The sequence below is a fragment of the Athene noctua genome, chromosome Z, assembly GCF_965140245.1.
Source record: "Athene noctua chromosome Z, bAthNoc1.hap1.1, whole genome shotgun sequence".
In the NCBI taxonomy this organism is placed as follows: Eukaryota; Metazoa; Chordata; class Aves; order Strigiformes; family Strigidae; genus Athene; species Athene noctua.
Window position 1 is genome coordinate 37871108 of NC_134077.1, and position 72089 is coordinate 37943196.

Genomic DNA, 72089 nt, shown 5'->3' on the forward strand with positions numbered 1-72089 from the left:
ACAGGAGGTGATAACCGTCCTAGGAATCTGCCCAACTCCTTCCACTCTCCCTGCCACCCAGGAACAGGCCGCCTCAGAGCACATTTTGGCACCGATTCACTCAAAATTTGCGTTCTCTTACACCAAGAGCATACCGAGCTCCACACAACCCACAACAGGCGAACAGCATTAATAAAGAGTATCAATGAACTAACATAAGGATGACTAAGTACCTCGGGAGCCTGCAAAATAAAACCACTCATGATGTTCCCGATTCCTTGCAGCATGTTCCCGAGCTTAACAAAATAAAGATAAGCAGCGCAATAAACAAGCCCGTGACCAGCACAAGAGCTTGTTGCTTAATAACTACTATAGCTACAGCACATTTAATATAAAACTGCCGTTGTTTTGCCCCACGTTGGGCGCCAGAATAGACTGTGATGGTTTGACTCTGGCTAAATGCCAGGTATCCACCAAGTCGCTCTATCACTTCCCCCCCCCCCTTCCCTTTGTTTTCTCAACAGGGTAAAGAGGGGAAAGAAGATAAACTAACCCTTGTGGGTGAAACAAAAGCAGTTTTAATATAAGCAAAGCAAAGCAAAAGTCCGCGCGCGGAAGCAAAAGCAAACAGATTTATTCTCTACTTCCCATGAAGAGGCGATGTCGGGCCTTCTCAGGAAGCAGGGCTCCAATACGCGTAGTAGTTGCCTCGGAGGACCAAGGGTGACCCCCCCCTCTTCCTCCTTTCTCCCAGCTTTATACTGAGCAGACGTCATATGGTATGGAATATCCCTTTGGTCGGTTTGGGTCAGCTGTCCTGGCTGTGTCCCCTCCCAAGATCTTGCCCACCCCGTCCCACTGGGGAAAATATCAGAAAGAGCCTTGGTGCTGTGTAAGCACTGCTCAGCAGCAGCCACAACACCAGGGTGCTATCAACACCCTGCAGCTCCCAGCATAAACCACAGCACCGTGAGGGCTGCTATAGGGGAAAACCGATTCCAGTTCAGCCAGACCCAATACACCCAGGCTGGGCCAAGAGATGTGCTCCCAGTCTTTGGGGACAGGGAGGGGAAGGAATTGGTTGTTTACATGAACAGGTACAACTACAAGATGGTTTACAAGGAAACTTACAGGACGAACGCATGCATACCACAAGGGAAAATATAGCAAGAGCTAACAGAGCAACTACCTATCCTAAATTTAGACAAATAAGAAAAATTAAAAGAAACCTGCAGGCATTGATTGGCAAAAAACATGAATCTGATTCACACCATCAAGTGAAATGATAGACATGAATTGCATGTTAGATACAACATGTTGGATTAACTGAACAAAACAAGGAATAATACATGGTAAAAAACATCAAGGTGGCAAACGCACATAATAGATAAAATAAAAGCTGCTTTGCCCAAGGTGTTCTGGGTAACCCTGACCATAAATCACCATTCCAGCCATTCCATGTTTAAACAGGGATATGGGCTAGTTTTCTAATGTCTGTGGTCATCTGAAGGACTACTTCACCTAGTTGTTTATAGGCAGTATGTTCACAAATCCAATAATGGCCTTTTTGCTTTGAAAACATTAGCAAATGGTCCGGTTGCAGTCTTTGGGAATTGGAAATATGTGGTGTTCTCATTTCTCAAAGGGCTAAAGAAAGTGTTTGGATAATTGTTTCTCTGGCGGTACAATACCAGGCAGCAGTGTACTTCTTCCACTCACAGATTTGATGGTAAATGTGTTTTCCAGGCCATTGGAGAAATAAGGTTTCATTTTTGTTTGACCAAAACCCTTTAAATCCTTTGTTACGCCCATTTGCAATAAGCCACATCCATATGTAAACACCTCTATCTTTGTTAACCAATTTATGTGTGAGTGTCCTTTGACACCTGATTTCTCCCACACTGACCCCTCCCTTCTGGGTGCGATTTAAACAAAATTTACCCATAGTAGGAAATTGAATTGGCCATGTTCCACTATCAACCCAGGTGGTATTACCAGTTTCGCTAAAACTGCTTACAATTTGTGCTGGAGTGAGGGGTGTAGAGACCCATGACCAGTTTGATAATCCTAGAGGTCCTCCACAAACCCAACAGTGACTCCGATAAAAGGTTTGGCTTACAGCTCTTGCTAACAAAACAAATTCATTATCCTTAAAGGGTTCATATGGGTTGGGGGGAGATGGAGAAGTTGGCCTCCCTTCACTCGTATAGGTAAATCCCCAAGATAATATACCAAAAAATAACAAACACATCCTAACCAAATTACACTAAAATCTGTGTCTGTGTCACTTCTTCTGTGGGTGCATCTGTGTCACTTGCTTCCTCCTAGAAACAAAACCCCAAATTCGCTTCTCGGGTTAGAAAGAAGGAACAATCCATCTAGTGTGAATCTTGTGAGTTTTCCCACAGGCATCTTTTGCTTTCCAGGTGTATTTATTAAGAGGGGTGTCCAACACCAGTGGCACTTTGCCCACTGTGGGGAGTTCAACCAAGACAGGTTGTCCAGGGAAATGGGATGGGTTGCTGGGGTGATCAGGACCATGTGGGGCTGGCATGATTGCTGGAGGTTTAGGACAGAATGCTGTGATCTTTGGGCATCCATTTACCCCCCAGCGACTATTGACGCTGGTCACTGCATTCCACACTCACTCAGCCCATCCTGGCTTATGCAGTTTGAGGAAGAGTTTTGATAGACCATTTGTTCTTTCCATAATTCCATTTGATTGTGGGTAATACGCAGAAAAAAATCACCCATGAAATTCCCTCCTAGGCTGCCCACTCTTGGACCACATTGGCTGTGAAATGTGAGCCATTATCTGATTGGACTGACTGTGGTTTGGGGAAAATTCCAAACCATTCTTTCAGAGCATTTATTGAGTTTTCTTCTGTTGCCTTAGCACATGCTTTAGCTTGCAATAGCCCAGATACTATCTCTGCGCCTACCAGTGTATAGTACTTTCCTTCTGACTTTCGAAAGGGACCAATGTAATCGATCTGCCAGGCCTCCCACAGGCCTTTTCGCTCTCTTAAGTGCAAGGGGTGTTTTGACAATTATTAGGCCTAGCATTAAGGACACAGCCAGCATAAAGATAAACCAATAACCAAATTGTATTTGATACAAAAGGGTCAGTACATGGGTGAGCATTGGGGGTACAAATAAATCAGTCAGATTATACATAATTGACATCAATCCCACTGACCTCAACAATGACACCGCACAACCAACAATGGGTGGAATAAATGGTGAAATGCAGTTTCCCATAGAACGGACCGGAGAAAACCGAGTCAACAAGCCAAATACATAAGACCAAGGAAGCCACATACTGAATCTCTACACAGCCCACATTTACAAAAGCCAGACATGACTGGAGCCCAGTCCCAGGGAATCAGGAGGGCCTTCCCCAACAGGAAACTCTGCACAGTGCATCCACCTCACAGACAGACACTGCCCCTGCCTGCAAGTGGTCCCAGCTTTTATCCCTAAGTGGGACACCTGACCTTTGCTTCCTTAATGCAGACACCTGGGGCTCCTTTACCTCATGGCTCTCCTGCCAGGCCGGCTGCACCCTGGAGGGAAGCTTAAAGGTAAACTCACCCCGCCCTTTGTGAAGGGCTGTGGGAATCACCCATATGTCAACCTTAATTTGGGGCTTGGGGTTGAAACTCCAGCATTTCAGCGGGTCACTCTCCAGTGGATGTCTTTCCAGATGGACGCGGCATCATTCACAAGAAGATACACAAGTTTTATACTCTTCTCTGGTAACTGGCCACCCTTGGGCTTGTGCCTCACAATACAGGTCCTTAATTCCTGAATGTTTCCGGTTTACATGTAGCCAATCTAACAGACATTCCCAATTTTCTGTTATCTGGGTGCTCTGTAGGGGAGCCAGCTGGGCTAGTTCATCCACCTCGGCTTTCCATCGGCTCACTGGGGCATCATCTTGCTGATGAGATGCTACCCAAGCTACTGCATATTTCCCTTGTCTGGCAATGGTAAGGATATCTTGCCATTTTTCCTTTTTCCACACAGGTATTGACCTCCCACCCGTTGTGTTCCCAGAACGGAAGCCATTCAGTGCAACCTTTGAACACCGCATAAGAGTCAGTACAGATATAGACAGAAGCAGCAGATTGAGCATCGTGTTGGAAAACACTCCACACAGCAACTAATTCTCCTACTTGTGCGCTACCTTCTTCTTTGGAAATGATCTGTTCCTTGGTGTCTACCCGAAGTGCCACAGCTCGGTATTTCCAAATTTTTCCCTCTCTCTTTGATGAGGCATCTGTAAACCAGACATTTTGCAATTGTTCAGAAAACGAAGGAACTACTTGTATTACAGGCAAAAGCTCGGGTGTTTCCCTACTCGGGTCTACCTCATCCTGTATATTTAACACTTTTGTCGCTCCTTCAGTTACAGAAAAGATTTCACAATAGCGTTCTATTTGTGCATACCATTTTTACATGGAGGCTCTCTGGACCACACTGTCAAGGGGTGGAGTTCCTGCCAAAACTGCTCTGATCACTTTAAATGGGCCTTTGAGGACTATAGGTTGTTGTCGGCTGGTACGTTTGGCTTCTCTCAGAGCTAGACTGAGTAGAAATAGACCTTTTTCCCAAGATGTAAAAAAATCTATGAGAATAAAAACCAGTGGGCCTAACAGGACCCTCTGGACCCTTTTGCCACAAATGGATGGACCGTCCAGTCTTGGCAAAGCCCCATTCAATTTGAACCGGATCTGTTGGGTGAATTGGACCCAGGGCTCGATAGGCAGTTGTTTCAAGCACCAGCCCTTTTAAAGCCTCATCATGGACCTGAGTCCATTCCCACTGATTCTCTTTCTCAATAAGTCATACAAGGGCCTAGCAATAATTGAAAAGTCAGGAATGTGTTTCCTCCAAAACACAGTCAACCCTAGTGCATGCTGTAAGTCTTTCTTCGACTCATGCATCTTGATCTGATTGAGAGAGGAGAGAGTATCTGGTGGGATACATGTCATGCCTCCCTTCCACCAGATCCCTAAAAATTTTACCTCACCCCACCTGAAGATGTCTGTATTTTCTCAGGTGGGATTGTCAACCGTATACTTTCTAGATGGGTGATGATGTCTTTCTGAGTTTCTCTAACTTTCTCTACCTGGCTCCCTCCCATGAGTACATCATCTATGTATTGATAAATCTTCACCTCTGCTTTCCTGGGGATTGTTTCCAACTCTTGCACTACACCATGGTGAACTGGTGTGGGGCAGTGCTTGTATCCTTCAGGGAGCCATGTAAAGGTGTGCTGTTGTCCTTCCTAGGTGAAGGCAAAGCGATCCTGGTCCTCGGGTTGTAAAGGGACCACGAGAAACATATATTTGACATCAATTGTAGCCATGACAGGGTGGGACTGTTCCTGAATGGTTGCTATTAATTCAGCAATGTTTGGTACAGCTGCTGTAAGGGGGCCTGTGTTGGCATTGAGTCTCCTGTAATCTATTGTCAATCTCCATTTGCCATTAGGTTTTTGAACTGGCCATGCTGGAGAATTGAAGGGGGAGTGAGCGGGAACTACAACCCCTTGTTTTTTCAGATCTTCCAGGACTGGTGTAATTCCGTCCCTTGCTCCTAGACGCAATGGGTAGGGGTTAATATCTGTCAATTTTTAGGGAGGTAAGGCTGGTGCAGGTCTTAACAACCACACATCCAATGATGGGAAACCAAAAGCCCATTGTCTCCCTTTATCATCCAGCCGAGTCTTTCCCTTCAAAACATCAATTCCTAGAAGACTGAGTGGGAAATCTCCCGCTGGCATGGTAACTCTGATGGCAGTGTCCTCCCCTGGTAATCGCAAGATTACAGATGCAACTGCCTGTGGTTGAACACTGCCAAGTGCATTTGCCACTAACAATTTTTGTTTTGAAGATTTGATTCCACATGAGATGGTACCTGTGGGTAGTAAGTGCACAAATCTGGGCTCCAGTGTCTACTAGAAAGGTCACTGGAGTTTGTCTGGGTCCTACTGTTCCTGTAATCAATAAATCACCTTGTTTGGTTTCAGTGAGCTGTCTAACATGCATCCACCCTTTGTTCCCCCACCCACCTTTGGGGAACAAAGGATCTAGTTTCCCTCCTCACTGTGGGGTTTCTCCCCTTCCTCTCCGAGATCGATCAGAGGATGTGCACTAGGGGAGGTTTCTTTGTGGCTTGTGGTCTTGTCTCCTGGCTGGTCAGGCCAAGTTGATATTAACTTCTCTAATTTATCAGTTGGCAACCCATCCATTAGGTCACGTGAGATTCCTTTTTGGCAGCCTTCCACCAACAGAATGTTATACTTGTTTGGAATCTCTCTCCCTTCCATACTTCTCAGTTGAGGGGGCTTCTTGTTACTTGCAGCCCATGGGACCACTTTTAACTCTGCTTGTCTCACACACTGGGAATCTACTTCGGCACTTGGGGTTGCAGTAGGTCCATGTTGTTGGGCATAATTAATTCCCTAGCTACTTCTTCCCATGTCCATGCTTTGTACTCCTTCCTGCTGTGCCCAGGAGTTAATGTTCCTTGCAATGATGCCAATGTTCTCTGACTTAAAGGGGTTTCAGCTACCTCCTTTTGCAGTTGAATCCCCATAGTCTTTAGTGAACTGGGGAGTCCTCTTATCAGAGGGGTCATTCGAACAGGATCTACTTGCAATGTCATGAGTGATTCACAATGAGGCTTCAAGTCTCGGTCGTACATCATCTGCAAACATGCAGCCTTTTGCACACTCTCCATGAGTTGGTCTACTGTTCCCTGTATGATTACAGGTTCTCCTCTCTCTCAGGGATCTACTCCCCCTGCCCAGTAGGCAGCTCTTAGTGTTAGGGACCATGGAGCCCTTCTGTCTCCAGTTGTTAAGAAAACATTGGGACTCCAATTGCCCCTAGCTTCCTTTTCTGATAACATAATCTGATCTTCTCCAGTTAATGACACCCTCCACACATACTCAGTTTTGGACTCGACCCTTGAGTCCGAGCATGTTCTTTTTTTAACTTGGTCAGCTCTGTCGAGGTAAAAGGAACTTCTTTGGTGGTTACCTGTGGGCTGGTATCATTGTTGTCCCCATTATACTGATACTCTGTTTTAATCAAGGGATGGAGAGGGACTTCTAATCTGTCTAAGTGCATTTTGAGGTTTTGCAAGTCATTGGTAGGGTAAAGAGTACAATTTATCCCAGTTCTTCTTCATTTTTATCTGACAAAAGATACTTTCAAAACTCTATTTGCTGTTTCCCCATGTTCTTTTTCTTCCTTCAGCCTCCCTTTTAAATCCTCTACTTGTCTCTGGAGAGACTGAAACAGATTCTGCAGAGACTCTATCATCTGCAGTTCAGAGGTGCGATGGTTCTCCTTTACCTCTACTGCAGCTGCCAGACTGGCACCCAGGACTGCACATATAAAACCTTTGCCCTTGCCAGACCTGATTTTTGCATCTTTCTGCAGAGCAATAATCCTATCAGTGACAGCCTGTAGGTTGTGCCACTTCCCTTGGGCCCAATCTATACCAGGCACCGAAGGTCTTGATTTATGTTTTTCTAACAATTTAAACAAGGTTTCCTTCTCTATTTTGGGTCCTTCCTCTTTTGAGGGTTTTTCTAAAGCAATACTTATTTTTCTTCCAAGCAAAACAGCAGCCCCTCAGTTATACAGTGTTCTACTCCTTACATCCCTAAGAGGTACACATTTAATGTTACTCAGTCTAAAGATCAGAGTGGTCATCTCAGAGAGGCAGCACGTAAAGTTACACAACACAGGGTTCCACTCCTTATGTCTCCAAGAAGTAGACACGTTTACAATCCCAGGTGGAGAAGTCATCTCAGGGATACAACACATCAAGGCTTGTCTTTCTGCAATACTAAGGGGTTCTCAATTTCAGCAAGACTGTGTGGCACTTTCACTTTGAGGGATCCTGTCCATGACGGCAATTTAAAATGTCCCAATCCGATATTGGGGAGGGTTCTTAAATGATCCCAGGAGTGAAATTAAGACATAAATGAGGTCAGATGCTGTACAACCTTGTGAACTTTATTTTCTATAACAACTGATAACAGCAATAGGACAGTGAGGAAAAGAAAGCAAAGTCAGAATCCCCATGCAAGCAAGTGATAGATATGTAGCAAGGTTAATTATCATCACCACAAATCCAGCGATGTACTGTTGTCTCAGTCTTGGTGCAGATGATGGTGCTCCAAGCTTTGCCAAAGGAAGGAGAGCAATTAAGAAGGGATAACAAGAGAGGAGTACGCCGTCCTTTTATTGCCCCAGTCCCCATGATTTCTCCAAAAAGTCTGCCCATTTTCACAGAGATCGTTGTAATACATGCTGCCCCATGTTCCTCAATGCGTGCATGCCCAGATGTTCATGGTGGGCGGGTCGACCTCCGGCGCCTTCAGCACATCTTCCTCACCCTGATTTCCTATTCACCCAGATTGTGCACAGGTGCAGCTTGGTAGGCACTGCCAAGGATGTTGTTGTTTTAGCTTAGGGTGGTTGTTGTGTTTTTGTCAGGGACAATTCGTCTCCTTCAGAGCGTACTCTTACATGGCAACAGGATGCTGAGGCCAGGAAGTCGTAGTGGTGCAGCAGCAGTGTTGAGACACAGTCTAACACAGTACCTTACATGCTCATAGGATACTTTTCTAGTATTTATGAACCATTATTATACTGCTGACGGATTTCAAAATTGTTCAGATTCAGTTCAATTCAATTCAATTCAATTCAATTCCAATTCAATAATTCAGTTCAATTCAATTCAATTCAAGAGAAGCACACTGACATGCTATGCACCAAGTTTTCTGCTGGTATCTGGGAGAGGTAACTTTACTGAATTTATGGGTGTAATGCACTATCATCATCACAGAAAATATACATCTTTACAGAAGTCTCCTAATTGTGATATTCTCAAATGGCTGATTAAAAAGAATAGGAAGATCTCATTCTTCCAAACATTTAACACTTCAGAATGTTAGTCTCCTTTTATAACAATTACTCTGATCTTCATGTTCACTTATACTTATTTTAAGTTAACGCTAGACCTGTATTCTGTGTGGTTTAAACTGAGACCTATGTACCTATCCAGAGATACAAAAAAAGAAACCAAAACCCCAACTTTTTATTTATTTTTTTTTTTCTCTCCTTTGATATGGTCAAAATACAGCTGTTATTTAGATGTCTCAATATGAACTCAGAAACTTGACAGTACAGAGGATTTTACATTTTGTGCTAGATTTCCTTTTTCCACTACTATAAGGATTCTCTTTATTTGGCTTTACCATATGAGGCCAAACTCTGTTTTCTTTCTCTTGCCTTTCAGGAAAGGACTTATTCACCCTTTCTCCTCATTTACAAACTTATTTACATACCAAATAATGATATCTCTTGTCTAAATGCTTACAAATATGTTAAAGTCTATTGGAAGAATATTGGAAGAGATGAGGTGGTGTTATTACAGAGGAATTCATTGCTGTCACTGCTGTTTTGTTCTGCAGATAGCTGCACAAGTACTTAAGTCATGATGAAAAACTGATAAGGAAAACATGTTTCTTCTCAAATATTGCCAGAGTTAAACTAGGGAAGAGTGATGGCTGATAAAAGTAGAACTATTATCCCCTTCCCACTGCCATTTTATTAATGAACTCTAGTTATTTTACTTGAAAGCTGGTAAGCTTGCAAACAGTGCAAAGTTCATATATAGTCAATTTAAAAAAACCCAGCTTCTTCAGCTGTCAGAAGAGGTTATTTGATATGTTTCATAGAATCATAGTACATAGGTTGGAAAAGACCTTTAATGTAATTGAGTCCAATCATAATTTTAACACTGCCAAGTCCATAACTAAACTGTGTCCCTAAGCACCACATCTACACATTTTTTAAATAACTCCAGGGATGGTGACTCAACCCCTTCCCTGGGTAGCCTCTTCAAATGCTTGACAAAAGGATCTATAAACAGGTGCTTATTTATTAAGAACAGACACATTTAATAACTGTACAAATAAATATATTTTATCACTTTAGATTTTTAGAACAGCATAAAATATATATATATATCAAAATATGTTTTGGAAGGCAATTTTTGACAGCTTCTATAAAATCATCAGTTTTGCATATATACAGTTATGTATCATTTTGGATAATGGCTATATCATTGTGGATTACAGCTGTATTGTAATACACCAATCACTTCTGAAACTCCCCCCATTTCAGTATCAGTTGCATCTAAACCCATGATCTTTTCTACTAGCTTGATCACATGGAACCATTTCCTTTGGTACATAGTACCCTTTCTTGGACAATTTGTTTCATCTATCACACTTGTAAAACAATTTCCGAAAGTTTTCTCAGAAATATTCCTGTGGTTATGAACTCTTATGTTCCATTAACTAATTATGAATAACTGAACTTGTTAATTTACCTCAGAATGGCTGAAAAAGAGTCATTAGAACATGCTCTGCTCTCAAACAGAATGAATAAATTTGAAAGAAATCAATAAATTTAGGGATTTTTAAATTATTTTTATTGTTTTTTCTCTATAATTCATTCATAACCCAAATTCTCATCTGCTATGGTAATACAGAGATTTGATTCTAAGTTAGCTGTGAAAGATTATCTAGTCTGGTGGTTAAACTCTGCAGAGATGACGCAGAAGTATGTAAAGGCCTGAAAACATGACTATACTATTTCCAGAACCAATATTTTTGTATTATCACAAAAACGTCTAGCATCTCAGCCAGACAAAATGCCTCAGAATCACATTTGTAGGACAGAGGTGTATGATGCACAGACATCATTGAGGTATGAAGTCAGGTCAAGTAACTCAGTCCAGTTGGGTACATTGATAATGACCTACTGCATCTCTGGTGTTTAGAAGTTATTATGTTTCATTAATTCATGAGGAATAGTCCAGGCATCAGGTTTTATCTTCCATTCAAACCTGATCAGATTGTAATCAAGCTGCTGTTGCTGAAGCTGACAACTTCCTTAGAGAGACTCTAGAAAAATGACTGAGTTTTTCAATTTTTCTGGGTTGCTGCATATTGCCATTGTCCTGGTGGGTGGCTTTACTACTGTTAAGAATTTCCTGCTTTCCGATTTCTTTGATAAGTACTGAAAATATTATAAGAAAACTGATTACTGAAAATGTTACAAGAAAACTCAGTAGTTCTTTGAAAAATATCAACTCCTCCAGAGTGAAACCAAAGCTTAGTGACTTCCAAGTTCATCTGCTGTCTTTGGAATTTAGAGAATCCCAATCACATCCTTAGTCAAAGATAAACTTCAACTAAATGTTTGTAAATGAAAAAAAAAACCCAAAGTATGACATCAGTAATGTATGATAGTGTCAAAAAACAGCTGTTGAAAACCAAGCTAAGATGTGTAAAATAATGCCTTTGTGGTCCAAGTACAAAAAGCAGGCTAACTTGAATTATTGAATTACTTCAGAAAGGCTGAAAATTTTAAATAGCTGTTACATTCCGGTTTCATATGACAGCAAAGTCAGTTTTGTGATCAAAATCAAGTTAATTTATTCACTTACTGAATCTGGTTTTCCTCTTCCTAATCAGTCTTGCTTAAGTTATTTCATTTTTAACAAGTTGAGATATACCAGCTTCACACATACAACTTTGAACTTCACTCAGTATTCAGTACTTTCCTAATAATAATGACATACTGTAATTAAACATAGACATAATACTCTCTAAAAAAGTTAACTGTTAAACTGTGCTCTGAAATGTCTTATAATACAGATTACAGTGTAGGATAAATGAATGCAATGGCCTATAGTTTATCTACAGAAAAAGATGGAAAACATTGGTGTTCAGCTTCATAACTTTTCTCTCTTGCACAGTTAACCAGTAGTCTGAGCAAAACTGTTGGTCTATCAGTCTAGTTTTGGATTCTGAGGTGTCACCTGGATATACATTCTTCAAGACTGAGGAAGAAATTACTTGTGATTCTATTCCACTTTCAGAAAACCTAAATGATGGTGATTGTATCTTTTAGATAAATGTCATAATAGTGATATTGAAGTTTAAATTATTATTTCACTTTAACCTACATACCATCCCCCCCCCATAATATTTCAGATTTAAAAAAAATATATAATAAAAAAAAATTCTTTTGCCAATACCTAAGGATATATGGGGCATACCAGAAATGTACTGACTTGAAAGAATCAGTTCATCCAAAGGCACTCACAATCACAAAATCCAAAATCTACTTCTGTATGTTATAGAAATTTTTTTTTGTATAGTTCAAATGAAATATTTACAAACTAGTTTACTCTTTGTTTTCGGGAATCATTGTTGGGGAGGGCATTCCTGGCTGTAATGTATCCATATCCTCCATGGCATCATTAATGCATCGGAGATCATGTAAAAGTCGTCATTTACCACTGTTCTTTAAAATAACAAACAGCGGGCAGTTTCAAGAACTGGTGGTAGTACGATATGTCCTGCACTTAACCGTTCCTGAACTAAATCATTAAGGTGGCACAATTTTTCCATTGGCAAGGGCCACTGACCCACCCACACAGGTGATTCTGTTTTCCAGGTTAGTTTCAGGGTGGGTTTCAGGGTGGGTTGTGCTGCAGTGGCCCTTAAGACAAATTTGATCCAATCTGAGCTCCCCATCGAGCCATACAGTTATGACCCCATAATGTAATAAGGGTTTCCAATATATACGGATGAATATTTGCTACCCAGTTTTCTGGGCCCCTTACATGAGTGAAATCTTTGCTTTGAATTATTACAGCATGACCACCAACCCCAAAAAGCGCTTGAGTTACCCGAAATAATGGCCAATGCTGTGGCCATCTGCTCACAGATATTACGGTCACATCCACGCCAGTATCTAAAGTGCCTGCCAGTTCAACAGATTCTTCTGCTTTCGTGAGGGCACATTTTACCAGAGGTCGACTTTGTGTCACTGTCTGAACCCAGAATATTTGAGGAGTACCTGCTGATCCAAACCCTGAGTCAACCCGGCTTCTCAGCATATGTAAGGGACTGTATTGGACTGTATGTCTCAAGCATTGCTGTTGTACCACCACCACGTCCTGGCCTTGGTGTCCTGCGGACATGGAGGAGTACGCTCTAGAGAAGAGGAACTGTTCCAGACAAAAGCACGACATCTGCCTGAAGTTACATTGGGGAAAAGAAGACATGCAGGCCAGCACGACCACCGTGAAAACTGGGGCATGCGCGCATGGAGGACCACAAGTCAATGAGACCCGTGGAAATGGACGGACTTTTTTGAGAAATCTGGGACAATAAAAGGACTGTGTACTCCTCTCTCGGGATCTCTCTCTCTCTCCCTCTCAACCTTGTCATTACTTTTGGAGCTTGTAGCACCATCACCTGCACCAGGACTGAGCCAATGGTACATCACTGGATTCATGGTGGTGGTAATTAATCTTGCTGCACCTCTACAGTTTATCTTGCTTAGGGATTCTGACTTTTCCTTCCTTTTTCTCTTTGTCCTGTCTCTATTTTCAGTTGTTGTATGCAAAATAAAGCTCACAAGGTTGTACAGCATCTGACCTCGTTTGTGTCTTAATCTCGCTCTTGGGATTATTTAAGAACTCCCTCCAATATCGGATCGGGACAACATACTCTTAGCGGGAGCTGCAGTAAAATAAACAAGCTGAGCAATTTTTGACCCTTTTGTTACTGAACACAGGGGTCCAGGGGTCCAGGTCATAATTCTGTTTTCCCCTTCATAACTGGCATCTATGACCCCTGGTAAAATGAACAACCCCTGTAAGGTTGTAGATAATCTTCCCAGTAATGCACTTTTTCCATTTCACAACGGTCCATCTACTCCTGTTGGTATCAAGGATACTGTGGTATCTAATAATGTTTCTGACTTGGAGGCTGCCAGGTCTGTGCTGGCACTCCCTCGGGTGGATGCACTTAATTCTGATGCATTTGGGGTTTTACCGAACTGATTTGTGTCTTGGCATGATTCCAGCCCACGCTCCTTGATCGGTTTCCTGAAATCACCCTCCCCTCGTGTCCCGATTCAATGTTGGAGGAGATTTTGATACGATCCCAAGAGTGAGATTAAGAAACAAACGAGGTCAAATGACATATACCCAAAAGAGGTTTTTATTATTAAAAAAGTGAAGAGGGTTAGCGATAGGACAGAATGGAAGGAAAAGGCAGAAATAAAGCAAGGATGCGGGATAGGGCTGCAAGAATAATCACCACCATGGATCCAGAAATGTCCTGATGGTCCTCAGCCTTTAGTTCCTTGGTGGTGGGTGCACACAGAGCTGGCTTTGATGTTAGATGCACACAGATCTGGCTTGATGGTAGTTGCACCAAGAGCAAGATTTTCTGCTGGCTTTTTAAGCTAATCGTACCAGCTGATAAGCATATCTTCTCGCCTTCAGGTGTTTTTTCTCTGGTCCAACAGATTTTGCTACATCTGGTTTCAAGGGCAGGAATGTTTGTCTCTTATCAGTTCGTAGGCAATGAATGCAGGGGGTCTGGCCTACACAATAGAGACACAAAGGGCTCCAGGATGGGGCCAGCTCAGCACACCTCTGCCCCTTTGAGGCTTATGTAAAGAGTCCGGACAATGCAACCGCAAAGATGCATCCTTCAATACACTCCAGCTTCTCTGGGCAGCATCCCCCAGACCAATTCACAGGCCACAGCAGCTTCTCTTGGAGGTTTGCACAGACACAAGCAAGCTTTGAGACAGTCATATGACATTTCAGTCTCTCACACCTCATTATCAAATTTGGACTGAGCTTGATTTGCAAAATGTCTACCCTTCTTACACAGTGGGCAGACATTAGGCACTTTGACCTGCTTTTGCTGATTTGGACACTGTTTTTTGAGATGGCCTGTTTGCCCACACCCAAAATAGATCAATGGTCTCATATTAAGAGTAGCAAAAGCAGCAGCTATTACCTCATATTCGTGATCAACAATGACAATTCTATTTCATGTTTCTATCATTTGAAGAAGATTCGGATTGTCCAATGGTAACAGCACTTTCTGACAGTCCACGTTAGCATTAGAAACTTCTATTTTCAATAGCAACATTTGATGAATATCCTCATTAGGGGTCTGTTTGTTTAAACTTTCTCTCAGTTGATCAATAAACTGCATATATGGCTCCTTTGCACCTTGCTTAATATCAGTAAATGATTTCATAGGTTTGCTGACTTCAAGTACCTGTAAAAATGCTCAGTATGCCAGATCTCTTATATCATACAACACACGCCATGGCATCTCCCTTGCTTGTTGGGCAGGACCACACCACTCCCCTTTACCCACCCAGGCATCAAAGGAAAGAACTGCTGCAGGATCACCAGGCGGCAGTTTAGGTATTGTAGCTGTTTTTCTTCTATAAGCCTATGCCACGCTGAATGCCAAAAATCATATTGGGTTCTCATCAATATTAATTGTATTAAGGTTTTGCAGTCTCGAGAATTCAGGGTGTAACTAGCCATTACCAAGCTCAGCAAGTGGATAATATAAGGAGATGTAATGCCTAAATTAATCGCTCCTTTTCTAAGTTCTTTGATAACAGAATATTGCAGTCCTTCCCAACGTGGCTGATGTCCCAACTCATAAATTACAGGAGCAACAATCTTTCTCACCATGTCCATATCCCCTTACACCAAGGTTTCTCGCCTCACTTTTACCCACGGATCATCCCCAGTTAAGGGAGGACACAGGCCAGATTCTCTTTTAGGATTTACAGTGTCAGGGTCTAAAAGATTATCACAGTCAAAAGACCCAGCATATAAAACTTGCTGCCAGGGTTCAAAATATGCGTCCTCACACTTTGTGTCCTCATCGTCTGTGTTAACAACCTGGCCGCGTTCATTATTTTGTCTCTTTATTATCTCAGAAAGAGTTCTCCATGCGTGCAAGAATTCTGCCACAACCTGATTTCCTTGTGTTGCACAGTCCCTTAATCTTACTCCTGCTTTATCCCATATCAGAACAGTGATCAGAACCACAGTTGCTACCCACTTTAAAATTCTCTTCAAGGCATGCGAGTTAATATGGACCTTATATTTAGCTAACAGTCTTTCCATCAGTGCAAGCACTGACTTTTCTTCTCAGGGTATTGACCTACCCATCGCTTCCCCACAGCTCACCTTGCTCACCCTGCAACAGGGATTGATGCCGGCTCCTGCTTCCTCACAGCAGCTCTGAAGTTCTGAGGAGTTTGCCACCAGAGTGATCCAAGCTGGTCACACTTATCACCTGCCTCACACGGAGGAGCCATTTGTGGAAACTGATGCACGGACTCTCCATTGAAGTGTAGAAGGAAAGACCCATTATTATTATAATAGTACATACTTATACTATGGTTAAAGCTCTTACTTCATCATTAGTAAATTGGCAATTAGACAGCTATCAACCATTTCTCCTACCAGCACAAGACCACTCTAACATGCGCTGTCCAGACCAATCAACTTATTGTTCACTCTCGCACTGTTCACATAGAGGTAACTTCTCACAGTTCAGTACTATTCCACAGTTCAGTGTTGCAGCTGTCCATTGTTTTTCCCTGCCACCTTGGCACAACTCAACAGTTTCTTATCTTTCTTCCAAGGCCTGTTTTCCATCAAAGCCTAGCTGCTTCTCAGAGGCTGTGCAAGGCTGACAGGCCAATGTCTCCCACAGAGAAAAACATGTGACATCACAAAATGTAACAATACTACATACTATAGGTGAAGTTATTTAAAATTTAGACAGGTAAGGCTTTGGTTTGGTTTGGTTTTAAGATTTAATAATTTTTTATTAGTGATGTGGTAGCAGTGGAAAGTTTGTTATTTGAAATACCAGTCTAACAGAAACAAAAATGACTGCCTTTGATCATATCCTGTGTGTTAAATTATTTGGTTTTAAAGCCAGGATACAATTCACTTCACTGATTAAAACTACACTTTGTGTGGTTATTGTATACTATAACTTTCTGAGATTCATTGTCTGTTTTCAATTCAGACAGTCTACAAATTGCCCCAGCACTGACGAAAATGAACATGAAAGATAAAAGCCCCCATAGATAAATATTGAATTACTCTCCATGGTATTCAAAGTACAAAACAATATTGGCAACATCACAAGTCTTTCAGATAAAAATATCTTGATTTTGGGAAAAGACAAGTTGAAAAAAAAAAAAAAATGTTGCTGTGCATTCATTAACAATCATTCTCATGCAAGATCACTTACTTTGCAAGCCCAGAAAGACAACAATGAACAAAGGATATCTTGAACTAACAAGCAACATACTTCAGAAACGTTCCCAAATGCTTCATATAGGATTAAAAGTTAGGGTTAGATTTTATGTTCTTCTAAAAGCAGATTTTTTGGTGGTTTTTTTTGTTTGTTTGTTTGGGATTTTTTTACAAATTTCTGGATTAAATTCTTCTTGTACAGAATAGGAAGAATTATAACTGAAAGACCATTTTAAGAATGAAGTTTCATGATGATCACTTATAAAACAAAACCATCAACTTGACTATTGGTAACAGAAGAGCCTACTATCGAGAGTTATGTTTGACAGCAAACTGCAGACATAAATCTTGTTTTTACAACACTCTATTACTTTCCCACAATGACAAGTCTTTCAGCTTAACTTTTATCTCACAACATTAAGCAGAGGATCTGGCTTGTCTATAGTGTTTACTCTTACTCTTTTCTGTAGTGTTTTCCAGTAATACTCGGCAAAATAAACACAGCACTTACCATTAGAGTAGAAGAGAGATACCTCCTTTAATAAATGCAATCCTATGTTTTTGTCATTATCTGCAAATAGATTCTGAATTCCTGAAAATATTTAAAGACTTACAGACTGATCTACTCCCCTGCAAATGAGTCAAGAACTATCCAGCACATCATATTTGTTGCTTATAATGTTGTCTCAATCTAATGTCAGGGGAGGTTTTGATACAATCCCAAGAGCAAGATTAAGACACAAATAAGATCAAATGCTGTACAACCTTTCAAACTTTATTCCTGTAAGAAGAGGTAATAGCAGTAGGACAGGGGGAAGCAGAAAAGGTCAGAACAACTAAGCAAGCAAATGGAAGAGATGCAGCAAGCTCAGTTACCACCACCACGAATCCAGTGGTCTCACGTTGGTTCGGTCTTGGTGCAAGTGATACGGGATCTACTGAGGAAGAGTATGTGGTCCTTTTATCATCCCAGTACCCACGATAAGTCCACCCATTGCCACAGAGATCATTATCATACTTGTTGCCCTGTGTTCCTCCATGCGTGCATGCCCAGGTGTTCATACTGGTCATACTTGGGGGGGGGGGGGGGGTGTCAGCTGGTGAGACCTTTAACCTCTGCACATACTCCTCATCCCAGCTTCTTTCCCTGACTCTGTGTGTAAGCACATCTTGGTAGGTGTTATGAAAGATGTAGTTGCTTCAGCTTTGGGCAGACACTGTGGGGTTTTTGGGGATATTTTTGTCCTCTTCAGGGTGTAATTCTTCATGGCAGCAGGACGCCAAATGCCAGGTGGTGCACTTGGCTACAACAACCCCCAGCAGTGCTACAGGCTTGGGGAGGAGTGGCTGGAGAGCTGCCAGTCAGAGAGGGACCTGGGGGTGCTGATTGACAGCCGGCTGAACAGGAGCCAGCAGTGTGCCCAGGTGGCCAAGAAGGCCAATGGCATCCTGGCTTGTGTCAGCAATAGCGTGGCCAGCAGGGACAGGGAAGGGATCTGACCCCTGTACTCGGCACTGGTGAGGCCGCCCCTCGATTCCTGTGTTCAGTTTTGGGCCCCTCACTACAAAAAGGACATTGAATGACTCGAGCGTGTCCAGAGAAGGGCAACGAAGCTGATGCAGGGTCTGGAGCACAGGTCGTATGAGGAGCAGCTGAGGGAACTGGGGGTGTTTAGTCTGGAGAAGAGGAGGCTGAGGGGAGAACTCGTCGCCCTCTACAGCTACCTGAAAGGAGGGTGCAGAGAGCTGGGGATGAGTCTCTTGAACCAAGTAACAAGTGGTAGGACAAGAGGGAATGGCCTCAAGTTGTGCCAGAGAGCATTTAGACTAGATACTAGGAAGCATTTCTTTCCAGAAGGGGTTGTTAGGTGGTGGAATGGGCTGCCCGGGGCAGTGGTAGAGTCCCCATCCCTGGAGGTGTTTAAGAGTCGGGTTGACATAGCTCTGAGAGATATGGTGTAGTTGGGAACTGTCAGTGTTAGGTTAATGGTTGGACTAGATGATCTTAAATGTCTTTTCCAACCTAGATGATTCTGTGATTTTGCGATTCTGTAATGGCACAATAGCAATGCCAAGACAAAACAGCTGACACAATCCCTTATAAATGCTATGTTTTTTAGGCTCTTCCATTTCATGAATTTTTCTGCTTCCTATGGATAGCACTTCAAGGTAGCTGCAAAAATACTGATTAAATTGCAAACATTCCACGTTTTTCACCCACAATATTGCCTGCAAACAAACGTATCATCTCTAATATCTGAGGGACAATAAAGATTGCTGCAAAGCAAATTAAAAAGATAGAACCTTGTTTAAAATTAAGTACCTTACAACACCATTTTGTATTCTGCCACTTATAAATGTGAGATATAAGGCTGGAGAAGACAGTAGGCATCTCTCACCGTGGAATGTCAGTTTAACAGTATGAACCATGGAACACCTGTCAGTCAGTCTTGCAGCTAATCAGTTGTTAGATGAGTCATGACAGAATTGTTACACACTGACAAATCAAATATGGAATAAAATGATAATTCCTTAAAAATCTACTTATTTACATGTATGAAATAGCAGTCAATATAAAATTTGTGTTAAAAAAAAATAAAAGGCCCTTGGAGTATCTAGAAATTTTAAACATTTTCTTTCTAACAGAAAATACAGAGCAAAATTTTACATCATCTTTGACAGAATATTAAAAGTAGCAGATCAATGAACTGAAAGTGAAGGCTCACCTTGTTGAGGAGAGTATTCAATCAGTCATGTGCAAACAAAAAACCACTCTTGATTTGAATGCACCAATAATTTTGACTCAGTTTTGCAGAGTTTAAAGCAAAAATACAAATGTTAGTAGAGTGAAACCTTAGCTGATAATAAAAATTTTTTCTGAATGGTCTGTTGCATACTTAAAAGACATAGTTCTGAAAAAGAGTATAAATATTTATTTAGTATTCTATTAAGATGGAGACAAAATGTGGCAAAAGCAAAATATTTGCCTAGTAAATGTTGAAGACAGCACAAAATAAAACAAATAGGGAGTAAGAAAGTGTCTTAACTGTGACAGAACTAGCTATAAGAAAATGCACTTTGATCTTTCATTGAATGTAAAAAGGATAAAAACCAAATTTCCTAATTTTTCCCCTATTTTAGCAGTGTCATACACCTTAAACCCAAGAGTATTAAACTCAGTCTGCAGGTTGTTGGGGTTTCTTTTTTTTTTTTTTTTTTTTTTTTCTTTTTTTTAAATGAAATAGACCAGTAAAGAAAAACATGAGTTTTCATTTTTTTTAATAGTTTTAGTATAAAATGAAAAAAGATTTAATTTATTCAACTGAAGATTTCCAGTTATTAAAGTATAAAAATGTGATAGCAGATGGCTCTTAGTTTACCAGAAAAAAATTATAACAAATCAAGGGAAAGATGAGTTAGGTTAGAAGAAAAATATATATTTTATTCAGTGTAAAACAGAACGAATTGAAAACTTTCGATAATAGCCTTGACATCTTGTTTCACTCCTTTGAGAATGTAAATTTTAAGTCAATAAGTTAGAAATTTTTTTCCTAAAAAGTCAAATTTTAGTGCATATAAACAAAAGAAAAAAACTATAACGGAACTAATTTATTTTCCTGAGATAAAATAAAATAAATAAAATAAAATATTTAAAAATAATTTTAAAAGCTTATAACAATGTAAGAATTTGTCCAGAATTTTTGTTCTCAGGACATTTAAAAATTTCTGGTTTGATCTTATCTGACATGCAGTCTAATGTAGAAAACTCAAAAACCTTTTCAAAATGCAAACTTTTTACTCTGTATAGCTCTCAGTAATTTACTCAATACTATTGCCAAGAGTGGAAAATATTCCCCATGAAATATAAATATGCATTATATTGCATGCCTGAACAAGCCTGAAATGAGAACTCATGTTCAGAATGCTGTTGCCAAAGAGCAGAGGACATAGAAAAATATTTACAACATGTATGAATGTAATTGTTCCATGTGATAGTGTGACTTTTTGTGTATCCTTTTCAGCTTTAACCCTTGCCTAGTAAAAATTAATAATAAATCTGAAAATAAATGAGACAGAAGGGTAATTTTAATTTTTTTAAAATATTGTTACATGTTTCTTACATAGATGGAGAACATGGAAAGGAGATGGACAAACACTGGCTGGAGAATATTTCTTAGTAAAATTACTCTACCCTATCTTGTGTACAACAGAGACAGCAAATTATATAAAAAGGGAATTGAAATGTATTGATGTAAGAAAAAATGCTTGGATCAACGATAATATTAAAATCAATTTTGATTTTCATTTACTACAAGATACTGGGACATTGGAATAACAGTGTCAAAACCAAAACCTTGTATTCATAATCAGATCAGTAGTCAGTGATGACAATTAAAGAATAATATTCTGTGCCTGAACTGATTCAATTTCACAATAAAAGTTCTGGGTTTGCTTTTCCTGAACATTTTAATGTTGCTGAAATAATTTTTTTTACTTGTATTCCAAATGCTAAGCCAGTAATATTGTCTGCTGATTAGGTATGTGCAAAGTACATTTATGTTAAAAATGTCTGCTTACTGTAGCTAAAGTTAAAGTCTTCACTTGAAAAAGTGCACATACCTTTTTTATTTCATAAAAATTGTATATCCTTATTAGCAAAAGAACCTTCAATTGAAAAATTAACTTAATTTACCATATATATACTTTCAAAAATTTCGATCCATCAAATTTAAACTAGTTCCACAGCTCATCTCTTGAAAAACTTAATGATTTCAGTCTAAGTGAAATGTGACCTAACCAAGACTGGAAACAAATCTGAGATTTAATTGCTTAAATCATCTTAATAATCTAGTGCTTCATGTATTAAAAAAAAAAATAATAATAAAAAAAATCTGAACACACTTCAACATTTAGCTTCTTAGGAATGCATGTAAACTCAGTGGATTTCGTTCAGATGAATAAAGATAAATATGGCTATACTTATTCAGAAGCTCATAGCCTGACATGAACTTGCACAGTCTGTATTTCAGCATGGTTTTAGGATGCAGGGTTCTTCAGATTTCATGCACTTTGAAGACAGTAAGGCCACTCAACATCCGTAAGTGTATTTATTGCATGATGGTCATGGTTTTCTCTAAACCTGTCCTGTAGTATATGAATGCATTCTGCTGAGACTGTGGGATAGGAAGTATTAAAAGAGGGAGGATTTTGATTAAAAGAAAGAAGCTTTCTGAAGCCTTGACTTTAGAAACTAGATTTAAGTCTTCCTGATTCAGACAGAAACAGTACGTGTTTCAATGTACCTAACTGTCAGTATAGCTGATAATGTCAACAATTAGTAAGGAATTCAAGGAAATCTGGAGCCCAGCCTACCAGTTTAAATACCATCATAACTTCTGTTCTAGATATCATAGAACTGTGATTTACTGTGATAGTTATAAGCCATATAGTCTCTCTGTGTATTCATATTTTCTTGAAGAAAGAAATAAAATTAATTAAATGCATTTATGTAAAAAAATATAATCTACAAAAAATGTTGGTTAAATTTGCATGATGTGTGAAAATGTCTCTCTTCATGTCTTTTATTTTTTGCTAAAGGAAAATCTCTGCCAAAAGAAGGATTTGATACTGGTATAACTCTGAGATCTACTCCTATAGGACTTCTTAAGACCAAAGATCAGTTTCTTTTCTATCCATCCATACTAATTAATAGTAATTAAAGTGGAAATAGATTCAGTAGGATAACTTGTGTTTATAACTGCTCATGAACAGTTCTACAAGAGGTGAAGATTATAACATTCACTCTTCAAAAAAATTTTTTTTTACTTATAGCTTGTCTGTATTTATATTTAATCTACCAGCAGAACAAATATACAACACATGTATAGCTTAATAGAAATATTACAGAGTGAGTCCTGTCAACTTATTTGAGTTCTGCTTTCACAGTTAAGAGATATTAGCAATGTCTCTTTGTGAAATTAATGAGTCCACTTGGCAAGATTAAAAATGACTGATGTGCCACAGTAGTTTACCGACCAGCACAGTAAGGTTTTATCATCCCACTTTACTGAAAAATAAACAGTATTAGTCAACGTAAGTGAATCTTCAGCTTCAACTGAGCATAAACTGCCTATATGCAAGCACCATTCCTACTGTTTTCTGTCATACATTTTGCTCTGTGCCAAGAAATTCATCCTGAAACAAAGAGAATATTTTGCTATTTCTCAAATCACATGTGTAGCTGAAGAAAACAGATAACAGGTGTAATACATTGTACCCTAAAGTAGGATAGTTCATTAAAGTGTGATTTCTTTTATTGTTCAATAGCAGACTCTAGCTAGTATTTCTGATTCAGTCCCTTCATTCCCTGAAAGCACAAAAAAGAACTCATTATTTATAATATGTCACATCATGATGCAAACATGTCTTGTACATGTTTCAGCTCACTGGGCTTGGAAGAGTGCCCCATTAAAAACGAAATGCAAATTCATGTTTTCTAATAAATGCCACTGAGTTTTCTTTACTTCTTATGACTGGATGTGTAGAAAATAAAACCTATCTTCAGGTTTTGATCAGTTCCACTCATTCGGGTCAGGTAATATCCCTTCCACAAGTTACATATACAAAAAAAAAAACAAAACCCAAACCAAAACCGCAACAAACAAAAAATTCTATATAATAATGCATGCTTTCCCTCTTACCTGTTACTTTTCCTACAGAAAATTGTCTTTACCTGCTATTCACTTCTTAAAATAAAATTATATTGATTAACAGTAGAAATTAAGGCTTCACAACAGTTTTCAAATTAAAAAATAGTGATGGTATTCTGGGTGTCCTGATCTTGGTATTGGACAAAAACTATTCAATGGCTATGATGACAGCAAAAAAAAATTGGCAACAGAATCACAAAATCATTCAGGTTCGAAAAGACTCTTGGGATCATCGAGTCCAGCCATCAGCCCTACTCTACAAAGTTCTCCCCTACACCATACCCCCCAACATCTCATCCAAACGACCCTTAAACACATCCAGGGATGGTGACTCCGCCCCCTCCCTGGGCAGCCTATTCCACCGTCTGACCACTCTTGCTGGGAAATTTTTTTTCCTAATGTCCAGTCTGAACCTCCCCTTGTTGGAGTTTAAAGCCATTCCCTCTTGTTCTATTGCTAATTACCTGTGAGAAGAGACCAGCACCAACTTCTCTACGATGTCCTTTCAAGTAGCTGTAGAGAGTGATGAGGTCTCCCCTCAGCCTTCTCCTCCTCAAACTAAACAGTCCCAGCTCCTTCAATCTCTCCTCATAGGATTTATTCTCCAGGCCCTTCACCAGCTCCTTTGCCCTCCTCTGCACTCACTCCAGCACCTCGAGACCTCTCTCGTATTGAGGTGCCCAAAACTGGACACAATACTCCAGGTATGGCCTCACCAGTGCAGAGTACAGGGGGACTATCACCTCCCTACTTCTGCTGGTCACACTATTTCTGATACAGGCCAGGATGCCGTTGGCTTTCTTGGCCACCTGGGCACACTGCTGGCTCATGTTCAGCTGCTTGTCAGTTCGAATCCCCAGATCCTTCTCTTCCAGACAGCTCTCCAGCCACACCTCCCCAAGCCTGTAGCCATGCAGGGGGTTGTTGTGGCCCAAGTGCAGGACCTGGCACTTGGCCTTGTTGAAGCTCATCCCGTTAACATTGGCCCACGGATCCAATCTATCCGAGTCTCTCTGTAGATCGACACTCCCGCTTAACTTGATGTCATCTGTGAACTTACTGATGATACACTCTATGTCCTTATCAAGTGTCCTGGTTTCAGTCAGGATGGAGTTCATTTTCATTGGAGTATTTCATAACATGTGATGTCATGCCCAGGTGGGAGTGTGACTCTTGCTCAGTTTTGCTTGCTCCATACATGTGCCTCTGTTTGTCGGTCAGTATTGTTGCTGTGGGCGGTGATCACTGCATTTGGTAAGCCACTGTTGCATTTTACCCATTTTCTTTTTGAACTCAATATTTTACTCTTGTTATAGTTAGCAAATTCTTTCTTTTTACTCAACCCACTAATTCTCTTCTTTTGTCCCTCCCCTATCTTACCAGAGGGAGGAGGGGGAGGTGAAGGGCCAGCCACATGGCGTCTGGCTGATGGCTGAGTTCAAACCTCCACAGTTTTTGGTGCCCAATGTGGGGCATGGAGGCTTTTCTTTTTGTCTGAGATAACAAAAAAAAAAAAAAAAAAAGGGCAAAATGTGGATCGTTTAGCTCCTTAAGATCTTATCACCTCATATGCAATACATGTTTCCCACGCTGTTGCTCCCCTTCCGTGAGAGGTGGGTTAACTATGTTGTGCTAATCTATGATAGCATGCAGTCATCGGTCCTGGAGCTATTTAAAACTGTGTTTGAGAAATTTGTGAGGTTCATATATCTGTGGAATGTTGATCTAAACATGGTTCTGAGCTACTGGATAATGAGAAGTGACATGCCCTGTTTGCCAATGGGTCCTGTCGCATTGTGGGAAAACATCAAAATTGGAAGGCAGCTGTATGGAGCCCCACATGACGGGTTACTGAAGCTGCTGAAGGAGAAGGTGAATCGAGTCAGTTCGCAGAGGTGAAAGCCATCCAGCTGGCCTTGGATATTGCTGAGTGAGAAAAGTGTCTGGTGCTCTACCTCTGTACTGACTCATGGATGGTGGCAAATGTGCTGTGGGGGTGGTTACAGCAGTGGAAATGGAGAAACTGGCAGCACAGAGGCAAACCCGTCTGGGCTGCTGAATTATGTCAAGATATTGCTGCTCAGGTAGAGAATCTGGTTGTGAAAGTACGCCATGTAGACGCTCATGTACCCAAGAGCCAGGACACTGAATAGCATCAGAACAACCAACAGGCGGATCAGGCTGCCAAGATTCAGGTGTCTCAAATAGATCTGGACTGGCAAAATAAGGGTGAACAGTTTCTGGCTCTCTGGGCCCATGACTCCTCCGGCCATCAGGGAAGAGATGCAACATATAGATGGGCTTGTGACCAAGGGGTGGGCTTAACCATGGAAGTTATTGCACAGGTAATCCATGAATGTGAGACGTGTACTACGATCAAGCAAGTCAAATGATTAAAGCCCATGGTTAAATGGAACACCATTTTAGGTCTTGAGGAGAAAGTTTTATGGTGGCATGGCACGTCAGAATGGATTGAGTCAGATAATGGGACACATTTCCGAAACAACCTCATAGACGTCTGGGCCAAAGAACATGGCATTGAGTGGATATATCACATTCTCTACCATGCACCAGCCTCCAGGAATATTGAGTGATACAATGGGCTGCTGAAAACTACACTGAGAGCAATGGGTGCTGGAACTTCCAAACACTGGGACGTGCATTCAGCAAAAGCCACCTGGTTGGTCAATACCAGAGGATCTGCCAAGCCGGCCGGCCCTGCTCAGTCAAACCTCCTACATACTGTGGATGGGGATAAAGCCCCCGTAGTGCGCATTAGGAATATGTTGGGGAAGGTTGTCTGGGTTACTACTGCATTGTGTAAAGGTAAACCCATGCACGGGATTACTTTTGCCCAAGGACCTGGGTGCACTTGGTGGGTGATGCAGAAGGATGCAGAGGTCTGATGTGTGCCTCAGGGAGATTTGATTTTAGGTGAGAATAGCCAATGAACCGGACTGTCACATAACACTGTTATTGCATTTAGTGACTTGCAACATTCTCATGCCACATCCAAAGCCTTCTGCTCCACCAACTGAGCCAAGTCCACTTCATTCCTCAGCCTTATAGACTGTCATAACAGATGGAAACCAAAGTTATGGACTAAATGGACTCAGCAAACATTGTAGAAGGATGGACCATAGACTAAGAGAATGATATCTGTGAGATTTGAAAAATAAGAGGGGGTGGTGATTCCTTAAGATTTATTTGGGAACCTGAGCATAACGTCAATGGTATGGAATAAGGGCTGGAGACTGTCCTGTTTTCGACCAGGATGGAGTTATTTTTAATTTCAGTATTTCATACCATGTGATGTCATGCCCAGATGGGAGTGTGTCTCTCACTTGGACTCACTATGTCACACGTGGGCTGTCTGCTCGTCGGTCGGTATTGTTGCTGGGGAGGGAGGGGACACACACACATGACCCCTTCATTAGGGAAGCCACTGTTGCATTTTACCCATTTTCTTTTTGAACTCACTACTGTTATTGTTGTTCTCTTGTTATACTTAGTAAATTCTTTCTTTTTATTCAACCTACGAAGACTCTTCTTTTGTCCCTCCTCTATCTTACCAGAGGGGGGAGGGGGAGGTGAACAGCTAGCTACATGGCATCTGGCTGTTGGCTGAGTTCAAACCTCCACATCAAGATTATCAATAAAGATGTTGAACAGAAATGATCCCAACACTGAGCCCTGAGGAACACCACTTGTGACTGGCCGCCAGCTGGATTTAGCTCCATTGTCCAGCACTCTCTGGGACCATCCATCCAGCCAGTACTCGATCCAGCAGACCATTCGCTCATCCAGGCCATGAACAGCCAGTTTTTCTATGAGAATTCTATGGGGAACTGTGTCAAATGATTTTCAAAATTCCAGTGAGACAATATTCACAGCTTTTCCCTAGTCCAATAGTCAAGTCATTTTGTCATAGAAGATCAGTTTTGTCAGGCAGGACCTGCCTTTCATAAACGCATGCTGACTATAGGACTTATCCCCTTGTTGTGCATTATATGACTTGTAATGGCACTCAAAATGATGTTCTCCATGACCTTCCCTGGTCAGACTGACATATCTACAATTTCCCAGATCCTCCTTTCTGTGTCTCTTATAGATGGGTGTTACATTTGCTACACTACAGTCCAGTGGGACCTATCCAGTTAGCCATGACTTCAGGTAAATAATGGAAATTGCATTGTGAGCACATTTGTCAACTATTTCAACACCCTAGGATCCCAGCTCTCTACAACCCCTTTTCAGGTAGTTGTAGAGGGCAACGAGGTCTCCCCTCAGCCTCCTCTTCTCCAGGCTAAACAACACCAGTTCCCTCAACAGCTCCTCTTTAGATCTGTGCTCCAGACCCTGCACCAGCTTTGTTGCCCTTCTCTGGACACGCTCGAGTCATTCAATGTCCTTTTTGTAGTGAGGGGCCCAAAACTGAACACAGGAATCGAGGTGCGGCCTCACCAGTGCCAAGTACAAGGGTAAGATCACTTCCCTGTCCCTGCTGGCCACGCTATTGCTGACACAAGCCAGGATGACATCGGCCTTCTTGGCCACCTGGGCACACTGCTGGCTCCCGTTCAGCCGGCTGTCAATCAACACCCCCAGGTCCCTCTCTGACTGGCAGCTCTCCAGCCACTCCTCCCCAAGCCTGTAGCGCTGCTGGGGGTTGTTGTGGCCCAAGGGCAGCCCCCGGCATTTGGCCTTATGGAAACTCCTCCAGTTGGCCTCAGCCCATGGCTCCAGCCTGTCCAGGTCTCTCTGCAGAGCCTCCCTACCCTCGAGCAGATCAACATTCCCACCCAACTTGGTGTCATCTGCAAACTGACTGAAGGTGCACTTGATCCCCTCATCTAGATCATCAGTAAAGATGTTAAACAGGAGTGGCCCCAAAACTGAGCCCTGGGGGACACCACTCGTGACCGGCCGCCAACTGGATTTAACTCCGTTCACCACAACTCTTTGGGCCCGGCCATCCAGCCAGATTTTTACCCAGTGAAGTGTGCGATCATCCAAAACACGAACAGCCAGTTTCACCAGGAGAATGTTATGGGAAATGGAGTCAAAGGCATTCCTAAAATCAAGGTAGACAACATCCACAGCCTTTCCCTCATCCAATAAGCAGGTCACCCTGTCCTAGACGGAGATCAGGTTCGTCAAGCAGGACCTGCCTTTCATAAACCCATGCTGACTGGGCCTGAGCATCTGGTTGTCCCGCATGTGTTGTATGATGGTCCTCAGGATGAGCTGCTCCATCAGTTTCCTGGGCACCGAAGTCAATCTGACAGGCCTGCAATTTCCCAGATCATCCTTCTGACACTTCTTACAGATGGGCATCAAATTGGCCAATTTCCAATCTGTTGGGACCTCCCCATCAGCCAGGACTGCTGGTAAATGATGGAAAGCAGCTTGGCGAGCACCTCAGCCAGCTCCTTCAGCATCCTCGGGTGTATCCCATCCGGTCCCATAGACTTGTGTGTGTCTGTGTGATGCAGCAGGTCACTGACTATCTCCTCCTGGATTACAGGGGGATCATTTTCCCATTCTCTGTCTTCTAATTGAGGTGGCTGGATTCCCTCAATATAACTAGTTTTGTTATTAAAGACTGAGGCAAAGAAGACAATAAGCACCTCAGCTTTTTCCTCATCACTTATTACCATATTTCCTCCTGCGTCTAGCAGGGAATGGAGTCTTTCCCTGATCTTTCTTCTGATGTTGACATACTTACAGAAACATTTCCTGTTGTCCTTGATTGCTGAATCCAGATTAATTTATAGCTGGGCTTTAGGCTTTAGACTTCCTGATTTCTGCCCTGCATAGCATCACAGCATTTGTGTAATCATTGTGAGTCACTAACCCCTTCTTCCAAAGGCTGTAAACTCTCCTTTTCTCCCTGAGATGCAGCCAAAGCTCCCTGTTTAGCCAGGGTGGTCTTCTCTGTCGCTGGCTTCTCTTACAGCAACTGGGGACATCCTGCACCTGAGCCATTAAGACTTCCTTCTTGAGTGCCCAGCCTGCCTGGACCCCTATACCCTTCAGGACCTTCTCAAATGAAATGGCAGAAAGAGAGCTCTCACTAGTCCATCATCCTTCAAGCCTTGCCATGTTTCCCTTGAGCTTGTTTCTAACAGGCCCAGCTATCTCCCCCTCCCCCTTATATCTAGTTTAAAGCCCTGTCAATAAGCCCTGCTAACTCCTGCCCCAGAATCCTTTTCCCCCTCTGGGACAGTTGCATCCCACCTGTCCCATTTTTCACCAGCAGAGCAGGTGCCTAATAAACTTTGCCATGATCAAAGAACCCAAAATTCTGGTGGTGGCACCAGTCTCTGAGCCACATGTTAATCAGATGTGTTTCCCACCCTCTTTCAGTGTTTTTCCCTTCCTCTTGAGGGATTGATGAAAAGACCACCTGAGCTCCTGAGTCTTCAACTAGGCACCCCAGTCCCTTGAAGTCTTTTTTTGAGTGACTTTAGACTTCTCTCTACCATCTCATCATTACCTGTCTGGATAACCAACAAAGGGTAGTAATCAGAGGACTGCACCAGAGCAGTGACCATAGTGTGTTCTTAAGCACAGACATGTAAGATGATCTCAGTCATAGACTCATTATACTTCAATTCCTCTCCTTAAACCTAGCCAGCAGCATTCCTCTAGTTCATAGATCATTGAAAGTTAAACACTTTAGAAATCGTTAGGTGCTTTCAGAACATAGCAAAGTATTTTTTGGAAATGAAACTGAAATATAAATTTATTGGGGGCAAGGTGAATATAGAATATGTTTATTTTGTAAGATGTCTATTCAATGAGTGTTAACTTTCGTTGCCATCATCTGGATGGTGAATGTTAAATATCTTCAGTCTCCTGCAGAAGACTACTTCACAGGTAAAAACCCTCTAGTTCATATACAGTTTCCCCTTACATTATGTTTAAAGATGGGGATAGGCAAGATTTAGGATTAGGGCTAAAAGTATATTATGAGGAAATCCAAGTATATTATGAGGAAATCCAAACACCAATATGAACTAAACTTCTCAGTTTTCATCCAGTTGTAGGAAATGGGGTAGGTAGGTATTTATCAAGATTTCTTCTGAGATGTTTTCCTTCCTCACAAAGTTCTTCTTTTTCCACATGATTCAGAGATTCAGATACAAACCTGATCTGAGTTCACACTTTGCTTCTTCCTACTGTGTTACAGGGGTTTTTGAAGCCCTCATAACTCTCTACTCTTCTTTCACTACTTTGACTTGCTTATAAAAACATAGTAAGTTTTCCATCATACTATTCAGAAAATAATGAAGGAAAAATCTGCCATCTTACTATGACTGTCCCATGGCTTTGTTCTGAAACAAAGAATAACAAAGGGAGACAGAGGGTAAAAAAAACCCCAGCCACTGTTTTAAAATATGTTACCCAAGCTGAAAGAGATTTAGTACTTTCAGATGTAAAAGAATATGGACACCATCTAAAAAAAATAGCAAACACAGGTATCCTTCAGCTGGCTGCAACATATGTTCTGTTTTCAAACATAAATTATTAGAGAAGAAATTTCTTAGAGGCATTATTCAGAAAAATGTGAACAGGCAGGAGTGAATACACCTGGCTAATGATTATTGACTGGTTAAATGAAGTTTCTAAGAGTTTCTTCTGATTTTTATAGAATAGCATGGGGTTTCTTCTGATTTTTATAGAATAGCATGGGGTTTCTTCTGATTTTTATAGAATAGCATGCCATAAAATAACATCTGATTATAGTTACTTCTCTGTAACAACATGGCATAACACTAAACTCCATCACTAACTGGAAAACTGCATTTATTTTAGTAGGACTTGACTTGCTTATGCTATTTCTGAACAAAAATTTCAGTTCATACTCTTTATCTATTAAAAAAAACATCACTGCAGGGATAGCTTAATGTTAAGCTCGTAGAAATTGTGAGTCAGACACACTATTAAAACTGAGGAGGGTGAAATAATTTTGCATACCTAAAGATTCACAGCAATAAGCTATAACCACACTACTTTCCTGATATATTTAATTGACTGGTTGATGAGGTGTTACTTCTTCAGGTTTGTGGCTTGGAACAGGTTTCTTAGGAAACAGAATAAGCCTTCTTCTGGCTGATGACAAGGACAGGTGCAACTGAATAACCAGTACTACAACAGGAGCAAGAAGGCACAATATTCCAGATTCATAGACCATTTTATTCCACTTTGCATGCTTATTCTCCAGATTTATTTTTTTTTCCCCAAGCCAAATAAAGATAGGATTACACTTGACAATGTCTTTCAGTATGCCTGGTTTCTTCTCCCATGGAATAACAGTGAAATGGAAGGAATTGGAATATAATGATACAGAAAGAGATACTGGCTTATATATCATATAAAATTAAAATCCTCAGTGACAGCCAGTGATTCTGTTCACCTTTTTTCTAAAACAAAAAATATAAGATATTTCTAATGGTTTCCCTTTATGAGGCTATACAGAGGTCAAAGCATTTGCATTATCACTTTATTCCTTGAGCTGTAGCAATAATGTACACAGTGAATAAGTTTCAAGACTTTCAATTTTAATATAGTACTAGGCAACAAATCAGTGAATGTTAACAGAGACTGAACTGTCAATTAATGATTCAAGGTGTGCCTTCAGTTATTAAATTCTTCAAATAATTTCTTGATGAAGGTCTTTGGATTCTCTTTCAATTTTTCTAAATATTAGTAATAAATACAGTAGAAAAGTGAACAGACATTTCTAAAAGATGTCACAATAATATGGTGTGTATTTTTGCATACAGTAATCCACAATGCAAGCTCAAAATTTGTTGGAAAACAGAGTAAGATTTGCAATATGCTAATGATTTTAATTCTGTTTGATATGTTTCTAACTAGAGTTAAAAAAGCTTAAGACTAAATTAAGGAAAAATTGTTGATCTTTAAAATATGACTTTGTAGAATAGAGCTGCTGAGTGTAAATTTATTTGTTGTAACTGTATTTGTTTTCCTTTAGTAAGAAGTAACTCCTGTTCACGCTAGCAGTAACTCCACTGCAAAACTCTCTGAACGTATATCTAATAACTATCTACTACACATTCATCAGTCAAAATACTTTGTGAAGTTTGATACATATCTCCGTGAATCATATTATTTATCCTACATACTGACCTATTTTAGGAGAAGGCTGATTGATAAGTCAGCATTTTAACTCCTTTTATATTGACTTATTCTGATATATAATTTTTCTGGAATATGATTATTTCATAGGAATTAAGCACACATTTTAAAGGATTCTATTTCTTCAACAAGCAATTTCAAGTTAGTGTTATTTTCTGGTCAGTAATGTCTGTTAAACATGGCATTTTGTAGTATAGACTTTGCTATAATTAATCAAGATAATAATGTCTCCTCTAAAATAAACAGAAATAGAAAAATGTTAATCAAATTGTTTAATTGCTCTCTGTTCTCTGTTCAGAATACCAAACAAGTTATTCTGCATTATTCTTGGCATTCTGTAATGATGGTTAACATCCTGTATGCCTCCTTTTGACTAGTACTGTTGCTGATTGTGAAGTTAAAATTCTTGATAGATGATGCGGGTTATATTGGTTTATTTGCAACCATTGAAGATGGTTACCCATAATGTCCAAACATCAGGGTAATCTCTGTTGACAGAATCTACACTGCAGACACTATTATCTGTACAAATTTCTTATCCTTGCCTATATGGCATGCTACTTTTCAAGAGTAATTGTACTCTTTTGTACATATATGAATATATACAATATTTATAGGACTCAAGTAGGAAATATGATTCATTTCAATCACACTGTAGAAATGGTTCAGCTCGATAATGGAGACAAATGTTACTCTTGTAATTATGTGTTAGGCTAAACCATAATTAATTGAGAGGAAAAGTCAAAAGACCCAGCTTTTGGTCAGTAGGAAGCTAATGCTACCCAAACATAAATACAACTAACTATCACACCCTGGTCATTTCTTCTGCTGGAGTAACCACTTCTACTGAAGAAGGAAATCTGCTAAGGTTCAAGTAAAGGTCCTATTTTGCAGCTACATAAGGATGCATATTAACAGGACAGGCTGTTGTTTGGGGTGCCAACACCCAGATTTAATTTCACTATGCCCTAAACACCAACATTTTCACTGTAAACGTATAGTGATTATAACCCTTCAAACATTTGTTGAGGAGTATGACTCTATTTCTTAATTTCCTTAAATATAAGTCTATTTTTTGTTATTTAAAATATGCATGGTATGATTTCTACTTACATGTTCAGTGACATTAAAGCTATCTTTCAAGATAGTGCAGCATCTTATTAAAGAACAAGGAATAAACTCAAGCCCAAAATATTGAAACCTGAAATTTCCCCTATGTGGGAAAGTCTGACATTTTAATATCTTAATTAAAAACAGAACTAAGACCTGAAGCTTTGCTAATGTTCTAATATGAAATTTCATTCTTTTAATTTGAGAAAATTTTAAACAATTTCAAATATAATATGTGATTTTATTTTATATTTTCTTCTCAATTGTATATGTTTATATATTTCATTGTATTTCAATAGAAATTTCAAGCTATCTCCAACTGATACATATCAGGCCTTATTCTTTCTACTGTCTCATATCCTAGCTCAAAAGGACAATGTTTAATGGTCACTGATGGGTTGAAGTCACTCTAACTGCCGTTTCAGTTAAAAGTAGAAAAACTATTAAATTCTGAGTAAGTTGGACAGCCTTACAGACCTTCAAAATCATATTTCTCTGTGAAGCTTGGCAGGAACTCAGATCTCACAGAGGATTTCATGCATGTGTATAAAGTGCAAAAGGACTTGTTTGCTCAAGAAATTTTGAGGAGTATTATCTACAAATGAAGGTGTTTTCCATGAGCTTCTATGTTTCATATGAAGGTTACTAAAACATATTACATAAATAGAATAACTGAAACAGTCAGAACTTTCCCTGTTTTCATTCTTGTTTCTTATTTAGAGATGTCTGTTTATTAAAGTAATCAAAAGAACTGAGCTTCAAATTGTTCCTCAGGTAAAACTACTTCATAGGTTTTTGTCTGGCCTTACTGAATAAAGTGGAATTCATATGCAGCTTTGTTATATAAAGGAAAAGATAAAACTATGTAGTAGAACAAAAGACACTTGTCTTGTTCAGAGATAATGTTTTAGGAAGGAGAGAGATACTATTTTCACCTTTTAGTTTATTATGAAATAAATAGTTCTGCCTACCACAATGCAACATGGAAGTGTGTGTTACTGTTCTCATACCACAGTTTTAGCAGTATTTGAAGTATGTTCTTGATTTTGGACAAAGTGTCAATATTTTTTTTTTTTTTTAATTTCTCATGAGGAATTCTATAAATTAGAATGATAGAATTCTTGCATTCATTCTATAAATTAGAATAATAGAATTCTTGACAAAATTACAGAGAATTCAATATTTGTTCTTATTTTACAGCTTTTTCAGTTGTCTTGTTTTATTGCACTTCATCTGCACTATTTTCTAGACAGCATTCACAATACCCAGATGTTCCAGACACCCACACTAGTATAGTTCATTTATATCTTTGAGAAACAATATTTATTCTAAAAAAACTCCATAACTTTAAATATCATCTTGCTGAGGCCACCTCCCTAAAACCAATAAAGCCCCCACATAATCATTTATGTATTGAAAAGTTTTGCTAATATTGAAATCAATGTTACTTTATTATTAAATTTAATTTATTAATTAGTTGAGAACAGCAGGTTTGGAATGGCAGTTTATACAAGGTCAAAGAATAAAGGCTGTCTTTACTTAAGTCACATTATTAGAGTGTTTTCTATAAGTAAGGAGATTAAATAAAGATAAAGCATGTAAATCCACTGAAACTAAGTATGTCTGGCACTGAGGACAAATGTTAGGGAGAAAAGGATTGACAAACTTAACCTCAACATGACAAGTGGTACGCAAGACCTGTCCTTTCCACCCTCCCTTCCCCCCTACTTTTGACTCATATAGTTTAGGAATGCTTTTAGTTTAACAGGGAGGAGCATTAAGTCTGTTAGTGCTTTTACCCACTTTCTCTGCCTTGGCATTCATTTTACAGTACCACACCACAGCTTTTTTCCTGTGGGATCAAGGTATCCAAGAAAACCCTGGAGCTGCTGTAGCAAGGAACACTGCAGAAGAAGACCCCATAGGGAGATTAAACTTTCTCTAGGTTTTACACTTGTGTCATCCTTGGTAGGCTTGTGTATTAAAAGGGCAGGCAGAAAGGAGAACTGAGACTGACCTGCAACCAGGCAAGGGTTGAGAATGAGAAAGGTGGGAGCCATGGAAACAGAAAGCATCATAGAAATTAGGATTTCATGTTAAGTAGATTATGAAGGAACTGACTGCAGTTCCTGACTTGTAGGGCCAGAGACCATCTCTTCCTACACATATAAGAGTCTTACTTTCCACTCTTCAGTTGGCAGAGATCTGATAAGTAACCTCAAATTAACTTAGAAAAAATTAATTACAACTATTTCAAGCCATTGAGAAGAAATATATATATATAAAATGTGTTTGAATTGTCATATAGTACTCCAAACATTTGATAGTAGTAAGGGAAGAAAGACTTGGAATTGCAAGGTGTGTCAATGTATCAACAGGTCTTACTGCTTCATAAAAATTAGAAAAAACATTAATTTCAATTGCTCAGCCACTGAAAAACAAAAGAGAACATCTGTTAATATATTACTTGCATGAAATCCAAATCTGCTCTTTCACAGAAAAAAACCCCTCATGCACTAAGTCAAAGGGTTTGAGGTTACTTAAGAATAGTTCTACAAAATATTAAATCACATACTGACACAAAGCATTAGCCCTGTCTGTAATCAACTGCATGAATTATCTATGAAATATACAAAGTCCAACTGAGAGTGAACAATTACATTGGGACACTAATTATGGTATCTATTAGATTTGGACTTACTGGATTTATATTTAGACTTAGATTAGATCCCTAAACTGAAATCTATCTTCTGTCTTTCTTCTTACCAGCACTCTTTGGTTGTAGGTAATATTATGAAATGTGTAGCATGACAGCAAGAGAATCAGTAGAAATTTAACTTCTGTGGATCAGTGAAAGGAGCAGAGGTCTACTTATGGAAGTCATCAGGCTTGTAAAGGTGAAGTTGTATGTTCTTTATTCTCCAAGGTCACCATGAGATGTTAAATAAAGCAGAATAAGGAGACAGTAGTGAAGGGTAAGGTCTGGAGTTTTAAGAAGAAAATGAGTGGCTAGGACAATCCTGTCCTTAACAATGCAAGCTTCAACAACTGTTATGGGAATGGACTACTTCTGATCTTGTTTCCCTGTCTCAATACGGAAGCTTAACATTGTCAAACCCTACATGTAAAGATCCTGATTCAGAAGGAGTATATATGTTCTTTACAGACATATCAAACCCCCCAAAAATCTAATAGTTTTATCTAGCCCTTGTTTCCAAAAATTGTTTGTTTCCAACAATTATTTTTAGTTATGGAAATGTAACTGTAGATTAGAAATTTATTTGCTCTGTATTATAGGTGGAAATTAGGGGGTTTGGTATTAAATATTCCCTGAGAATTTATAAAGAAAATACATAATCTCTGAGAATGATAGATAGATTTAAAGTTCAAAATCTGTTCCTCCCCCCCTCCTTTTTTTTTTTTTTAATTGCTTTAGGGAAATAACTATAACAATTCATTAATTCATTACTATGGATATGTTTTCATCCAGTGATGGTATTTATGTATTAACTTTTCTATCTATAGAGTCAATCACTGATTATTTAAGGGTCTTATACTGAGACACCTGGGATGGGCAATAATAATGCAGCTTATTATTCAGATCTTCATTGAATGATCTGTCAACGGCAGTTGTCTCTAATTTTTCAAGTACAATTGTGTAACAATAATTAGTTTAAAAATAAATGGAGGGAAAGACAAAGGTATCCCTCCTGTGCTCAGATAGTCTCATAGGTTAGTAAGGCAAATGGGTATTTCTAAATAATTTTAAGATTTTAAAAATTCACTTCTCTGTTCAAACTAATAAGAACTATCCATTCCCACTCACTGTATCACATGCACAGTTTTTCAGAATTAGCAAAGGGAATGTGCCAAGCTGAAAAAGAAAATCAACTTTTCCAACTTCTCGGAATCCCCAGTCTGTAAATAATGTCACCAAAACTTGTGAGATGTTAAAAGTTATTCATTATGAGATGAAGAATATATGTTGTAGGTGGTAACTGAAGATCCAGTTGCCCAAATTTGTTTTCAGCAATACTTAGAATGAAAACCAGAAGTACTGGCTATGTTCAGCATGCCAGGAGTCCTTATATTTTGCAGAATTCAACTATTTTCACAGGCCATCAGCTATACTATGAGTTTCTAATGACACACTAAATAATTAATGTAAATGTAAATGAAGTGGAAGTGGAACAAACAGGTAGAAATATTTTTTTACACCCACATAGGAGTAGAAAAATGTGAAGAATTAATGAAGTGAATTGAACCTTTAGTTACAAATCACTTGGCGACAGCAAGAAAATAATCTTTAGGATGTATTGCTCTACACAAATATTTTATAGAGTTATGCCTTGGCTGATGATTAATCTTAGAACTAGGTTAGTCTTGGTTCCTTTCTCTTAAAAAGATACTTAACTTGAAAATGTATTATAATAGTTTGCTATTTTTTCTCAACATGATTCAATAGTTCTGACTAACAATTCTGGTTCAGCATCAAAGCAGAGGAAATTAATGTTTTTTCTGGTATCCCTACTGGTTGCCATCTGCTAGGTTTACCATCCTGGAAAATAAACCTTCCTAGTACCTATAAAAGCTGATCAATTTGATTATAAGATGAAGAATTCCATACAGAAAATGGAACAATTCAGGGGGGAAATAAATCAACCTTTTGGAAGTAATTCCCTAGAACTGACCCCCTAAAGTTTCTTGATATAAGTTTCCCTACAGACAGTAAATAAATCCACATTCTTTCAATTCTGTTTTTTTCATTTTTGATGAATTTGTCTTATTTGTCTTACGGCTTTCTATATATCAGGGAGTTTTTGTCTTAATGTTTAAATAATACCCAAAATTAAAATCACTGCAATTATGACATGAGCTTAGTATAAGTGTTCTGTGTAGTGGGAGGGGAACTGGTGTTACGGAGGATCTCAAATAAAAAAACAACTACCAGAAACTGAACATTTATTATTTACACAATTAACTAGCCCTCCACAAATTACAGGTTTGAATGTCTGTGAGAGAACAGAACAACTTCCTAGGGTTTAAAAACAACCCAAAAGGCAGAATAAAGCACCACTCTCTACGGTTTGATGACAACCCAGAATGCTCTATCAATCACCTAATAAATGAGGACTCTCAACCTCGAGGACCTGCTCAGGGCAGCGTCCTGACCCAAGGCACCTCGAGGAGTTTCCTTGGGCAGTGTCCTGACCCAAGGGGAGAGTCCTAAACCACAGTGCACTGCTCCAAATGGCTCCCCCAGGGTACTCCATTTATACCCAGGCTGAATCTGACCTGTAGACAATAGTGGCTGCCATTGGTCAAAGGTCACAACTACTGTGAAGCCCTGAGAACAAAGGCAATCAGTAGCCTGCTACCCTTCAGCAGCCAAGAAGCTCTATTTTCATAGGGTGGTTGATCTGCCACACAATCCACCCTGTGACTACAGGCATGATTTGGCTAGTTTTCTTGAAGTGGTGGTGCAGTCACCTCTTGATTCTAAGCTTAAAAGGCAGTGGTCCTGATGAGTCTCCATACTCTTTGTGAATTGTCATTCCTAGATGATTATACAATTAAATCTTAAAAAAAAAAAAAAAAAAAAAAAAATTACAATCAAAATCAAAGGAAGCTGATTAACCATTCTAACAATGAAGTTTCAAACATATTCAAATAATCTATTAATGCTTAATGTAGCAACAATTGCCTCTTGTCTTTTCCACTTTCTTTGTTTAATGACCTAAAGTGGCATTAACACAGCAGTCTGAATGCTGCCAGTTTCACAAGATTCACTCACCACCACGCTGCCGTCCAAGTCTTGATTGTCCATATGGTTCACCATGACCACTGCCAATCAGGATGCTGAAGTCATCTGTTCCTTCAAGATCCTAACAAAAAAACCCCAGACCTAGGCCTTGGATCAGAACCTGGACATTAAATTAGAAATCCAGGATTATCCATTGGGCACTAATTTGGTGAGTAATTCCACCTTTATCTAAGGCCTCCCAAGAATAGAAACCCCCAGATTTTACCAAGACCATAGGCATAACACCAGTTGAAGGCAAATTCACCATGGCAGGTTGGCCTGCATATATTTTCAATGGGAACTGGCCCTTATGATTGTCAAATATAGGAGTATCATCACCTGATAATCCCGTAGAACAAAATGCTCATATTTTGGAGTTCCCATAATTTCCCCAAAGGTTATGAATGATAAAAACCACCTGTGCCAACCTTATATCCCAGTTAGGTCATGAAACATTGGCATTTATCTTGATCAAGCCATTAATTCACTCAAACATGCCATTAGCTTGAAGATAATATGGTGTATGAAACATCTACTCGATACCTTCCTGTAGGAGCTATGGACACGCACACGACCGGTATGATCAAGCAATGCCAATTTATCGAAGGTAAGCAAGCCCTGTTATAGGTTTCTCTTGTGCACGCAAACGGTACATGGTACAATCCTTATGACTGGATAGTTAGCTTTGTCCATGCTCCACCCAACTAATCTCCTGGAGTTGTTTGTTTGTTGAGTTCTTTGTTCTATGTCCTTGTCATGTCCTTGCCGTGCATATGTGCAGGATTGCTCACATGTCCATTATCTCCCAACATATCCCTCTTTTTGTTTTTGAGCAATCCACATTCCTTACGGGCTTTTTTGCAACGATTGGTAATACAACAAACTAAGCATGGTAAAATAACAACAAACATACAACTACAACAATTCCAACTATTCCCCCTTCTTCAACTATTCTGTGAACATAGTTAACTTTCCTATGTAAATTGGGCCCCTACTGGTTTGGAAGGGTAATGAACACGTTCAGAATGTATGAGCATTAATCACTGTTAGAACCATTGCAAGGCTTAGGAATGTGAGCTTGACCTTCTTTCCAAGGCCTCACCCATCGATATGGAACCCACCGTAAGCCATGATCTGTAAGCAAACACATATAACCTCTGCCTGTTAACTGTACTTTAACAGGTCCTTCCCACTGCCCAGTATTTAAGTTTCTGAACATAACTAATGGTTGTTGTGTGCCCATAGATTGTTCAGCATCACCCTTTATTGCTAAACTGTGAATCATCATTGGTGGTTCTTGACGTTCTCCTGTAAGCCTCAAAAAAACTCAAAACATACAAAACTTTATTTAATCGTTCAGCTGGCATCATACCTGACATTCCCCCTTTTTGTTTTTGAAGCATTTGCTTCAGAGTTTGATGAGCTCGTTCAATGATTGCTTGTCCAGTGGTAGAGTGTGGAATTCCTGTGCAGTGTTTAATGCCCCATAAGATACAGAAGCATTGGAAGCGTCCAGAAATATATGCTGGACCATTGTCTGTTTTGATCTTTCTTGGCACCCCAAGTACAGCAAAAGAACTATATAAGTGTTTTTCAACATGTTTAGCTGTCTCTCCAGCTTGAGCTATAGCCCAAATAGTCATGGAGAAGGTATCAATAACAACGTGTACATATTTTAACCTACCAAATTCTGCTATGTGAGTAACATCCATTTGCCATAATTGCAAAGGTGATAGGCCCCGTGGGTTAACTCCTGTTCCCAGGCCAAACCCTATTTTTTGACAGGATGGGCAAGAGGCAACAATGCCCTTCGCATCTGCAAGAGGAATTTTAAATTGTTTATGCAACATTTTTGCTGACTGATGCAAAAAATTGTGAGATTCTCCAGATTGCGCAAACAAATTTGGAGAGGGCCCAGACAAGGCTGGAGCAACCAACTGATCAGCTAGTTCATTTCCATACCCTAATCCTTCTTTGGATTGGTGACTTCTGATGTGAGCAATAAAGTAGACAACGCTTTTCTGATCAAGAGTATGAACTAGCTGTTGCAACAGTTTCCCTAAGTGTTTTTCTTGTACTTGTCCTCATTCAATCCTTTTTACTACTCCTATTACATAGAGTGAATCAGACACTACATTTAATACCAAATCTGGTCAGGACAAAAAATGCTCTCAAGACTGCTTGGAATTCTAATGTTTGCAAGGAATCTTCTCTTTGGCCTTGAATGAGGTGATATTTCCATTCCTCTCCTTCTAACCAGGTACATGCAGCTTGCTTTGATTTTTTCCCTGCATCTGTAAAAACTGTTTATCCTTGAACAGGTACTTCTGATTGCATTGGAAAATGTTTGATTACTTTGTTCATTAACAACGGTAGTAATCGATGTGCTGGATAAACATTAGACAGTTGGCGAGTATAATCTTCAAGAGCAACTTGTAATGCCTCGGAATGTCTAAGCAGCCTTTCTAAATATTCTTGTATTAGTGGGACAATAATAGTTTGAGGATCAGTGCCTGTAATTTCAATAATTCTGTGTCTGCCTTTCATAAATAACTGTGATGCTAATTCTGCTCTTGAAGTTATGGTTTTCTTAGGGGTATGTGCATTAAAAACACACGCTAAGATTCGCAATGGTTGTCTTTGTTCTGAGTTCCATTGCATAATGATGGCTAATGGATGTTGTCTATTTCCTCCACTATTGATAATCATCAGTTGCACTGGGAGTTCCAATTGTATTCGTTGTTCATGACAGGACTCTATCTTATCTGTAATTTTTTGCAAAGCAATTTTATGTTCCTGTGTCAAGGTTCTTTTACTACCAGCTTGAACAGTAGTGTTCAATAATGGCATTCATGGCTTTAAATCATCACGGGTAATACCACATAAATTTCTAACCCATTGGATATCTCCAATCATTTATTGGACATCATTTAATGTGTGAACCTCTGTGTTAATTTTTAATTTCTGTGGATGAACTCTAAATACTTCCAAGGAGAGGTAGACTGTACCTTTTCAGGGGCTATTTTCAAACCTTTATTGGACAGTTCCTTTTACAAGTGACCTAATATAACTTCTGATTGCATGTGTTCCCCGCCTGTTAATATATCATCCATGTAATGGTAAATAATTAGTTGGGGAAACCTTTTTCTGTCTGGTTCCAGTGCCCAGGCAACAAAGACTTGACACATAGTGGGAGAATCCTTCATCCCTTGAGGTAACACTACCCAATGATACCATTTTGCTGGCTCAGCCTTATTTATAGATGGTACAAAGAATGCAGACTTTTCCCTATCATCCTCATGAAAAAATGGTGCAACTACCTCACGCACAGCAGTCGCATAAGCTGTAACATTAGCTTGCTGCATCCCTCTATTGGTTAATTCAATCATGTCAGCTACAGACGCTCCTTGCAGGAGGGTAACTAACAATCGCTTGGTGGATGGGTTGGCATTCTCAAAGGCCATTAATTTAAACATGTTTTCCTTTATTTCTACAGTCATGTCATACTGCTGTTCAAGAGAGTCATAGAGGCGATCTACAAATTTAGAATAAGGCTCATTAAGACCTTGTTTTACTGTTACAGATTTATCTTGCCGTTTCCCTTCTGTATCAGGCACAGACATTAGGGCTTGACAAGCTAGTGACTGCGATAGTCACAAAACTTCATTAGAGAAATTGACTTACAGATCTACTGTTGAAAAGGGTTCTGTACCTAACAACATTTGTGCTTGAACGAGATAAACTGGATCGCCTTGTGGTCACGGCTGAGCTTGCTCATTATTAGCTAATTTAGTCCATGCACTTACAAACAACATTTTTTGTTTGAAAGCTGGAGTTAATGTAACTGCGGCTATTTGATCAATATCTTTTGGAATTAACAGTGATGATGAAAAAATATAATTAATAATTTGTTTTGTTAATTGATGATGAAGACCATTTTGCATTACTGAAGCTCTAGCCTTTTCAAGCAATTTCCAATCTAAAGGATCCCATTCATTAGTACCACTAACACCGTTAATAGAAACAGGAAACGCTTGTACGTTTTCAGGAATAAAAGACCCCTCCACTATAGCATCTCCAATAATCCCTTTCCATTGGCGTGTGGCCACAGAGGCACTGTGAAGAAAAAAGATGTGTAGTTGTAGGGTGAGACGAAGGAAGCGCAGCCTCCGCCTGTGATGATAGCAAGAATGGATTAGAAGCAGATACTGGAACTGAATAGTCAGGTGGTGGGTCAGGAGCAGACGGTTGCAGTTGCTTGCCAGATGAAAAGGTATACGATCTGTGCTCCATCTTCTCCTCCCGTGTTGCAGCCAGTTTTTCAAGCTTGTCCACTAGTTGCAGGATTAAGGTTTCTTTGTTTGAAACGCCGACTTGTGAGGTGGGGGTTTTCTCTCCCTGCGAGGAAGGCGCAGGCAGCAATACATCGGTTCCTCCCAAGTTCCCATCCACGCCCCACCCACTGCTGGACTCCAGCGTCTCCCCCGGTCTCTCCTCACTCTCCTCTCTCACTGCACCAGGTGCGCTTCCGGCATCTCCAGCTCCCAACTGCGCAGCCCCTGGTCTAGCCCCCGCTGCCTGCCATGGCCCTGCCAGCGTGACTGATGAAGCAAATGGGTGTTTTGGCTGACCTTAAGCGATGGGATCTGCCAGCGGCGCAGGCACTGGAGGTGGCATATCAGAGCCAGAAGCCTCTTCTACAGCTGCAAATGCGGAAGTACCAGCCATGCGGTCGCCAGCCACACAGTCGTAGCTCAGCTCCTCTATTGTTTCACGGATCAGCTTCCAGAGCACAGGATAGTTGCTCACTTCTTCTGCCGACCTTCCCCCCTCACTGATCGCGTCCCAAAGCTTTTTTCCTATGGATTCCCAGGTAGATATCTCAAATATGAGACCTGCTTTGGAGATAAGTCCTCTTTCCCGGCGCCATTTTACCAAGCCTTTCAGGGTGGACTTAACGTATTTAATCCCTCTCATGAAGAGATATTTTGGAGAACTTTCACCACTGCTCGCTTGTCCCTGTCGAGAGCAGACCCCATTCCTCCCCAGCTGTCGCTTCTTTTTGTGGATCTTCAACCCAAATTACAGCGCGCTGCTTCTCACCTTCAGCCTCCGGGAAAGAGCCTGGATCAGTTTCAACCAGCTTTCCACCCTCGATTGCACCTTCGTCGAGTCCTCAGCTAAGACTTGTGCCAATCTTGAAGGTCCCTGTTCAGGCACCAGATGCGGGAGCTATGGACACACACAAGACCAGTATGATCAAGCCAATGCCAATTTATTGAAGGTAAGCAAGCCCTTTTATAGGTTTCTCCTGTGCACGCGAATGGTACATGGTACAATCCTTATGATTGGATAGTTAGCTTTGTCCATGCTCCTCCCAACCCATCTCCTGGAGTTGTTTGTTTGCTGAGTTCTTTGTTCTATGTCCTTGTCATGTCCTTGCCCAGGCGTGCACACGTGCAGGATTGCTCACATGTCCATTATCTCCCAACACCTTCCTCTTGTGCCCAGTTTTGCACCACTGTGGCTGTGAAATCCATTATCACTCTGAATACATTCAGGGATGGGCAAGATCCTTGTAAGACTTGGTTTGGTCTCCAGTAGCTATGCTAACAGCTGTAGCCATGGTTAATCCTGAAACCACCTCTACTCCCACCAATACGTATCTTCTTCCATGAGATGACTTTAAAGGACCAATAAAATCAACTTGCCAGGTGCTCCAGAGTGCCTTACCTTGTTTAATATGATGGGCTGGGGCTTAATTTGAATAATTAATCTTAAACCTCATTTGACATTGTGGATAAGCTGTAAGAATTGCTTCACACATTTATTTGACACAGGCCATCCTCGGGATCAACACTCATAACAGAGATTTGTTTTCCCTGAGTGACCTCGCTTAATATGTAGCCACTCAGTCAACTGATCCCAATCTCCTTTATCACAATTAACTACCCTAATCTGGGTCAAATGAACTACTTGTTGATTCCATCTTGCAGCAGAGGTTCCATCTCTTGCATGGCCCATTACCCACCCAACCTTTAAGGGTCATGATCTATTTATCTCTAACAATTGTTGCCAATCCCCAGCTCTCCAAACCTCTGTACCATCCACTTGCCACTGATTAGATTCCCACTCTGTAGCATCCTTATAAGTTGTGTAGGAGTCAGGGTAAAATATGGTGGCACCATTCTCTGCTGTTAGCAAAAGAGCATGCAACTCTCCCACCTGCACACCACCTTCTCCCTCTATAATTGTTTTACTGGTACCAATTTCTAAAGCTACTGCTTTATATTGCCATTTTGATTCCACTCAACAGGCAGATGAATCAGTGAACCACAGTGCCTGTGTATCTGAGTCTATAGTCAATTGAGGTTCCTCCTTGATTGGGGAAGCTTTATAGGGTTGGCCTAACAAAGACAAATCTAAATTTATAGGCTTCTGAAGCTTGGAGGTTTTAACTGGACCCTCTTTTAACTGCAATAACTGACTAACACCCTGTAAAGAGGCATACCACTTATGTGCTGTAGTTTTCTGCGCTACCCCTTCAGGGGGAGATGATGTTAAAGGGTTTTACCAGACTGGGTATCTCTATGCTTGCTTTATTAACAACTCAGAGTTGGACCATCACGTCAGTGAGTGGCAACAGCTGACAAAAACCATCTTATATTTATATGATTATTCATAACATACAATACAATACCAATTCATCATCAGTTTCAAAAGTCCATTATATTCCACAGTTCTAACCAGTTCTTTTCATTTTGCTCTGGTTCCTCTTCTGACACCACTGTTCGCTAATACAGTCTTTGGTCATCACGATTACTTACCTTCAGTATTGTTCCTAGAGCACCTGTGCATACTGCATTGAACTGTTAGTATATGTTTATTAATATTCCTGCTATTAATAATATCCTAAGATAAACGAATTTATAAAACTTATTCCTTTATAAATTCCCTCCTTTTGTTTTTCCATCAAACTCCTGCAATCCTTATTTATAATTCCACATCTCTCCTTCTATCTTGTGCATTATAAAAGAATAACAACCAATGTAACAAACAAAACAATCACAAAGACCATTACGAAATACTAAATTTAAAGCATCAGGCCACTTTAGGCCAGACTGTTTACAAACATTAAGTTGGAATATCATCTCATATTGTGATAATGACTTGATGGACACAAACTGTCGTTCTGCTTGGTCAGCTAAAGAATTTCCTTTAGAAATCATATCTTGCCTCCAAGTATGTGCTTTTATATAGATGACAAATCTCAGAGGGTATGTATTGCCTCTAACAATGCCCTAATCTGATTTCTCTGAGGCATAGACTTCTCTGCTGATGTTAAGAAACCCCGTACTTTCCATGAAGTCCCAGCTGCATGGCAGATACCAAAAGCATATTTAAAGTCCGTATTTTGCAGCTTTTGTAAGAGCAATTATTTCTGCTCCCTGTGCACCTAAAGGTGCAGAAAAAGGTCCAACCTATAGTACCTGTGTTTCTGTAGTCACTGAGAAACTGGTATATCTTCGACCTTCTTCATAATAGGAGGAGCCATCCATGAAAAGGTTCTGTTCTGCTGATTAAGGATACCAATTAAACTCAGACACCAGAGTGAAAAGAGTAGGCGTATTTTACCAGTGATAACCAATGTAACACAGTAATACAGAAGACATGCAGTGAGAAAAAGCAGAATAGTGCACTTAAAGCAGCAAACAGGAAAAAACAGGGTAATTCATTAAATCATTACTACACAAGAGAGAGAATGGAGATTAAGAAAAATACATCACCACTTGCATATGTTACCATAATCCAGATCCGCGGTCGCTGGGCAGCCCCGGTTACAGCGAGGATTTGCAGAGCCTGTCCTGGCAAGTGGGAAATCCTACGCGGTGAGTCCACCCATAGGTGAGGCTTCCAAAGTCGCTGCAAACGGGCCCAGCCTTATATACCAGAGATCGACAGGGCAGAACAGCTGGCACCTTTGTTTTGAGTGGAAAATTTCTCGTTTCATACTCCTGTTGGATTCCACTCAAAGCCTGGCCAGGGCTCAAGGGGGGAAACCAAGCGAGTTTCTAACAAGGCCAGATACTTGGGTTCTCAGCCTTGAACAAGGCTAAACAAGGGAAGGTGAACACATTCTCTCCTCACTTCTGATTATATCTTGTCTAAGCTGCATCTTTCACTAGTGAGTTTACATACTTTGTTAATGATTACAGACTAAGTTAGCAGGTTTGGCTTGGGGCCTGTTGTTCAGGTTTCAGTATTTCAATGCATTAGCACTTTTTACATCAGAATAGGTGGTTTGTTATAATTTAGTATAATACCTATTAGCACAATGGTTTCAGTTATAAAATATACAGGATTCATCTATAGGTCAACTCTGGCTTGGGCTGGTTGTCAGAGCCTTAGCACTTCAGGTTGAAATTGGGGTTATCTAAAGGCTGCTCCTTCAAACTGTCTCGTCTGCTGGTTTCACTTAATAGTTGAACACAGCCATGGTTATCTTTTTCTCCATCAGAAGGCAAAGGCATTGGGGTGGCAGGGTTCAATGTTTTGCACATTTATAATTTTAAATTGTTAGCTAATAATAGAATTATCTCATATCTACGCACCCTTCGAGGAAACAAAATTTTCTTGGCATGTTGTTTTAATAATATTAATACTTCTTGAGGTACACAAAGAGATAACGGTTGTCCTAGGACAATTGTTCTGTTTTGTTGTTTGATTTTTAGTTTGTGCTGGGTTTTTTTTTATTGTTTGGTTGTTGGTTTTTTTTTTTTTTTCCTACCATTTCAGCTGCTGCTGTTATTGCTCTAATGCAAAAAAAGAGTTCCTTTAGTCACTGGGTCTAATGTAGAAATAAAATAGGTAACAGGTCATTCATGTGTCCCTAAAGTTTGTACTGACACCCGTCCTTCAGTTCCTTTGTTTTCATCACAATTTAAAAGGTTTTGAATAATCAGGAAGGCTTGGCTTTAATATGAATCCAAGATATTTCAACTGTAATTTGCACACGGATGCACAGTGTCCCTTTTTAACAAGTTGGATACATAGATATTCAGTATCTCTAATACAATCATCCTTAGTTTTACTTGCTAATAACAAATCATCAACATATTGTATCACAACAGACATTTGAATAAAAAAATCTTGCAAATAATTTTTTAAAATTTGAGAAAATATTATTGGAGAACTAGTAAATCCCTGTGGTAACCTAGTCCAAGTTAACTGCTTCCCTTGCCATGTGAAAATAAAGAATGATTTGCTTTCTTCTGCAATTAGAATGCTAAAGAAAGCTCCTGTAAGACCAAGAACCATGAAATACTGTGTCCAGACTGGAATCTGTATTAAAATCAGACTAGAATCTGGTACCACAGGATGTGAAGCAGTTACATGTTCCTTTACGGCTCACAGATTTTAAACAAATCTATATTCAGGATCTTTATTTTATGTTTATAACTCGTAAAATTGGAGTATTATCAGGACTGCAACATTAATTCAAAATATTTTTTCTAAATGTGTTGGTTTGGGCCCTGCTAGGACCGGAGACCATGCTGCCGTTGCCCCTCCACCACCCTCAGCTGGTCAAACTTGAAGTAAGGCACATACCCCAGGTGAAAATAAAAAGACATTTAATATAACAGTGTGATAAACAATCTGAACAACAACAGTAGCAATGGTAACAACAATAAACAGCAATAACAATAAACAAGACAAAAGATATACGGAGAAATACCGCAGTAGACACAGCCAGCCCACGCATCTACTTTCCGCTACCAAAGCGACAAAGGAAAAAAATTCCTGTGCTGCTGCGCAGGAACTGACATCAGCATGGTATGAATAACCCGGCTGGAGAGATTTCTTCCCCCTCTCTGCTGGGGAAACGTAACCCTATCCTAGCTGAACCAGGACATAATCCACCCCTTTATTCTATACCATCTGCGTCATGTCCAGCTGACATTCAGCAGTTAACAATAATTAACAAAGGCACAGCATAATTCACGGCATGTTCTCACCCAGAATCAAGTCACCCTGTGGTACGCATCGGACCTCTCCATTGTCCTGCATCACCCACCAGGTGCACCCAGGTCCTTGAGTAAAAACAATCCTGTGAATGGGTTTGCTTCTGCCTGATGCAGGACTAAACCAGACCGTTATTCCTAACATACTCCTCATGCACACCACAGGGACTTTATCCCCTTCTACAGCACGTGGAGGTTTCGACTGAGCCGGGCCAGCTCGACTGGCAGATCCTCTTGTGTTGACTAGCCAGTGGCCTTTGCTAGATGCATGTCCCAGTCTTTGAAAGTCCCACCTCCCAGTGCTTTCAATGTGTTTTTTAACAGTCCATTGTAGCGCTCGATCTTCCCAGAGGCTGGTGCGTGGTAGGGGATAGGGTAGACCCACTCGATGCCGTGTTCTTCTGCCCAGGCATATATGAGGTTGTTTTGGAAGTGGGTCCCCTTGTCTGACTCAATTCTCTCTCGGGTGCCGTGACGACACAAGACTTGGGTTTCAAGGTCCAGGATGGTCTTCTGGGCGGTGGCGTGGGGTGTTGGGTAAGTTTCCAGCCATCCAGTAGTCACTTCCACCACTGCAAGTACATGGCACTTCCTGTGGAGGGTCTGTGGCAGTGTGATGTAGTCAATCTGCCAGGCCTCTCCATATCTATATTTCAGCCATCGCTCTCCATTTCGCTGGGGCTTCACCTGCTTAGCATGTCTGATTGTAGCACATGTCTCACATCCATGGATGATCTCTGCAATGGTGTCAATAGCAAGGTCCACCCCTCGATCTCGAGCCCACCTGTATGTTGCTTCTCTACCTTGGTGGCCCGAGGTCTCATGGGCCCACCGGGCTATGAACAGTTCACCTTTGCGCTGCCAGTCCAAGTCCACCTGAACCACTCTAATCGTAGCAGCTTGGTCTGCCTGATGGTTGTGTCGATGTTCATCCTTCTTCCCTTTCTCAAAGACTTCCTCGGCTGTGTCCCCCCATACAATGATGTCATCAATGTACTGCAGGTGTTCTGGAGCCCCACCTTTCTCCAGTGCAGTATGGACCAGTCCATGGCAAATGGTGGAGCTGTGGTTCCACCCCTGGGGCAATCAATTCCAGGTGTAATGGATGCCTCTCCAAGGGAACACAAACTGTGGCCTGCACTCTGGCACTATCGGAATGAGAAGAAAGCGTTAGCAATATCAGTCATGGAGTACCACTTGGCTGCCTTCGACTCCAGTTCATACTGGAGCTCTAGCATGTCCGGCACTGCAGCACTCATTGCTGGCGTAACTTCGTTCAGGCCACGGTAGTCCACAGTTAGCCTCCATTCGCCATTAGGCTTTCTCACTGGCCATATAGGGCTGTTGAAGGGTGAGTGAGTTTTGCTGATCACCTTCTGGCTTTCTAGTTGATGGATCAGCTGATGGATGGGGACCAGGGAATCTCAGTTGGTGCGGTACTGCCGCCGGTGCACCGTCCTGGTAGAAATCGGCACTCGCTGCTCCTCAACCTTAAGCCGCCCCACCACTGAGGGATCCTCTCAGAGGCCGGGTAACATGGACAACTGTTCAACCTCCTCCAGGGCAGCCACACCAAAAGCCCACCGGTACCCTTTTGGGTCTCTGAAGTACCCTCTCCTGAGACAGTCTATGCCCAGGATGCACGGGGCATCTGGGCCAGTTGCAGTGGGGTGCTTATGCCAGTCCTTCCCAGTCAGGCTCACTTCAGCTTCCAATAGGGTCAGCTGTTGGCATCCCCCTGTCACTCCGGAGATGCAGATGGATTCAACCCCACTGTACCTCGATGGCATCAGGGTGCACTGTGCGCGAGTGTCCACCAAAGCCTGATATTCTTGTGGGTATGATGTGCCAGGACATCGGATCCACACTGTCCAGTCAATCAGATTATGCCTTTCCTCCACCTGGCTGGAGGCATGGCCCCTCTAATCCTGCTCAGCATCACTCACTTCTTGCAAGAATGATTTACTCTTCCCCTCAAGAGGGTCAGACATAATGATGCCATTCTATTCTGTCTGGACCTTGGAGCTGCGCTTTTCTTGGAGGACTCCCCTTTTGTGATGGTCTTCCCTTTCAGCTGCTCTACTCACTCAGCTAGGGCGGCAGTGGGCTGTCCATCCCACTTCCTCATGTTTTCTCCATGGTAGAGGAAGAAAAACAACAGGGTGCCTTGTGTTGTGTGCCTTCTGCTGCCTTTCTCTTGGGTGGGGAAACGTTTACTTCTAATGGCTGAGACATCAGCCCATGCAGGTGGAATTTAGGACATGTTCTCTTCCACTTTCTGGACCGTCTGAGACAGTTCCTCCACAGCTGAGACCCAGGAATGCTGAGATGAAGGGAGATTTCCCTCATATTGCCGGAGCTTGCCAACCACTCCATCCACTGTTAGAGTGTGGGTGTCTGTCCACCAGGACACTATTGCCAGTGCTTTCGAGTGTGCTTCTGGTGCACTCTTCAGGAACTTTCGCCACATCAGGTGTGTGCAAGGGGCCTGATCTTGGTCCATGGGTGACTGCTCATCATTCAGATCACCATAGATCATCACAATCACAGCCAGTTCTCTGAGATTCTGGATGCCTTTCTCATTTTTGGTCCATTTGCTTAGCTGACATAGGATATCATCCTTGTAGGGGTACCTCTCCCTTACACTGAGCAGGAGTCACCTCCAAATGCTGAGGGTTTGAGTCTGTTTCCCTATTTCCCTATCAATGCCAGCCTCCTTGGCCAAAGATCCCGGCTGTTTGGCCTCTCTCCCCTCCATTTCAAAAGCACTGGCTCCATTGTCCCAGCATCGGAGCAGCCAGGTGCAAATCTGCTCGCCTCCCAGGCGGCCGAAATCTCTCCGCATATCTCGCAGCTCAGTCGGGGATAGAGATCGGATGATCACCTCTGGCCCTTCCTCCTGTTCCCGTGATGGGCCTGGCTCATCCTCATCCCCCACTTTGTGAGCTGACTTTCTGGTATATTTTGTTTTCTGTTTCTGGGCGACTGATACCAGCACTGGCTGTCTCTCTGGCTCAGCTGCTGTGCTGGTGGAGGCGAGTGAAACTGGTTCTGCCTTTTCCCCCGGCCCAGATACTGTACCAGTAAGTTCACTTCCAGGTTCTGTAGCCTTTTCTCCCCCTTGAGGGCAGTCGGTTGTTTTGAAGAGTACACAGTAGGCATGGACAAGTCCCCAACACATTGCAGCGATTTGTGTCTCCTGGATTTTGCCAGTTTGGTAACACACCCTTTCTTAGCACTCCATCAGCTTATGAGGGCTTTGCATTTGTTCGGGAATGAAATTCCAAAGCACTGGAGGTGCCCACCGACTCAGGCCTTTGCCCATCTTTTCCCACACCCCTTGCCACTCACTATTATCTGACCTCGGGGCAGGTTTCCGGGCACTGCTATTGTTAGAGAAGTGCCGCATGGCCAAAAACAAGATCTGTCAGGCATTCAGAAAGCACAGTGCCGCAATCACACTGGCCTACAGGCTCCAAGGATAATTGAAACTCCCCAAAGCCGAGAGGATCTCTTCCCCTGGCTCACCCATAGAGGGGGTGAGACCTCTAACAAAAGCCCAGGCAGCAAACAGGTACCTCCCCGCCCCCACACACAGCGATACAAACACATTATAAGCAGTCAGTAGCCAGTATATCAAAACAATCCCCTTTATACATTTTCCAACAACAACAAACATCTGCACTGGGAACACACAGTTGATATAAGGAATAATCCAGCCCCACCACGCAAGCAAGTGGGCCAGCACTGCAAACATTTCTTACAAACAGTACCAATAGTAACAGAAAAATTACACCCAACAGATTGCTCTAACACCCTCTGGTCAGGGTCTGTCCCTTTTTGATTCTTATTTCAGCACTCTTGTGCTCCATGTTGGTGTGCCAATTAGGGCTGTGGTGGTTTAGGCCCTGACGGGACCGGAGACCATGTTGCTGTTACCCCTTCCCCCACCCTCAGACGGTCAGGCTGGAAGTGAGGCACAAACCCCGGGTTAAATTAAGAAGAAATTTATTACAACAGTGTGATAAATAACATTTTGAACAACAACAGTAGCAGTGATAACAACAATAAACATTAATAACAGTGAGCAAAAAATATACAGAGACATACCACCATGGACACAGCCAGCCCATGCCTGCTTTCCCACAACCAAAGTCACAAAGGAAAAAGTTCCCACGCTGCTGCGCAGGGCCTGATGTCAGCATGGTATGAATAATCCGGCTGGAGATCCCGTCCTCCTCTCTTCTGGGGAAAATTAACCCTATCCTAGCTGAACCAGGACACTAAAGAAATAAATTTTACAATTTGTTTTTCTATACTGGGAATGGCCTCATTTATAATTGGATATTGTTAAATTGAAGAGAAGTCCCTCCTTTTGTTTTTATCACAATTGGCTCAGCCGATTTTAACAATCCCACTTACTTCAAAGTTCTCTGAGAATTGTAGCCAATTCAAATCATAAATCATTCAAATAATTTTGACCTCCTATTCAATTATTTCTGAGCCTATTAAAACCAATTGAATCTCTGTTGGTGCCAAGGAGATAAATTTCTGCAAAATGTCTCGTCAAAGGGGTAGATAAACATTTTATCTCTTCCCCTACTACTCTCCGTACTATCGTTCAAAATGTGGGGAACTTCAAAATTCAGTACAAGCACAAAAAGCAAGTAGGGGAATTGGAAGAGATCACAAATTTACCCCAAACTAATTTCTCATCCAAAATAGTACTGTTTACCTTTGCAGAAATCTGACCGTGCTCATCTACCTTGATTCCAAGGGGTCCCATTGTTCTTTCAGTTCCCAGAGAAGATGAGTATCATTTCCTTCACTGTTGAGTGAGATCGAGGAGGTCTGGCAGGTGGAGATCCTCTTTGTGCAGACATGAGCCTTAGCAGGCACTCTCTCTGCATGTGTCCCAAATTTGCACAGTAGAAACACTCCAAAGAATTAGCATATTGAGAGATAAGAGGAATTCTGCCTCATGCACCCCTTCCCCTGATTCTAGCTCAGGGAAATCCCCGACCTCTCCCCCTTGGGTTATAGGTTTGGGTAATTGCTACAGCCAACAACAAATTTCTCTTACTTTGTTTTTTTTTCTCTCACTTTTTCTCAGGTTTTAACCTTTCTTCTTGCTGCTTTTGCATTCATCTCTCCCGTCAAAAACAAAAGCAGCAATGCTCAAGATTTTAGTTAATGTTTTACCTTGCCAGCCTGGCATGAATTTCTACAGAAACACTAATAGCTAGTGGCTCTTCAAAATTGTCACAGGTCATACCCCCATAATTAAAGTAGCCTTCAATCAGCCCTAATAATCACTTGTGTGCTCGTCTGATCGTTGTTTGCATTCCAAAACTTTTGTCCAATTAGTTATTCTCTTACCTTTTTGGAAAATCTTTTTTTCTCTGCTTGAAATAGTTCTCAGCATAAAGTTTTCATATCATTCCAATTAGGGGTGTAATCAGTGACAGTTCCCAATAACAACTGAGCACATTTTTCAGCATCAGCTCATAAGCAAGGCATTTTTTCTTGCCAAGTTACTAAATCACCTTGCTTCTAAGGTTCATGTCCCATCACTACTGCTACTGGAGAGACGTTGGCACCTGCACCAGGACCCACTCCAGGGTTTGGGATATAATCCAAACGCATTGGATAAATGCCAGTACTTCTAAAACCAAATTCAGTTTCTTCAGCTTCAGGAGCAGAAGGCAGGAAACTCCATTTAGTTTTTATTAAAGAGGTTTTCTTTCTTTGTTGACGTCTATTATACCAAATATATCAATAATCAATATCTTGACTCTCAGAATCCTCCAAAATTATTCTTAGAAATTTTTACTGATGGGGTTTAACTGTTCCTTTTGGAGGCCATACATCCATTGGTCCTCCTCTTCTATTTCTTGTCAGTAATAGCCATTCCTCTTGGCACAATATTATCAGTTTCCTTTTCTGTAGTGATTGTGTCAAAGGTATCTTTCCTCAATCTTCTAAAACCTCAGCAAGGGGTGTCCCCCTTTCAATGCTGAGTACTGTCCCCATCTTCTATACATTTCTTTAATCTCTCTCTTTGCGAATTTCAACAAAAGAGTTTCCTAGTATAATTCTGTCTGGAATTACCCATGCCCAAGTCTCTTGGGTGAACTCACCACTTATTTCTTTGCCAGCACTTTGAGTATTGGTAACGAGTTTGTCTGGAGGAATATCTGGCTCTTCCTCTCTTGTGTCCTAGAGTCCCATCTGGGTTTTTACCAGACTGTAGGTATCTCTAGGCTTGCTTTATTAACAACTCAGAGTAGGGCCATCACCTCAGTGAGTGGCAACAGCTGACAAAAAGCATATTATATTTATATGATTCTTCATAACATACAATACAATACCAATTCATCATCAGTTTCAAAAGTCCATTATATTCCACAGTTCCGACTAGTTCTTCTCATTCCGCTCTGGTTCCTTTTCTGACACCACTGTTTGCTGATGCAGTCTTCTGTCATCATGTTTACTTCGGTGTTGTTCCTAGAGCACCTGTGCATACTGCATTGAACTGTTAGTATGGTTCCTAGAGCACCTATGCTGTATAAAACAATATCTGTTTATTAATATTCCTGCTATTAATAATACCCTAAGAGAAAAGAATTTTCTAAAACTTATTCCTTTTACAATGATCCCTTCAGAATTGAATATAAAAGGAGAAAAGGGCCTTGTACTACAATATCTTGCGTGGTACATAACCTGTCTGTTTTCTTAACTGCCATAGTAAGTGAGAGGAGCCCCTTCTCCCACTCTGTATACAACTGTTCAGTCTCCTTAAATGAAGTGGAAGAAAATAACAGAAGTCTAGCTGGTCCTTGTGGTCCTTCTGGAACACACTGCAGGAGGCGGCATGTTCTGCAAATCCCCACTCCACCCTTAATGGATCCTGTGAGTATAAGGGCCCCAACTTCTGATAGGATTTGAATGAATCCTTTAGAATATACTCTATTTTTTTGAAACAAAAATCATATAAAAGATGAGCAATTACTGAAAATCCTGGTATATATTTTCTCCAATAACCCAACATACCCAGCAGTTACTGTAGTTCTACCTTATTACCTGGTATCTGTCCCTTTCTAATAACAGATAAAGTATCATCAGGTGCTGCAATTGCTCCAGTCACCTACCAAGCTCCTAAAAATTTAATTTCTTGTCCAGGACCTTAACACTTAGAGGGTGGAATATCTAGCCGATTCTTAGCTAAAAGGTCCCAAATTATTTCAGCCACTTGTCCTACCTGTTCTGTAGTATTTCTACCAACTAATCTATCATCTATATACAGATATATGTGGACACTCAAAGGCACCTGCACCATGTTGAGAAGCTTGGCCAAAGTATAATGAGCAATAGTGGGAGAAGGTTTATATCTTTGTGGGAGTCAGTTAAAAGTGTAATGTGTCTATTCCCAGGTAAAAGCAAACCGAGGCTTATCTTTGTCCCTTAGGGTAATCATAAAAAACATGTCTTTAACATCTAAAGCAGCCATCCAAGGATGAGCAGCTGCCTGTATTACTGCTACTACTGATGATATATTTGGGACAGTGGCTGTTAAAGGTGTGGTATTACTATTCAGTTTCCAATAATAAACTATTAACCGCCACTGCCTATCTGGTTTACGGACTGTCCAAGGGGGTGTGTTTGACTTACAATTTCTCTTTTTTCAAGATCATTAATCACTTCTAAAATACCCTGTTGGTACCAGATGGCAATGGATATTGTGAGACACAGATCACTTTAGATTGTGGTGATAAAGGAGCAACCTGCAAAATTTTTACAATAACAACTCCTGTCACCCTACCTCCAAAGCTCCACAATCTGCCATCTGGTAAACACTGTTGTTTACCTGCTAAAACATCAAACCCCAATATATTTCCTTTGTAAGGACTTAAAGCCACCTCCAGCACTGTCATCCTCTTTTTCTCTGGTAACAAAAATTGCATTCTCACTAGGGGACATTTTTCTACCGCTCCCGTCACACCTACTATATTTATAATCTTCCTCAATGGTTTAAGTCCTAATTCAGTGGTTTGTTTGTTTAGAACACTAATTTGGGCCACTGTATCAATTAAAAACACTAAACTTCTCCATCTAGGACCCACAGGGATATGTATGTAAGGTTCCTTGTGTCCCGATCTGATATCGGGGAGGGTTCTTAAATGAATCCAAGAGCGAGATTAAGACACAAATGCGGTCAGATGCCGTACAACCTTGTCAGCTTTACTTTGCATACAACAACTGGTAATAGCGATAGGACATAGAGAAAAAGGAAGGAAAAGTCAGAATCCCTAAGCAAGATAAACGGTAGCAATGCAGCAAGATAATTACCACCACCACAAATCGAGCAATGTACCATTGGCTCAGTCCTGGTGCAGGTGATGGTGCTACAAGCTCCAAAAGTGATGACAAGGCTGAGAGGGAGAGAAAGGGAGAGAGAGAGATATCCTGAGAGAGGAATACACAGTCCTTTTATTGTCCCAGATTTCTCCAGTAAGTCTGTCCATTTCCACAGGGCTCATTGTCTCATGGTCCTCCATGAGTGCATGCCCCAGTGTTCACAGTGGTCATGCTGGCTTACACATCTTCTTTGCCCCAGTTTAACTTCAGGTGGATGTCATTGTTTTGTCTAGGACAGTTCCTCTTCTCCAGAGCATACTCCTCCATGTCCACGGGACACTGAGACCAGGACATGGTGGTGGTGCAACAGCAATGCTTGAGACATACAGTCCAACATAGTCCCTTACACCTTGTCAGCAGACCATTGGCAGGAATTCACCATGCAGAGTGGGTGGCCCAACCCCCAAACCACAGCTGCTAGTTTTTTGACTCTCCCAATTCCTCCCTTCATACCACAGAAGTGTTAAATTTCCCTTCCTTAGGGGAAGTAGCCCAGTAGGGCTGCCTTAGTTTCCTTCTGTTCTCAAGTTTTCCCCTCCAGCAATTCAACCAATTTTAAGTTATTATGATGGATTGCCCATGCAACACTCTCCGGGGTATTCCCAGTGCCAACGCCTTCCGACAAAGATCATTCCTTCCTGACTCATAAAATAGACCGGAATTAACTCCCTATGAGAAGGCTGTTTGAGGGAGGGGGAGGGTCTGTCTGACTTGTTGAACCCTCCAGCTTTTATCCTTGCCTCCACTCAGGTCAGTCCAACCCATCTCTTGCCCATGAACAACTTCAGCTCACTTTAACATGTGTACATAAGGATTGGGGGTGGGGTGGGGGGTGTGTGTGTGTCTTCGTTGGTTGTATTCAATAGCTCTTTGCACCCTTTCTCTGAGGGACTGGGCATATATCTTTAAGGCATCTGGGTGACCTCTAATGAGAGGTCTAAGGCACAGCAAGCAGTATTCTACACTGCCCCCTCTCACACATCACCTGAATGCAAACTCTTTTGTACTCCCTCTGCCAGTTCTGACAGTCCCTTCAGTTTAATAGTAACAGGTTCTCCCCTCTCCTTAGGGTCCACACCCCAAGCCCAGTAAGACACGAGATGTTATCAACTGGTTACCTGCTGGTCCATGACCCCAGAAATCTCCCACCTCATCATCACTCAACAAAATTCGACCTGCCCCTACCCCGTTAAAGAAACCCTCCACAAATATTCAATTTCAGTTTCACCTGGGTTACACAAATATTTAACCTGAAGTTCACTAAGCTCGGGTCCGATCCAGTGGGTTGTACAGATGATGGTTTGGGGGTTCCCACCTTGTGGACCTGTGTGTCTTTCTGTTTTAATGAGAGGTCATATATTTCTTTGCTCCAATTCCTCTATTTCCTCCAAGTAACTTTCATCACTCTCCCCAAATATCTCTATCCCACTCCTCAAGATCTACACTGGTAATTAACTTTCGAATCTGAGCAATACTAGGGGACTTTTTTTCTCATGTCAGTATAATTTCATTTTTTTTCCTAATAACCCCCTTCTCTCTCTTTCTTGTAATAATTCTGTCTTCAATAACTCCTCTAAGTTATCTTTCTCCACTACTACAAAATAATCCTGCACCTGAATGAAACAGGCACCTAAAATGGTGCACATGCTTCCTCCACTTCTGCTATTCCACAAATTGCCCCATCTTTGTTCCAACCTTCTTAAAACTTCCACTGGATCAAACCACTTCTCTTTCACCTGTTGTATATCTGGGGAAGGAGGGACACAGCTATACTTCTGTAATTACTCCTCTATAAACATCCTGCTGACTACACCAATTTTTTACGGAGGATCTCAAATAAAAAACCAACTATCAGAAATTGAAAATTTATTATTAACATAACTAGCCCACCACAAATTACAGGTTTGAATGTCTGTGAGAGGAGAACAGAACAACTTCCTAAGGTTTAAAAACAACCCAAAATGCAGAGCAAAGCACCACTCTCTAGGGTTTGGTGACAACCCAGAATGCTCTATCACCTAATAAATGAGGACTCCCAACCTTGAGGGCCTGCACAGGGCAGCGTCCCGACCTAAGGCACCTAGAGGCATTTCCTTGGGCAGTGTCCTAACCCAAGGGGAGGGTCCTCAACCACAGTGCACTGCTCCAGGGGATGAACTCAATATGGCTTCCCCAGGGGACTCCATTTATACCCAGGCTGAAACTGACCTGTAGACAATAGCTGCTCCCATTGGTCAAAGGTCCCTGTGAAGCCCTGAAAACAAAAGCAATCAGTAACTGCTACCCTTCAGCAGCCAAGAAGCTCTATTTTTACCTACTACAGCTGGTTGACAGGCCACACTCAGAGGTGTTTCAGAGCTCTTTGTCACACTGACAACCTGCCACAATTCCACCAGGGATTGATATTGGGCCCAATGCTGTTTAATATCTTCATAAGTGATCTCGATGATGGGATCAAGTGTACCCTGATGAAGAATGTTTATGACACAAAACAGAGTAGGGAAGTAGACACTTTGGAAGGGAGACACACCCTGCAGGACAATGTGAATAGGCTGGAAGAGTGGGCTAACAAGAATCTTATGAAGTTCAGCAAGGACAAGTGTAAGGTTTTGCACCTGAGAAAACATAATTCAGGAGTACAGCACAGACTGGGATCTACTTGTCTGGGAAGCAGGTCTATAGAAAGGGACCTGGGGGTCCTTATGGACACAAGCTTGATATGACTGAACAGTGTGCTACAGCAGCAAAGAAAGCCAACCGGATGCTGGGTTACATCAACAATGGCATCACCAGCAGAGATAAAGAAGTATTATCCCACTCTACTCAGTGCTTGTCAGGCCACGCACTTAATATTGTGTTCAGTTCTAGTCTGCTATAAAAAAAGACATGGACAGGCTGGAGAAGGTCCAGAGGAGGACTACAGAAATGATCAAAGGACTGGGAAGCCTGATATGAGAGGAAAGACTGAGAGATTTGAGTTTGTTCAGCCCTGATAAGAGAAGGCTTTGGGGAAACCTTATTACTATGTTCAGATATTTTAAAGGTGGCTAAAAAGAAGATGGAGACTCCCTTTTTTTAAGGTGTCACATGGAAAAGATGAGGGGTAATGGGTACAAGTTACTCATGGGGAGATTCTGACTTGACACAAGAGGAAATTTTTCACAGTGAGATCAATCAGCCACTGGAATACTCTCCCCATGGAAGTGGTGGATTCCCCAACACTGGACACTTCTAATATTCAGCTGGACAGGGTGCTGGGACATCTTGTCTAGACCATGCTGCTGCTAGAATGGCTGGACCAGATGATGCTTGAGGTCTTTTCCAAACGGGTTTGTTTTGTTGTGGTTTTTTTTGTTTGTTTGTTTGTTTTGGTTTTTTTAATTCTATGATATTATTTGCCCCTTATATAAGAATATAGCATAGCCTCTATAGAGCAAAGTTAATAAAGGCCACATTTATGTATAAATAAAAACTTAGTGTGTTTGAATTCTGTATAGGTACAACAATCAAGCTAGCAGTAAAGAACAGATAAACAAACAAGAATATTGTAGTATATGTATAAATTCTTCTATTGACTTGCTAAAAAGGCATTCACATATCTGCACTATTTCCATCTCTTAACACAACTCAAAAAAAATCTCAGAATCTTTTAGATACTCAGGTGTCAAGTTACACCTCTAAGAACTCATCTGTATTTAAATAATGCATAAGTAAAATATAAGTAAGCAGTACAACTTGTTAAGAAAGAAAGACATTGAGGTTAGGACCAATATCAATCAATGTTATTGGCATTTGCTGAGTAGTTTGCAAACAGATGCAAGTATATAAGCCTTCTGCTGTAAGAGAAACTTAGAGGTAAATCTCATTCTGTTGAGACTTTAATTCACTAAAGTTCCGTTTTGGAATGAATGTACAATGTTTTCATGCTTTATGCAGTTTCGGAAGGGAAAGAAAATGTTAGAGGGTTCCATGGGTCTGTCTCCTAATGCAGGTAAATGGGGAAAATAAAGTAGCTGGAGAACAGATTGCAGAACAAATGGATCTCCTCCTCGTAGCCCTAAAAATTGTCAAATTTCCTTGCAAATATTTATTTCTTTCAAAAAAATAAAAGCCAAATTCTGCCCATGTTTGAAACTATAGAATAAAAGCAGCAATGATTTGGTGTTTTTCTTTTTGTTGTGGCTTGAACTCAGTCAGTAGCAAATCACCACATGGCCAGTGGTTTACTCCCCACCCTGATGAAATAGGGGAGAAACACAAAAAAAAAAAAAAAAAAAAGAAAATTGTAGATTAAAAAAAAAAAAAAAGAAAATTGTAGATTAAAAAAAAAAAAAAAGAAAATTGTAGATTAAAAAAAAAAAAAAAAGAAAAAACAAAACCCAAACTACTGAAAACCAATAGTAATAATAGTAGTCCAAAACAGGTAAAATGCAGTAGTGGCTCACCGAGAGGTGACCGGTACAGAGTCCATCCCCAGCAGCGATCTCATTGCACCAGAGAAACAAAAAGCAAAACAGCACATGTGAGAGAGCACATGCCCACCTATATGCTGAGCTTTGATGTCACATGACATGGAATGCTCCAATGATTGATCAGGACCTAGCCCTTAAGCTGTGCTCCCTCTCAGCCCAAGAAAATTTAATTCTATCCTGGCCAAAACTAGGACAGTCTCCCCCCTTATTCCATACCATTGACGTTATGCTCTGGTTCCAAATACATTCTAAGGAATCACCATTCTTTTTCCTGGGTTTCACAGATATCGTTCCCTCAGTCTATGGGCCATATTTCCAAAATGTCTATTAAGTTCATTTAGTCCATAACTTCAGGTTCCACATAAAATCATTCTTTTTCTGAGTCACTTGATAGAGAGGGCTGACAATCTGACTGTAATTTGGAATGTGCAGTCTCCAGAAACCCACAACACCCAAGAAAGCTTGCATTTCTTTTCTGTTGGTTGTGGGGACATAGCTGTTATTTTATTAATCACCTCCACTGGAATCTGACGATGTCCATCATGCCACTTTACTCCTAAAAACTATCTCTTGTGCAGGTCCCTTAACCTTACCATGCTTTATGGCAAACCTGGCTCTCAGAAGGATTTGGATTACTTTTTCCTCCTTCTAAAAAAATTCTTCCACTGTATTACCCCATATAATGATGTCATCAATGTACTGTAAGTCTTTCAGAGCTTCACCCTGTTCCAGTGCAGCATGGATCAGTCCATGGCAAATGGTGGGGCTGTGTTTCCACCCCTGGGGCAGTCGATTCCAGGTGTATTGGGCACCCCTCCAGGTAAAAGCAAACTGTGGCCTGCATTCTGCTGCCAGAGAGAAGGATGGAGAAAAATGTGTTGGCAGTATCAGCCATGGTGTACCACTTGGCTGCCTTTGACTCAGGCTCATACTGAATTTCTAGCATGTCTGGCACAGCAGCACTCAGCAGTGGCGTGACTTTATTCAGGACATGATAGTCCAGTATCAATCTCCACTCTCCACTAGACTCTCACACTGGCCATATGGGGCTGTTAAAAGGGGAGCACGTTTTGCTGATGACTCCTTGGCTCTCTAGCTGATTAATCAGTTTATGGATAGGGATTACAGAGTCTTGTCTGGTGAGATACTTCCCTTGGTGCATTGTTGTGGTGGCAGTTGGCACCCATTATTCTTAACCCTCATCAATCCCACAACAGAAGGATCCTCTGAGAGACCAGCCAACACAGACAGCTGTTTAATTCCTTCTCTTTCTAAGACAGCTATACCAAAAGCCCACCGATACACTTTTGGGACCTTAAAATACCCTCTCCTTAGGTAATGTATGCCAAGAATACATGGAGTGTCTGGGCCAGTCACAGTGGAGTGTTTTTCCCACTTTTTCCACTTAGGCTCACCTCGGCCTCCAATACAGTCAGCTGTTGAGACCCCCCTGTCATTCCTGAAATACAAACAGGTTCTGCTCTTTTAAAATTTGATGGCATTAGGGTGCATTGAGCATCAGTGTCCACTAGAGCCTTATACTGCTGGGGGTCAGATGTGCCAGGCCATCAAATCCACAGTCCAGCAAACTCAGTTTCCCCTGTCCTCCACCTGGCTGATGACAAGGCCCCTCCAATATTGCTCATAATACCCGCTAACGACAAATGGGTTAGTGTTGTGTGCACGGATTTCAGTCTCATCTTGGTCACTTACTTCTTCTGAATATAAGTCAGAAGTTCTTCTCCAAGGATCATGAGCAAAGTTGGCCTTTCTGCTCTGTTCGGGCACTTGATTACTTTATAGAGAAGCATTTCTTCTAAAATACTTTTTGTACTTCTTCCTCCTTCCAAAGCTTCTCTTCACATAGCTTCTCTTCTAGGAGGTAGGTAGGTTTTCCATCACATTTCTTCATGTCTTCTCCATAGCCATGCAGGCAATGACACAGCTTCCCCCATGGTATATACCGGTTCTCTAGAGTAGAGAAACAATTGCTCCTAATAACCGAGATTTGAGTTCATGCAGGTGGGGAGTAGGAGTTCTCCTCTTGAAATTGCTGGAATTCTTGAGATAATTTCTCACAGCTGTGATGAGGAAGAGAGACTTTCTTCATGTTGTCTTAGACAGTGAGCCAGTTCATCCACTGTTGGTCCCTCTTAATCTGTCCAGTCCATTAGTGCTAATGCACTGGCATATGATGAGGGTGTGTTCTGTACAAACTTTCACCACTTTTCCCAGGTGCATCAGACTTCATCTGGATCTGTGCATTATCTGGGTCATAGTAAACTGTCTCCCTCACAACTAGCTCCCTCAGGTATTGAACGCCTCTCTCTATAGTGGTCCACTTACTTGGACAGCACACAAAATCTTCCTTGAAGGGATAACTCTCCCTCACACTGGACAGAAGTCATTTCCAGAGACTGAGATTTTTTGTCTCCTTTCCATTGGCTTTGCCAATGCCCCTTTCCCTAGAGAGTGATACCAGCTGCCTTGTATCCCCACGCTCTAGTTCCATGCCACTGACCCCGCTATCCCAGCACTGGAGCAGCCAGGTAATGTGTTGCTCACCTGGATGGCAGCTGAAATCTTTTTGCATGTCTTGCACTGGGGATAAGGATTGGGTGACTATCACTGGCTCTGCCTCCTCCTCCTGTTCTCATGATGGGCCTGGTTCATCATCACCCTGTACACTGTGAGAGGGTTTTCTTGTGTATTTCTTCTTATGTATGGGAGCAACAGACATGGTCATGGGTTGGTTCTCTGATTCAGCTGCAGCACCTGTGCTCACGGTTATAGTGGCTGCAGATTCTGTTGTGGACTTCAAAGGGGTTGCACTGACTGTTACTTTGTTATCAGACCCGGAGCCCTTCTCTTCCTCTTCAGGTTGTTGTACAGTGTTTAACAGCAGTAGGTGAGTGTGGGCTATACCCCAGCATGTTGCAGTGAGCTGTGCCTCTCTAGAATTACCCAGGTGACAACACACTTTTCCCAAATATTTTACTAGTTCCTCAGGATTCTGTACCTGTGAAGAAGTGACATTCCAATACACTGAAGGTGCCCACTGTTCTAGGTACTTGCCCATACTACTCCACACCCCTGGCCACTCATAATTCTCCAACCCTGCGGTAGGTTTGCAGGTGATACTCTTAAATAGTTGCTTAACCCTGAACAAAACCTGAACCACATGCAGGAACATACTGGCTCCTAGCAGTTTGGCAACTACGTTAATATCAGCATTCTAAAGGTTATCTGACATTCCTGAATTTCTCAAACACAGTTGTAAAAAGACCCAGGGCTGATGAGTACACCCTATCATAGATGAGCATAACATAGTACATCAAAACCAAAATCTTAATGCAGCTCTCATGGACTGTTAGCAACAGCATAGGAAATTTATATTACAAATGAGATAAAATCTTAAGCAGCCAAGCAATCAACATCATTACCCATTCTGCCATTATCTCAAACTTCATGCCGCACATTGGCAGCCAAAAACTGTTGTGGTTTGAACTCAGCCCATAGCATATCATCACATAAACCAGTTTTTTACTCCCCCCCTCCCAGTGAAAGAGGTGAGTGACAAAAAAGAAAAAATCTGTAGGTTTAAATACAATTTTTAAAAAGCCAAACAAACAAAAAACCAACAAAACTAACTAAACCATTATTAATAGTAGTCCAAAACAGGTAAAATGCAGTAGCAGCTCACCGAACAGTGACCAGTACAGAACTTTTACCCAGCAGCGACCCCACAGCACCAAAGAAACTCCACCCAGCCATTTCAGAAGCCAAAAAACAAAACAGCACAGGTGAGAGAGCAGATGCCTGCCTATATGCTGAGTTTTGATGTCACATGACATGGAATGCTCCAATGATTGACCAGGATCCAGCACTTAAGCTGTGCTCCCTCTCAGCCAAAGGAAGTTTAACTCTATCCTGGCCAAAACTAGGACATTTTTGTAGTATTGTTCCACAGATGCTGCAGAGAAAATTCTTCGTTGCTAGATAGGAACTCTTTATGGCTTTGCTCACCCACTCCTTCATGTACAGGTGCCAACATTCCTTCTCTCTACTTCACTGTCATTCTAAACCACAAACTCATTAAACATTTCCAGGAAATTAAATGCAAAAAACCCTAAACACACCCACCCCCCACCCCCCCCCGAAAACCAACAGAAAATCACACACACACACACACAAAAATATCCCACAAAGAATTCAAACTTCCTAGAAAGGCCCAAATTCTTAGGTTTTCTCATGGAAAGTGAAAGATTTAAATTGAGCCTAACTGCCCTAGAACTCAAAGAAGTTATCTCAGCATTGCACTGTTAAATATTAAAAGTAATTTTAGGTATTTCATGTCTCTGCTTTGGAAGAAGGTTCAGCTAAAGAAATCTGTTGCTTCTTCCCTCCCCCCACCCCTGCAAGATGCTACATGCCCCAATGATTAGGCATGTAGCAACTAATTGTTCAGAACTAAGAATGCACAGAAATATCTTAACTGTAGAAATGTATTGGTTCTGAAAGACACTGTTTTGCAACATTTTATATTGTTTATTTAAGACTGGCTCTGCTCAATATAAAAATAATTTGTAGGTTCCATACTCAGGAACCTAGTTCTTCCTGTAGATTTTTATAAAAAGCAAGAAACCTAGCCTCACGTTTAGGATTCTGCTAGAGTGACAAATAACTAAAGATAATGCCACCAATTATACAATGGTTATTAGTCACTGTGTTATTTCCACTAGTGGCTCTAACCTTTAATAGAAGGAAGTCCTTTACGGTATGCAACAAGCCAGCTTTCCTTCTTGTCCTGGTTCAGCTAGGATAGGGTTAGGTTTCCCCAGCAGAGAGAGAGGGGGAAGGGATCTCCAGCCGGGTTATTCATACCATGCTGGCGTCAGGTCCAGGGGCGGAACCTTTTTTACTTGCTCTTTGGCGGGCTCGGTGGCGGGAACCTGTTTCCGTGACTATTTTGCGGTATTTCTCTGTATATCGTTTGTCTTGTTCACTCTTATTGTTGTTTATTGTTGTTATCATTGCCACTGTTGTTGTTCAGATTGTTTTATCACTCTGTTGTATTAAATTTATTCTTGTTTTAACCCGGGGTCTGTGCTTAACTTCCAGCCCGACGGGCTGCGGGTAGGGGAGGGGCAACGGCAACGTGCTCTCCGATCCCGGCAGGGCTTAAACCACCACACTTCTATAGAAAGGATGGTGCAGAGTCATTTTCACTGGGGAACTGTATTTGGTGTAATTGTGCATGCAGACAGTATTTGCTCGTTAGTTTGTGTAATTACTCAGAAGGTGCTACTTAGAAGTTCAATCTTAAATATTTTCAAACAAATAGAAAAATTGTCAAAACACAGGAAAAAATATAGTGCTTTTAGAAATCAGGCTCTTTAATATGGATTTACTACATGCGCATGCATAAATGGAACTTTCTACATGCCTCAGTTTCACACTAGTAATGATAAGACATTGAAATAGGACAATATAAAGTACCCTTCTCTCTTCTCTGTCATAATTTAATTTTAAAATAGTTTGCTTCATTTACTCTAGACTTTTCAAAGGTATTCTCTGACAATTTTATTTATCTAGGCAGAAAAGCATTGTCAGAGTGACACATCAGTCCCAGAAGAATATTTGCATCTTATTCTGTTTCAGGGATGAATTGCATACTGTGCAAAAGTATTTTCAATGGAAATTACAGATTTGCTTTTCCTGACCCTCGCTAAACACTTTTCACACAATAGATTATATTTTTTTTTTATTAATGCAGGAAAAAAAAAAAAAAATTGGAAAACTTTGAAGGTGCACTAAATATTGTCCTGACTTGTGATGCTTCCAGAGTAATATATTATCCAACAGTGGACAAGTCTAACAATGTTAACATTTTGAAACTCAACAAATATTTATAAAAAAAGTTTATATAGCCCTCATATGTGAACTATTTAAATAATTTGAAGTGTACATTCCTAATTACAGAGGAAAAAAATCTGCAAAGAAGGTCACAGTCAGAAATATTTGCATTATGAATCAGTTATGAGGTGAACAGTCATGTAACATATCAAAATGAGGTAAAATAGATCATTACAGTAGAATGGATGTAGTAAAAATTATCACTTGATATGAATATGAGAGAATGAATTGATACAAATATGGAAGAAATATCATACTCTTGATATGATAAAGAACAGGATAGATGAATTCCCTTCACTTCTTGGGCCAGTTGCTGTATACTTTTGTTGCAGGAGACAATTTCCTGTTTATAGTGTTTAAAAATTCAAATCACCTTATGAAATAAAAATTCTTATAATAAAACAGCTAATACATTACTTTATTTCCTCTGATCTGAGAAAGTAGTGCTCCTGTTGAAAACTTTTCTTCTGCATTCTTTTTCTGATGCTGTCACATCAGAGATAATAATAATTAAAAAATTATGGTATTATATGCTCTCCATTAAGATAGAACTTTTCTATTTGGAAAGTATTGAGCATCACTGAGTTCAATTTCAGTTCAGGACTGTATTTTTTAAAACCACCTCTGTTACTACTTAGGAAAGTGCATTCCTTGTTGTCTGCTTCTTATGTAACACACATGAGCTTTGAGTTTTACTCTGAGAATTTTTTATTTTTAATATACCATACCATTTATATCCCTGAGATAACACAGAAATGCTTCTACTGTTGCATTTTTTTTCAGTAAAGCAAAGTTAATAAATGTGAAATTCTCTCTCCATTCTCAAAATATCAAGGTAAGGTGGATACATTTGAAAAATTGCTCTAATACATCAGAAATATAAAAATCAATAAGCTCTAAAAGCTACCAAGTTTCTTCTATTTTGTTCTCATATTGCTCAGTGTAGGAAGCCAGGGCAATGAGAAGAGTCCAAGGTCGCAAAACAGCTATTATACATCTAGATGTGCATGCTGAAGCATATAAGAAACCACTATTCAAGTCTGAATGCACACTTGAGAAGCAGAAGTGAGACAGCAATGGCCTTCAAGTTCTTGCTCATTTGATTGAGGACTTGAAAATGTACTTGAGTGATTCTGCAGCCAGAGCTGTGGTTCACATCATCTTTGTATGAACATGATCCTTTAAGACTGATTTCTAGTTGTTTATTTTCAATTTTTGGAGCAGTGGAACTTCCATTTTTAATTTTCACTTTATTCAGAAATCAAGGGCATAAACCTGCCTGACCAGAGGGATTTTTGGAAACCAAAATGTTATTTCATGAATGGATTTATTTTCAAAAGGCAAATACAATCATTTGCAGGTTGTCTGCATTTTGAAAACTGAAATCAGAAAAAAAGGAAAAAAAAAAAAAAGAAGACAAGCACAGTGCAAATCCTTCACCTTCTTTCATCTCTCTGCACATAGACATGAACCCATTCCCAGCAGAAGAGTACAGCTGTTCCATACCCTCTCCACAAGAGGGAACCAGTTCTGCTGCTGTACTAATGCTGCTGTATTAACTTCACAGCCTGGAAGTTGTAAAAATAGATCAAGAAGCTTTTTCAAAGTGTGGTTTTGTTTGTTTGTTTGTTTGTTTGTTTCTAAGAAAATACTTCATATATCAGAAATAATAAATCAGAAGGTTGCCAAACAGAACATTGCAACTGAAAACCACTGCTGTACTTTAGCCAAAACCTTTTATAATGATTCATATGGTGCGATAGAGGAGTCTATAAAGAAAATGTAAAGGGAATAATAATCAGGTATTGGTGTGTAGCCTGGTCTCTGAACCTTACTGCACTAATTTCCTTGGTAGTCATGGAAATGCTCCAATGTGCTCCATCTACACACAGTCTTACATCATGTGGGAATCATCCAGTAAAATCTTCCCCTGAATTTCACCTTTCTCTCTCCCCTGTGTCTCTAAATTGGAATGAGGTTGAGGAAGCGGGGACACCAGCTTGCATTTAAATACTTATTTCCATTATATGCAACTATTATTACATGGATTTTTAGATCAAACTCCTCCAAAATTTCCCAAGATTTATAACTAGAGAACCCTTAAGAGACTGTTCATATGACAGAAGTCAACTGAATCATTGCCATTCTATCAAAGTAAACTCATCTTGGTCAGAGCATACAACTATTTGAGCAATCATTGCTTGCAAATTGGAGGTGAGGCATTGTTCTCAGGTATCCTTTATTTATTATATCTTGACAAAATACCGTTCTGCCATTCTTTCTTATACTTGTTTAGTCAAAATTCTCGCTCGAATTTCAAATTAGAGAAAAATCTCTGATAATACATTGTGTTAAGAAGAAGCACAGACAGTGTAAGAAACTCTGAATAGATGTAGGGAAATCAGATTTTCAGATCTTTCTGGAATTATGGCTAAATGTACACAAACAAGCATTTGACAACACTTGGTCTGAATGACAATATTGTAAAGACTTCCTTTCATTTCCTGAGCCAAGGATTTAAGGAGCTGGGATGCACGTTGGTGAGAGTACATAAACATATCACTTTTGTATATACTACCCTCAGGTTCAGAGACACAGAATTTGAATAAAGCCTTCAACAAATGTCCCAACACTGTACTGGGCTTTGTAATTGAATAATTCAATAGTTTAAGGAACGATATTAGCACATTTAAGAACTGGAGAATACAGGCAACCTCAGACATTTAGGAAAAGTACTGGATGATATTTTTAAGGAATAAATCAAAGACACGGAAGTAAAATGAAACATGAGATGAATGGGGAAAAAGAATAAAATAAAACAGTGAGTTGCCAAAGGAACAATCTAATTATATACATCACTATTAATTACAGATTATTTAATTAAGGACAACATATTTATATCTGAAAACCATCGGCACAATGAGGATCTGAGATTATAGTCTGAAAAATATCAGAGATCTAATCTGATCTGATCTCCAAAATATTGGAGAATTTATCTGAATATCTGATACATGTTTTAAGAAAAGCTTGATTTGTTTCTGGAAAAGTCTGTATTCGTCAATTGCTCTGAAGTCAAGGGGACATGATGGCCTAAGAGATTCTTTGCCAGTTCAGTCTTCTGATAGGATGCTGGTTGAAATGGATTGAAAATACTAACTTTCAAATATTACCCCAAGTCCTTCATATTTATATCACTTTGATTGTGGTTTGAGATAATGATAATTTGCCTGTCTTTTCAACCTGTGCAGACATTTTTGCTGCATCAGCTTTC

The 72089-nt window shown here is 40.7% G+C and overlaps 1 pseudogene; it reads right to left on the bottom strand.

Annotated features, from left to right (window-relative positions):
* Positions 1–5272: 5272 nt before the first annotated feature.
* On the bottom strand, positions 5273–43613 carry LOC141973271 (uncharacterized; annotated as a pseudogene).
* Between the last annotated feature and the right edge of the window lie 28476 nt (positions 43614–72089).